The sequence below is a fragment of the Gorilla gorilla genome, chromosome 17, assembly GCF_029281585.2.
Source record: "Gorilla gorilla gorilla isolate KB3781 chromosome 17, NHGRI_mGorGor1-v2.1_pri, whole genome shotgun sequence".
Taxonomy (NCBI): domain Eukaryota; kingdom Metazoa; phylum Chordata; class Mammalia; order Primates; family Hominidae; genus Gorilla; species Gorilla gorilla.
This window is the reverse complement of record NC_073241.2, coordinates 42939065-43011153: the sequence shown is the minus strand read 5'-3', so window position 1 is coordinate 43011153 and position 72089 is coordinate 42939065. Positions and strand designations below refer to the sequence as shown.

The 72089-nt window shown below is 44.1% G+C and overlaps 1 long non-coding RNA gene and 1 other non-coding gene across 2 annotated transcripts; one reads left to right on the top strand and one right to left on the bottom strand.

Annotated features, from left to right (window-relative positions):
• The first annotated feature begins 34859 nt into the window (after window positions 1–34859).
• On the top strand, window positions 34860–71749 carry LOC109023974 (uncharacterized). The gene is made up of 3 exons (XR_002003448.4): window positions 34860–34940; window positions 70929–71110; window positions 71614–71749. It is a non-coding gene; the product is annotated as an uncharacterized lncRNA (long non-coding RNA).
• On the bottom strand, window positions 66614–66747 carry LOC115931485 (small nucleolar RNA SNORA48). Its single transcript, XR_004067968.1, has one exon. It is a non-coding gene; the product is annotated as a small nucleolar RNA SNORA48 (small nucleolar RNA).
• Window positions 71750–72089: the final 340 nt, after the last annotated feature.

The following is a 72089-nucleotide window of genomic DNA, read 5'->3' as shown; positions in this document are numbered from 1 at the left end:
GCTTTGTCTTGAAGGGAAATTTGTGAATCCCACAGTCTCAGGGCAGGCTGCTTTATAACACCTTTGTGACATCTGCCCTTTTCATTTTTCTTTTCTCTTTACCAAAATCTAAGAGGATAGGCAAGCACATGGAAGGATTCATGATACCTGGAGACACTGTGTGTCCTGGCTTCGAAAAGCGTTCCCAAGCCTCTCCTTTACCACATTATGGGCCAGGATCCTTCCCGAGGTTTCAGAAAGGACCCTGGGCTGGCAGTGGTTCTCAATGTTGGCTGTTCATCAGAATACCTCTTGGTATTTCAAAAAAAAGATTTGAAAGATTTTAATATGGTTGGTCTGGGTTAGACCTGGGCTTCTTACTTTGCTTAAAGCAAAGTAGGTAATTCTGTGGCTCACTCTGAGTTGTGAAATGCTGATGCCGGCTATTACCTAAACAGTCAGATATAGGACCATGAAGCCAATGGGGCTGTAAGCCTGGCCATTGAAAGAGGCCAGTGAAAGAAGCGGGTCTCTGGCCCTGGTCAGCAGACAGGGGTCCTGCTGGTGCCTGGTGATTAGACTCATCTGTGCATTTGTTAAAAGGGTAGAGCCCCAGCTCCTTTGGCATGCTTTCAGATTCAGTGAGCCAGGGTAGGGCCTGGCATGTGTGGGCCTAACAAACACTCTAGGTGTCTCCTATCATAACACAAACAGGAGAATACCTGGTCTCGCAGAACGTGTGCCCACTGGAAAATGAAAGCTCTGGTCTCCAGATTCAGCTGCTCCTGGCTCTCTCTGCCACTGGAGACTGCACGCCTTGATGGCTGTTATCTTTGCACCCAGCATAGGGGAGATAAGAATAATGTATCAAATGGACAAATGAGAAAGTGAAAGAGCATGCAAGATCACCCACCTCTCCACCCCACCTCTCTGGGCCTCAGAGAGGTGGGGTGATCTTGCTTTACACTCCTTTCAGCTTTGAAATTCTATGACTGCATTTTTTTTTTTTTTACTTTGTCTCTCTCTGATTTAATGCCTTGGTAAATAGATATTGGGCTTATGATTACTGTGATTACTCAAGAAAAGCAAAAATCACTGTGGAGCATTGTGGAGATGGGTCGAGATCAGTATGAGTGCTTTGATATCCCTTCCAGCACACCAGAAAAGGTAATTTTAATTTTGGTTGATGTTCAAAAATATAAAAAGAGAGAGCAGTATTGTGGGTGAATCTAGGGGTTTATAGACCTCCAAACTGCCTGGATTCCATCTCTAATTTTTTATTGGATTGGAAGCTCAGAGGGAAAAGCCTCTGTTTCGCTTTTTTAATTGACTGATTAACAACTCCTCTGATTCATGTTTCTGGACGAGATGAAATTCCTAGTTATGCTTTCCCTTAAAAACAAGCAAACAAACAAAAGCACTTCTGGGTTTGATTTAATTAAATGATTTGGGCACTTAGAGCTGAAATCTTTCCTCTTTTTTGAAAAAGCATAGTGTATTCCAAAGTGTGAGTTGAGGAAATACAATAATAAAATTCATACCTCTTACATAGCCCTTCCTTATCTACCTGCACATGTGAATCAAATTTGATTTTTGTTATAAATTTTCAAAAGTAACTTCTGCAAATCAACACATATGAAGCTGCAAAATAACTCTTTGGTATCTTTGATTCTTAATAATGTTGTTCCTCTCTCCACCTCCACTGTTTTAGTCAAAGCTACAAATTGATGTTATTTACACTGTGGAAATCAGAAATTAAGGACTTAATTTGGTTTTGATTAACCTTAGTTATGAAAGGGTAGGTTACAATTGCGCATGATAACAATTCTTAAATAATATTGCTGTCATATTATTGCCATATACTTTGAGAATTCAAAGTCTAGTTCTGGTATTATCCTCTTCAGCCACAGTATATGAGAAAGTTAAGGATTTCCTTTCTGGAAGTCACAGGAATAGTATAAACAAAGAATTTATCCAAGAAAGATAAAAGTCTTCCGTATGTTTAATGTTTAGGCTCTCTTGTTTTCATAATTAAACTTCTATTATAAATGATTTAAAGAATTTGTTTGATTTCCCAGAAATATATATGACATGTTTTCTACAGAAATCTTTTTTTTTTCTTTTTTTTTTGAGACGGAGTCTTGCTCTGTCGCCCAGGCTGGAGTGCAGTGGCGCCACCTCGGCTCACTGCAAGCTCCGCCTCCCGGGTTCACGCCATTCTCCTGCCTCAGCCTACTGAGTAGCTGGGACTACAGGCGCCCACCATGACACCCGGCTAATTTTTTGTATTTTTTTAGTAGAGACAGGGTTTCACCATGTTAGCATGTATGGTCTCGATCTCCTGACCCTGTGATCCGCCTGCCTCGGCCTCCCAAAGTGCTGGGATTACAGGCGTGAGCCACCGCACCTGGCCCAGAAATTTTTTATTGTTCATTTGACTATATAATACGTTGATTATAGAAAATTGAGTTTACTCAGTTTGTGAATGAACTTATCATGCTCTTGTTGATTAATTTGCCACAACAAATATCACTTGAGCCAGCTTTCTTCTACAGCTGGAGAAGGAAAGTAGCTCCATTTCTGATAGTCAGAATGAGCCTGGCCAACATGGTGAAACCCCATCTCTGCAAAAAACACAAAAATTAGCTGGGCATGGTGGCAGGCACCTGTAATCTCAGCTACTTGGGAAGCTGAGGCATAAGAATTGCCTTAGCCTGGGAAGCAGAGGTTGCAGTGAGCCGAGATTGTGCCACTACGCTCCAGTCTGGGTGACAAGGTGAGACTCATCTTAAAAAAAAAAGAATAAGCAGATTTATCTTTATGTCAGGTGATCTTGGTTCCTTAACAGTCATCACCTATTGTGCAAAGGCTGAGGATGAATTTGACAAAATCACACAGTATGTGTGCATCAAAATGTTGGCCCAGCAGCTCTGAATGCTCAGCGGGTGCTCAGATCCTGCACATTCTAAAGAAAGGCTTGGGTTTTGAATGGTTCCTGGGAGATAACCTCTAAGCCCTTGGAACATCCTGCCTGATAAAAGGGTGCACTTTCCTGGGGCCTTGAGCCAAATCAGATAGTCTATCCTATCAGTGTCATTTATGGTGTGGGCCTTGGGCAACATGTTAACCATCTGACCTCTGGAGAAGCTGGAGTCTGAAGTACTAAGGTCAGCCACATGGGCACTCCATGATGAGTGACTCCCAATAAAACCCCTGGACAGCAAGGCTCAGGGGGGCTTCCCTGGTGGGTGGCACTTTATACATGCTGTCATACATCCTTGCTGTAAGAATTAAGCACCATCTCTACAACTCCATTAGAAGAGGATGGCTGAAACTTGTGCCTGGGCTTTCCTTGATTCTGCCATATGCTCCTTTTATTTTGCTGATTTTGATTTATATCATTTTGTAGTAATAAACCATACCCCTGAATAAACAGATTTCCTGAGATCTGTGAGTCCTTCTAGCAAATTGTCATACCGGATGATGGTCTTGGGAACTCCCCAAAACCATGAATTAAAGAATAAACTTTATTAAGAAAGCAGAAACTTACAAGCCAAGAGTCATCAAGGAGGAGAAGCCACAGGTTCCCAGATTTCCTCTTGATGCAGAGAGGGTCAAAGGAAGCCAGGGACAAGGTATTTGGCTGGCCATGCAAGGGAGGTGTGTCTGTCTAGAGGAGAACTCACTTCTCTGGTAGTTCTCCCTTTTTATACGGAAATCATGAGCACACTAATTAGATCCCTGTATTAGTCCATTTTCACGCTGCTGATAAAGATGTACCTGAGACTGGGCAACTTACAAAAGAAAGAGGTTTATTGGACTTACAGTTCCATGTGGCTGGGGAAGCCTCACAATCATGGCGGAAGGTGAAAGGCACATCTCACATGGCAGCAGACAAGAGAAGGGCTTGTGCAAGGAAACTCTCATTTTTATATAACCATCAGATCTTGTGAGACTTACTCACTATCATGAGAACAGCATGGGAAATACCTGCCCCAGTGATTCAATTACCTCCCACCGGGTCCCTCCCACAATATGTGGGAATTCAAGATGATATTTGGAAGGGGACACGGCCAAACCATATCAATCCCTTTGGTGGCTTCTTGGCTGGTTTTTGTGTTAGGAATTGCCAGAGAAAGCCAGCTACTCAGCACTGAGAGATCTTGGGCATCATTAGTCCCAGAGAAGACAATCTGGAGTTTCATTTACTCTTCTGGAAAAAACAGTGAAACTCTGGTCCCACAGGCTCATTATATAGGCAGCCCAAGTGAACTCCCACATTATTTTTGTGCACTGTAAACAACGCTTTGACTACATGTTAGACATATCACAGTTTCCTTCTGAATGATACAGTGCTACTCTATTAGGAGGTCATTTATAAGTCAATCTCAGTTATTCTAAGCCTGTCTGAGATACCAGAGTTAATGTCAAATATTTTATTCATGTATTCATAGGTGAGACCTTCAAGTCATAAGATAATGAATGAATGAATACATACATACATACATATTATGCCAATTAATAATAAGCATATGGAGAAAAATAAGACAGGGAGGGAGAATAGGGCTGGAGGGGGATTTGCTATAGGATGGTCAGGAAGGTTGCTGAGAATATCATGTTTAAACAGAGACTTGGTCGGGCACGGTGGCTCACGCCTGTAATCCCAGCATTTTGGGAGGCCGAGGAGGGTGGATCATCTGAGGTTGGGAGTTTGAGACCAGCCTGACCAACATGGAGAAACCCATCTCTACTAAAAATACAAAATTAGCCAGGCATGGTGGTGCATGCCTATAATCCCAGCTACTCAGGAAGGTTGAGGCAGGAGAATTGCTTGATCCTGGGAGGCAGATGTTGCGGTGAACCGAGATGGCACCACTGCACTCCAGCCTGGGCAACAAGAGAGAAATTCGGTCTCAAAAAAAAAAAAAAAAAAAAGCAGAGACTTGTAGGCAGTGAAGGAGACAGTCATGCAGATATTTCAGGGAAAGATATTTTAGACAGAAAAGAAAGCCATGGAAAGTTAGAAGTGTGCCTGACATGTTCATGGAAAAACAAGAAGGCCAGCATGGCTGAATGGAGTGAGTGCAAGGAGAGTAACGAAGTCACCTGGATGGTGGGATTGGCTAATGGAAGGCTTTAGGCCATTGGAAGAGCTTTGGCTTTTGCTCTGAGTGAAGTGAGAAAGCCATCTAGGGTTCAGGGAAGAGATCTGGATTGGAGATAAAATTTGGGAATCACTAGCAAAACAAACAGGAAGAAGTTAGGAAAAAATCGACTCTACCGTGAAGGGTTTCAGTCAAAACTGGTGATTCTTTTTCTTGAAGTTGTGATACTCAAAGTGCTATGCTCAGCCATCTCAAAAATTCCCATATGCAGTAATGCTTACTTTTTCCAGATGCTAGATAAAGGGGCTATTACTATTCTATATTTCACATCTGTATTTGTGAAAACCCTTGAAATTATTGGTTGATGAAAAGAAGTTTTCTCTAATCACACAGAAATTCCAGCTAGCAGGGCCAAGTGTTCCAAGCGGACACTTATGCACTTCTGCCTTTTGCTCTCCTAACTGGCAGCAATTTAACAGGCAGCCTACCCTCTGCCTGCTCTCCTAACTGGCAGCAATTTTAATCGTCATCAAGTACAGATCCGTGAGAGTATGGGACAAGACTCACCAAAATACAGTTGGACAAGTCTCAATTCATCTCCTTTCCCCTCTTTTTCCTTCTCCATGTGTTTTAATTTGTTTCTATCTTGGGGCACATCATTACGTTTTCAAGCTACATGTTTAAAACTGGAGCAAAGGATAGCAAAACCAACATTCGTGTTAGATTACCTCTTAGCACTGTGGAAAGGAAAATTTTCCTTGAGTCTGTCATTTAATGAATACATTTCAGAGTGTGAAATTTGATCAACAGAATTTCAGAGTTAGCCCTGCACATTCTCCTACCTACACACTACTGATACTTGCTCCAACGCAGGGTGTCTTGCTGGCAAGCGGCCTAAAAGGCTTCTCTATATGTTGTGTGTGTATTCTATTAAACTTCTTGTCTGAATTACTAAGATCTCTCTAAGTTAAGCAGAGGGCAATAGCCTTCTTTTGGAACTCTAGCTAAAAATCATCTTTTATTTTGGCCTCATCTTGCATTCTCTCCACAGGCATGGAAATGCCATAAAGTCATGCATACTGAGGAATGATGGCCCTGTAGATTCTTACTCTTGGTAAGGGGCAGAGAAACCATCCTATAACCTGTGACCTGTTTTCTCACAAGTCACCAGGAGATGGGGAATTCCTTCCTGAGATCAATGGTAGGGTGTGATATTCATTGTTTCCGTTACACAAAATGATAAATAATTTTGAAAACCAAAGAAAGAGTTCCACTGGCATGTATATGTGCTTACTTTTTTCACATATTGATCAAATAATCTGATTGCTGTTTACATCTTGCTAATGCGTACGAGGTCTTTTGAACAAATCTTGCACTCGTAATTTAAACTGCAGAGACAGCCACAGAATTTTATCTTCTCACTGGGAAACTATTTTCTCCATATGTGTTTTGATGATGACAGGCCTTTTTCCATCTTGCGGCTGTTCTTCCTTGGGGGAATAGAAATGTAAGGAATAATTTCTGATTTGATATTTGCTGTTCTACTCACGTACCACTGCAGTTTAAAAACTACCTACAAACTTGCCAACAATTTACTTTTAAAACTACACTTTGGGAAAACAAGAGGCAAAAAGGAAGAGAAGGAAGACTCTTAAAATAATATATTTGAGAATATATGTGAAATATTTGGAAGGATGTGATTCACTAATTCTCCTGGGTGCATAACATTGCATAAAGCTACATATATGGGGCTTGGTTAAGGCCATTTCTAAGCTAAAATTTTATAATTCTGCAGATAGGAAGTACCATTGTAAGCAAAAATGTATTCTTCTATATCTCACACAATTCAAAATTGTCATAGTTCATCACTATTCTAGAAAACAATGATGGGTGTTTCTGTTTACTAGTTAAAATGACACAGCCATAAGAAAGTAGCGTAAACACAATTCAGAATTCACAGGGTTTATCAGCTTTGAAATTATAATTTTTAATATTTTTAAACTTAGAGGATTGACATTATCTGAATTTTTTGCAAAATCAAGACTTAGTTAATACCACACTACTTGAAGTCTTTAAAACTCAAAATTTTATATAATGTAATGATACTGTATAATGCAGAGAAGTGTTAGTTTGATACCAAAGGAAATAAAAAATTGCACATTGGGGCTGGGCATAGTGGCTCATTCCTGTAATCTCAGCACTTTGGGAGGCCGAGGATGGCGGATAACGAGGTCAGGAGTTCGAGACCATCCTGGCCAACATGGTGAAACCCTGTCTCTACTAAAAATACAAAAATTAGCCGGTTGTGGTGGTGCATGTCTGTAGTCCCAGCTACTTGGGAGGCTGAGGCAGGAGAATTGCTTGAACCTGGGAGGCGGAGGTTGCAGTGAGCCAAGATCACACCACTGCACTTCAGCCTGGGTGACAGAGTGAGACTCCCATCTCAAAAAAAAAAAAAAAAAAAAAAAATGCACATTGTGCACAATTCCATAGGTCAAAGGATGGCCAAACATTTATATTTCTTTCTTCTCTTAATATTACCAGGCTAATACCCATCCAATAGTTGCAGACTCTAGACCTAGAACAAACAAATCTTAAAATTTGTCTTTTTTGTCATACATATCTTTTTAAAACATTTGTGCTCACTTTCAGAAACAAGAGGCTCACCTGGTGCCAATAACCAGCCCATTGATTTCTTCATCTTTCTCCCTCGAACATGATCCTTCTCCCTTGTTCTCCATCTCAGTGAAAAGCACTTACATCTAGCCTGAACCCTGAGACTCATTCCAGCCATCTGCCTCACTCAATCTGCTCAGCTTACCTATCACCCAATCCTGAGGCTATACCCCCAAAATCCTCTTCTCCGTCTCTTCTGCTGCTCCTCGGCCAAGCCACTACCATGCCTCCTCAATCTGGTCTCCCTACTTTCTTCCCTGGGCCTCCCTTTTAAATCTATCCGCCACACAGGAGCTGAGAGGTATTTAAAAATGCACACTGGATCATGTTCCACCAGTGCTTAAAGTCTTTTAATATGTGCTTGCAATACAAGAAAAATCCTTACATTTGATCTACCAGCCCTTGCAGACCCTGGCTCCATCCAACTACTTCTTCATTTGCCGCGCAACATTTTGTTCTCTCAGGAATGTCCACGCACACTGGCCTTCTAGCTCCTGAAGCCATGGGCCACTGGACCTTCAAACACACGGTTCCCTCTCCATGCAATGATCTGCCTGGCCAAAGCCCACTCACCCTTCAGGTTTTAGCTGAAATAGACCTTCTCAGAAAACCTTTTACTTTTCCTTCATAGTACTTACCACAATTGAAATGACACATATATGTGTGTCCATATGTATGTGTGTACCATCAAATGTAATTGAATTCATTATATAAATGTGTGTACAAACACACACACAGATAGATGTGTACCTTGTGTAATGTGTATCTCTCATGACAACAGGCAACATACCTACCCTATCTCACTGCTGCATTACCCAGCATATAACCTTCCTAGCATACATTAGGCACTTAATACATTCTATTGAATATATTCATATCTAATTATTAAGAATCATTAATTTCTAATTTGTTCCTTAGTTGAAATTCATTTTATCAATCGAATGCCAGGTGTGTACACCTGATTAAGGAGTGCCTTTAGTGCAAAGTTATGTTACATTAAAAAGTACTGTACTGAGAACCAAAGAATAAACATATGAAGCACTCATCACCTAACTTTAACACTAAGGGTGCATGCATAATTAAACCTCCAGTCATGAGTTCAATAAATAAGTGATTAGCTTGAGGACAGCACGGCCACCATTGGCAGTATCATCTCATTACTGTGTGGTAGAGGACATCATCATCTAGCCGCAGTTTAGCTACATGTATGTCTGAGTTAGTGGTTTGTGGAAGAAATAATAACAATAATGATTAAATAATGACAATTATGTAAGTATAAGTAATATTTGTTGAGTACTTACCATAAGTCAGGTCCATTTAAATCTTACTAGATCTCCATTACATACTCTTTTTTTTTTGAGACTGAGTCTTGCTCTGTCGCCCAGGCTGGAGTGCAGTAGCATGATCTTGGGTCACTGCAAGCTCCGCCTCCCGGGTTCACGCCATTCTCCTGCCTCAGCCTCCGGAGTAGCTGCGACTACAGGCGCCTGCCACCACGCCTGGCAATTTTTTTTTTTTTTTGTATTTTTAGTAGAAATGGGGTTTCACCATGTTAGCCAGGATGGTCTCAATCTCCTGACTTCATGATTCGCCCACCTCAGCCTCCCAAAGTGCTGGGATTACAGGCATGAGCCACCGAGCCCAGCGTACATAGTTATTCTTACAGGTTGGTCATCCCTAATCCAAAAATCTGAAATCTGAAATCCTCCAAAACTGGAAATTCTTTGCTTACCAACATGACGCCATAAACGGAAAATTCCACACCTGACCTCATGTGATGAGTTGCAGACAAAATGCAGTCAAAACTTTGTTTCTTGCACAAAGTTATTAAGAATATTATATAAAATTGGCCGGGTGCGGTGGCTCACGCCTGTAATCCCAGCACTTTGGGTGGCCAAGGCAGGCGGATCGCGAGGTCAGGAGATCAAGACCAACCTGGCTAATGCGGTGAAACCCCGTCTCTACTAAAAACACAAAACTTAACAGGGCATGGTGGCAGGCGCCTGTAGTCCCAGCTACTCGGAAGGCTGAGGCAGGAGAATGGTGTGAACCCGGGAGGCAGAGCTTGCAGTGAGCAGATATCGCACCACTGCACTCCAGCCTGGGCCACAGAGATAGACTCAGTCTCAAAAAAAAAAAAAAAAAAAAGAATATTGTGTAAAATTACTTTGTGGCTATGTGTATAAGGTGTACATGACATATAAATGATTTCATGTTTAGATTTGGGTCCCATGCCCAATATATCTCATTATGAATTATGCAAATTTCCAAAATCCAAAAAAATCTGAAACCTGAAATACTTCTGGTCCCCTGCATTTCAGATATGGAATACTCAACCTGTCCTGAGGAACTATATAGTGATCTATATCTTTTAATTCATCTTCATGACAACCCTGTTAATGGGTCATTTTCATCCATGAGGGAAGTGGCACCAAGAGTGTGCCCACCGTCACCTGTCCGGGAAAGGGCGTCCAGCAGGCAGCATGGGGCACACCTCTCCCTGTGGCTCAGGTGAATGCTGCCAAAGGGAACTGACCCATGTGCGGAGAGTCGCAAATCAGTGTGGAATCAAAGCTGGAGAAAATGGGAGACGGGGGCTGAGCAGGAATGGGTGGGACCGGAGCTGGCTGAATCCCACAAGCTTCCAGCACAGGCTTCCACGAGTGGTCAAATCCCTCTGAAGGAGGGGGTTAGGCAGGCAGATCCCTGCCCAGCAGTCCCGTCTCCCTGCCTGCCTGGCCAGGAGTCAAGGGAGCATTATCTCCGTCCTGGTTCTGGGAAGGCCTCTTCCTTTGATATTCTGCTTTGCTTCCTCCCTTTTCCTCTGCACCATCCCTGCTGTTACGGTGAGAATCGTCCTTTCCTGGAACAAAACAAACATACTCCTCTAGGAGAGCATTAGTCTTTTGTGCCCAGACAGCCTGAAGTTAAATCCTCTAAGCGCAGACTTTTCACTGCAGCTGCACAGAGCACAGCCGCGCCATCCTATGTCTCCCGAGGTGGCTGTTTGGGTTCCTGGTGGCTAGTGCCCAAACTCACCACACTGGCGTCAGGTGGACTCTGATGTGCACCTCCCACCTCAGGCCTGCAGACACCCTCGGCTCCTGCTCTAGGCTGCAAGTGTTGGCGCCCTCCCAGACTTCCTTGGTGTGTTTGCCGGGAAAGAAATTCTTCCTCAGGTGCCTGCTGGCAGAAAGATGTCTACCGTTGTCCAGATGGCCTGTCGTCTCCTTGTTTCCCTCTCTCCCTTGGCCATCTTCTGGCTGACTCTTGGCTGAGGCTGGAAGCCATCCCCTTGTGCAGGGCTGCTCCGACCTGCTTCAGGACCGCAATCCCCACAGCAGCGTGCTCCAGGCTCCACAGCATCTCCATTGCTCAGCGCTTAGACACGCCAACCCGTCCCGGTACAGTGTCTGTAATCTCTGATTCAAACAGGTCTTTAAACAGTGTAGTCATATTCTACTGATTATTTTCTCCAATAAACAAATATAAATGATTTTACACCCTGGTTTCAGTTGCAGCAACTCTATTCAAATATCTGGCTGTGAAAATCGAAGACAGTTTAAGGACTGTTGCAGGCATCCACTTAGCCCTTCAATAATGTGTTCAATACCCCTAAAAGTGACAGCAAATCAAGGATGAAATGAAACAGTAAGCAGAGCGAAGGCAGATTTCACATATGGCAGCAGCTCTGTCATTTCAAGCTTTAGCCGGAACACTGGATCAAAACGCCGAGCGTGGCGGCTGGCACTTGCAAGTCCCAGATGAGTTGTTTTGGCTGCTGACATGGAGAATGCTTTTTGCACCATGTATTCTAAATGAAAAGGAAAAAAAAAATTAATGTAGGGCAAAGTTTATCTCATCCTATAGAGACTTCCATGCCCCAGGAAACCCTGTAAGAGGCGTGAATCCATGCACTCTATTCCCATTTGCCCCTCACTGGAAATAGCAGGGACACAGGAGAAGTCCAAGAGCTCTACCAGCTCTGAACAGTCTCATTCATCAGCAGCATCCTCTCAAGCCCAAGGCCCTTTTCCTCCAGGCCTGGTATTCATCACTTTTCCTATAAGTCTCCTGTGTTTGTTAGGGTTTCCTCATCCCACCGCAGCATCTCCCTGTTTCTATTTCTCACTCTGGCTGCCATTCAGATTCCCCTGAAGTTATTTCACTCTTCTGCGTGACACATTTCCTGGAGAGGTCCATGTCAACCCCTTCCCTCTCGGACTCTAGGACTCTCCATGGGGTCCCCTCAGCCCTTTCTGAGATGAGGAACAGGCATCTCTGCAAGCTGCAAACTCTGGCATTCCTCGTTAACTGGCTACTGGGGCTTAATGTCACTCTCCTCTTCTGCTCTTTCTGTGTCTCCAATTTAAAGAGTCATGAGGTAGAGCCACCTGTCTGCTCTCTACTGTGTTTATTAATATATTTAGACAAGGCTAATCCCTCTACTGTACTGGGACATTACCCAGTGGGCTTTCTATGGTCTTGGGGACTGACATTCCACCATCTCCCAAGCCCAGTTGTAGGGATGTGACTAAGGAATGCTTGTCAAAAGATGGCGCCTAATTGAGTGGCCAGATCCTTTCATGCCTTTCGGTGACAGTGGCTTTGTAGTGTCCTGGATGTCATGTGGTGATGTGTGAATTGCCTGGCTCAGCTCCACTGCTGCCTGAAATAGCTCCTCACACATGGTCCGCAGGGTCAGTTGCCACAGAGACCACATTGCAAGAGGGATTTTCCACGTCTATTTAAAAGCTGGAATTAATATTGTTAGGTGAGAGGTGAAGCAACTCCTCTTATTGTGTCTTTTAAACTCTTATCAGGGCCAGAAAACAACAGCCTGCAGACTCAATCCAGCTCACTGCCCAGTGTAAATAAAGTTTTATTGGAACACAGCCACTCACCCACTCATTCACAGTTTGTGTTGGCTGCTTTCACACTGCAACAAAGCTGAGAGGTTGCAACAGAGACCTCAGTGGCCTGCAGCACCTAAAATATTCACCTTCTGGCTCTTCTCAGAAAAAGTGTGCCAACTCTTGGACTCCATCACTGATTCTGAGATGTGTTCTTTTTTTTTTTTTTTTTTTTTGAGATGGAGTCTCGCTCTGTCGCCCAGGCTAGAGTGCAGTGGCGCAATCTTGGCTCACTGCAAGCTTCACCTCCCGGGTTCACGCCATTCTCCTGTCTCAGTCTCCTGAGTAGCTGGGACTACAGGTGCCCGCCACTACGCCCAGCTAATTTTTTATATTTTTAGTAGAGACGGGGTTTCACCGTGTTAGCCAGGATGGTCTCGATCTCCTGACCTCGTGATCCGCCCTCTTCGGCCTCCCAAAGTGTTGGGATTACAGGCGTGAGCCACCGCACCAGGCCCATATTTCTTCTTTAACTGCTGTGCTTCCTTTTGAATTTTGTTGGTTTGAAGTATGTTAGTGGTTATTGGAAAATACTATTAGTTTTGATTTATCTAAAAATATCTTTGTTTTGTTCTTACTGAATGATATTTTAATCAGGTATAGGCTGATTATTATTTTCATTCAGCACATTAAAATCTGTGCCTACTGTATGATGTCTGCCATTGCTGTTTTTGAAAGGTCCCCTGCCATTTAATTGCAGTTCTTTTAGGTATCATTTACCTGTGACCGACTTCATGACTTTTTCCCCTTGTCCATGTTGTTCTTCACTTTCTTTTTTGTTTTTTTCTTTTCTTTTCTTTCTTTTCTTTTCTTTTGAGACAGAGTCTCATTCTGTCTCCCAGGCTGGAGTGCAATGGCACGATCTCCGCTCACTGCAGCCTCCGCCTCCTGGGTTCAAGCAATTCTCATACCTCTCAGCTTTCTGAATAGCTGAGATTACAGGCACACACCACCACACCCGGCTAATTTCTTTTTTCTTTTTTTTTTTTTTTTTTTGAGACGGAGTCTTGCTCTGTCACCTAGGCTGGAGTGCCATGGCTCAATCTCGGCTCACTGCAACCTCCAGCTCCCGGGTTTAAGTGATTCTCCTGCCTCAGCCTCCCGAGTAGCTTGGATTACAGGCATGTGCCAACACACCCGGCTAATTTTGATATTTTTAGTAGAGACAGGGTTTCACCATGTTGGCCAGGATGGTCTCAATCTCCTGACCTCGTGATCCGCCCACCTTGGCCTCCCAAATTGCAGGGATTACAGGCGTGAGCCACCGCGCCTGGCCCACACCTGGCGAATTTTTTGTATTTTTAGTAGAGACGGGCTTTTGCCACGTTGCCCAGGCTGTGTTCTTCACTTTCATTATGATGTTTGTTAGTGTTTTATTTATCAGGCTTGGTTGAGAGTCACTCACTTCTTGAATCTGTGGATTTATTTTTTTTTGTCAGTTCTGGAAATTTCAAAATAGGGAAATTGCAGAAGAGGGAGAGGCGCAGTGACATGAGTGCCTCTCCCTATTCTGCACTCTCTGCAATTCCATTCAGTGTTTATTAGATTTTTCTCACTGTATCTTAGGTCTTAACCTCTTTTTCTTATTTTTCATCAGTTTCTTTGCTGTAGGCTAAATTCTGGAAAATTTCATCAGGTCTACCTTCCAGTTCACTAATTTCTCTTCAGCTAAGTCTTGATCAGTTGAACAACATTCATTCAATTTTTTATTTTCATTGTTATATTTGTAATTTTTAGAAATTCTTCTTGGCTCTTATTCCAATCTGCTAGACCTCTTTCTAATCTTTCCCTCATTACTATTTTCAATCCTTTATCTATTTTATTTAAAATATTTAAATACTTATTTATTGTTTGATAACTTCAATATATAATATCTTATTCCAGTTCTGCTAATTTTTGGTTCAGTTGAGTCTTGCTCGAAGGCCTTGTTTCCTTGTAAATTTTGTGAATTTTGACTGTGGAGCTTTTATCTGAAGGAATCCCTTGAAACCCAGGTTGGAGTGGGGACGGAATTCCTCCCTCCAGAAAGGATTTGCATTTTCCTGTGTTGGCTCTTGGGGACCTCACTTATGTGCGACTTCTTTAAGCTAGTTTATAGGATTACAGCTTTGGAGGACCCCTGTGATGCGAATTTGGGCTCATACCTGCTTAAAGCCTAGTATGGTGTTATGAATTCTAGGTGGAGTTTTTTTCCTTTGCTTATACCCAGTCTTGAAAACAGGATGTTTCTCTAGCTGTCTTGGGGGTAGGAATGTGGGTTTGTTTCCAGTTGCCCCTTACTCTGAGGATTAGCCTTTTGGATGGAGTTGAGCTTTCTTTGCAAGGCATGGGGGCAGACTTCTCACCTGGGGTCGACTCAGGCTCTGTCTCTTTTCCCTCATGCTCTAAAAAGCTATGGAAACTAAGTTCACGTTCATCTAAGTTAGCAAATGCTTTGCTTTGGAAAATGCCTGCTTCCTTCCCCCTCTGAATTGCCACTTGCCAGATCACTGTTGCATCTAAAACAATTTAAAAAAATATTTGGCCAGACACAGTGGCTCACGCCTGGAATCCCAGCACTTTGGGAGGCCGAGGCAGATGGATCATCCGAGGTCAAGAGTTTGAGGCCAGCTTGGCCAACATGGTGAAACTCCGTCTCTGCTAAAAATACAAAAATTAGCTGGGCAAGTAATCACAGTTACTCAGGAGGCTGAGGCAGGAGAATCACTTGAACCCAGAAAGCAGAGGTTGTGGTGAGCCAAGATCACGCCACTGCACTCCAGCCTGGGTGACAGAGCAAGACTGTCTCAACAAAAAAAAAAACAAAAAACAAAAATGATACCCAGGGCTGTGCGCGGTGGCTCATGCCTGTAATTTCAGCACTTTGAAAGCCAAGAAGGGCAGATCACTTGAGGTCAGGAGTTTGAGACCATCCTGGACAACATGATGAAACTCTGTCTCTACCAAAAATATGAAAAAATTATCCGGGCGTGGTAGTGGGTGCCTGTAACCCCAGCTACTCAGGAGGTGGAGGCAGGAGAATCACTCAAACCCAGGAGGCAGAGGCTGCAGTGAGTGGAGATCATGCCACTGCACTCCAGCCTGGGTGATAGAGCAAGTCTCTGTCTCCAAAAAGAAAAGAAAAGAAAAGAAAAGAGACCCAGAATTTTTAGGCTTTTTTTTTTTTTTTTTTTATGTAGTCTTGCTCTGTTACCCAGGCTAGAGTGCAGTGGCATGATCTTGGCTCACTACAAGCTCTGCTTCCTGGGTTCATGCCATGCTCCGGCCTCAGCCTCCCGAGTAGCTGGGACTACAGGCTCCCACCACCATGCCCGGCTAATTTTGTTTTTTGTATTTTTAGTAGAGATGGGGTTTCACTGTGTTGGCCAGGATGGCCTCTATCTCCTGACCTTGTGATCCACCTGCCTTAGCATCCCAAAGTGCTGGGATTACAGGCATGAGCCACTGCGCCCAGCCCAGAATTTGTAGTTTTAAGTAGGATCATCACTCAGGTTTTGCCATGGTGATAGAGACAACAGCCTAAAATTGAGACTTTCTTGAAAAGTCAACTTAAATCTCTAGCTTCAAGTGACTTCATGCATGCATAACACGAATACAGTTTAAATATGCCTTTTTTGGATAACACTTTATAAACTAAGAGTTAACAAAATGTTTACTGTGTTTGTAGTGACTGTGATAACATTACGTGCTTATTACAGACACTGAGTGAAATGGAAAAGTATTAAGAATAAAGTTAATATCACCACTAATTTCTATTGTCCAGAAGCAGCCACCAATCATATTTTGTTATGCCGACTTTTGCCCAGATTTGGATATGCTTCCTATTTTTAAATAGTTGAGAAAGCATTGCTCCACATAGATTTATTTAATTAGAAGGCTATGATTCTTCTTTTGAGATGTGAGTCACAGAATAGCATTATTTCTCTCTCTTTCTATCCTGAGGTCATTGAAGATCAGTTAACTACTTGGAAGATACACTACCTTTCTCAGCAGAATCTATCCTGGTGGATCTAATTAAAAAGAATCCACTCTGAAAACCATCAGGGAGTAGTAACTGGAGAAACAGTGCCACTCAGTGAGGGGTGCTAAAGTGTTTAAGTTTAATGGACTAGTGCCACGCAGAAACGACATGGCCATCACTCAAATGCTGCTATAGGCTGTCTGAGCTCCATGCAACAGAAAAGGGAGTATGATGAAATCAGGACTGGGATTGAAAGGATCATTGTATTTTACAAATAAAAATGCTTCAGTATGGCTGGGCGCGGTGGCTCACTCCTGTAATCCCAGCACTTTGGGAGGCCGAGGCAGGCGGATCACGAGGTCAGGAGATCGAGACCATCCTGGCTAACACGGTGAAACCCCGTCTCTACTAAAAACACAAAAACAAAATTAGTCGGGCATGATGGTGGGCACCTGTAGTCCCAGCTACTCGGGAGGCTGAGGCAGGAGAATGGCGTGAACCCGGGAGACGGAGCTTGCAGTGAGCCGAGATCGTGCCACTGCACACCAGCCTGGGCGACAGAGCAAGACTCCGTCTCAAAAAAAAAAAAAAAATGCATTTCAGTAAGTTTCACATGAGCTCAGATCTCTGCAGGCCTGTCTCAGACAGTGCACACAGCTCAGGTCCCATGCAACTGCCTGGGCATGCCTATCTTAACTCTCACAGATGGGGGCTTTCATCCAAGTTACTAAAATGGCCAATTGATCTGAAATATTTTGGTCCATAACCATGCTTATCTGTCCATTAAAGCCTGGAAGAGAGCCTCCCAGAACAAACAGACCCAGTTTCCAGGTGGGCGGAGACGTAGTGGTTGTTGAACATTGTGGAAGAGGATTCCAATGAAATAACCCAAGGCCAGAGATATCGGTAATCCTGGAGAAAAGCTGAGCGCTTCCCCTTAGACCTCAATGAGCAAAAAGATGAAGTGTCGTTTTTAAACTCCTTCAGTGAGAAGTCCTAGATGGCTGTACACTACTGTTTGGTTTTGCAGAGCCCAGTGAAAGATAACAGTCACTGAGCTTTATTTAGGGTGAGCAGGATCTTTTTTTTTTTTTTTTTTTTTGAGACAGAATCTTGTTCTGTTGCCAGGCTGGAGTGCAGTGGCAAGATCTCGGCTCACTGCAACCTCTGACTCCCTGGTTCCGGTGATTCTCCTGCCTCTCAGCCTCCCGAGTAACTGGGATTACAGGCATGTGCCACCAAGCCCAGCTAATTTTTGTATTTTCAGTAGAGATGGGGTTTCACCATGTTGGCCAGGAAGGTCTCCATATCCTGACCTCTTGATCCGCCTGCCTCAGCCTCCCAAAGTACTGGGATTACAGGCGTGAGCCACCTCGCCTGGCCAAGGATCTCTTTCTACAACAAAAAGCACAGGCTCTGGCGTCACAAAGATGTAAATCCGAATGCTGGGCCAGTCACTTCCTGGCAGTGCAAACTCACAAAAGGTACTTAACATCTCCTCTATAACATGGTGATTATAATGCTTATCATGGCAGAGTTGCAGGAAGGATTGAAAATGATCTCTCTAATGCACCCAGCCCAAGGTAAATGGCAGTTACTCCACTTGACTGTGTAAGTCCCTGATATCTGGGACCAACTTTGGTCTCAATGCCTCTGAAATACCTGACACACAGTAGTTGTTCTATAAATACTCATCAAATGAAAGGATAAAGTACTTAGTTATAGCACAAATCAATGCGTGGGAAGACCGAGGCAAAGGCGTGTTGCTGTCCCACCAGGAAGCTTTTAATGTAACAACACTTGTCGATGACTGCTTTTCTTTTTTCTTTTCCTTTCTTTTCTCTTCTCTTCTCTTCTTTTCTTTTCCCTCTCCTCTCCTCTTCTTTATTTTTAGAGACAGGGTCTCTCTCTGTCACCTGGGCTGGAGTGCAGTGGTGCACTCATAGCTCACTGCAGCCTCAAACTCCTGGGCTCAAGCAATGTCCCTGCCTCATCCTCTTGCCTCAGCCTCAAGAATAGCTTGGGACTCTAGGTGTGCACCAACATGCCTGGCTAATTTTTTTTTAATAACTTTTTTTGTAGAGATGAGATCTTGCTTTGTTTCTCAGCCTGAGCTGACTTCTGATGGGAGCAATCCAACTAGTCCAAGGTTGGAAGTTGTCCATTCTCTGCCTGCTCCAGCCTCAGGCATCTAGAAGTGCGGGTGGCCCCTTATGTCCATGCTGATCGCCTGAGCCCTGATGACCACCAGACTGACCAGAAGCCCATGGACACCAGCTGTGCTGAACCCCACCTGCCTTTGCCTCTCTTCCCCAATTACCTCTCATCCTGTCCACCTACACCACTCACGTGGCCTGGGACCCACCACCTCCCCATGTCACTTACGGGAAATGGAACCAGATAGAAGCAGAAAGGGAAGGAACACATTTACAGGTATAGGGGAAGAGGACCTGAAAGTCGAGCCTCACTATGCAAAACTATCCAATAGTTTTACCTGGAGGCTGATTTAATAAATTATAGCAGTGAGTCAGTAGGGTGATGTCAGATAAATGAAATATTCAACACGATGTAATAATCCCTCCAGTAATGTTAGAATGTTCACATTTGTTAATCTAAAGCACTCCCTGATGAGACAGCTGAATGGCTGAACACGCTGGAAGGCTGCTGTCTAAACCATGGGACTTAGAGAGTCAGGGAATGGGGTCCCTCTATCCTGCTCCTTCTGGGTGGTGGGATTTACCCCTCAACAAGGCATGTTTTCCTCTAATTAATGAATAATGGATTTAAGGATACCTAGGAAAATACAAATTCCCTCTCTCTTTGTCTGTTTCTCTCCCCCCACAACCCCATTCCACGGACAGAATCTGCCCAAGCCTCCTATGTGCTCCCTTCTTGGGTTGAGGATCTGGGAAAGGTGTCTCTGCTTATCTCTCACCTTGTAATTTGGTTTCTGCTGTGAATTAAGGAGCCATACAATGGATGCTTCCCAGCCGGTGGTTGCTTTGCTTGTTCACAAAGCTGACTGGTATCAGCTGAGGCTTTGTTAACTTTCAGGTTTCTATTTAACGGCATAAAAGAAAAAGGGAAATAGAAAGTCTTTCTTCAGAATTCTCAGGCTTACACAAAATAGAGCTGTTATTTCAAGACCAAACTGCTCACATTATCCACTCATGGCACGGTTACTAATTTATATATTAAGCATTTGGTATCTATTTCTGGATTATTTTCATTCTATAATTAAACAGCACCACCTTCAACGAGGACAAAGACAATTGTCACAGTGTCCCAGTGGTCTCCTTCTCTGGCTGTACAATTGCACACTCACTCTTTCACAGAACTGCAAATTCACCCACAGACCAGGCTGACTGTGTGACATGGACCAACACTGCTGCTGTCACTGCCAATCTCTATGGGATTCTTCTGCCCTGCCCTCCCCAACCCCTGCTCTGAATGGCCCACATAGGTCTCTCAGTTACCAAGAAAAACCTGGAAGAATTTACCTGGGAAACGAGTATATATTTATGTATGGCTGCTTTCTTCATCTTTTAAATGGAAATTTGTCTTATTCGATTTTTGAGACAGAGTCTCGCTTTTTTTGTCGTTGCCCAGGCTGGAGTGCAGTGGCACGATCTCGGCTCACTGTAACCTCCACTTCCTGGGTTCAAGTGATTTTCCTGCCTCAGCCTCCTGGGTAGCTGGGATTACAGGCATAAGCCACCACGCCCAGGCAATTTTTGTATTTTTAGTAGAAGCGGGGTTTCGCCATGTTGGCCAGGCTGGTCTTGAACTCCTGACCTCAGGTGATCCGCCCACCTCGGCCTCCCAATTGCTGGGATTACAGGCGTGAGCCACTGTGCCCGGCCAATTTTTTTATCCAAAGTTAACGAGCCTATGTAACACATTTTCCTTGAAAGTTATTTATTTTATCGAAGTTACAAATTTATCTATGTAGAGTTGACCAAGCTAGTCTCATGGTTCTGTAAAGTTTCTCTGTATCTGCAGTTTTCTCATTAAAAATTTTTTATGTGTACGTGTGCTTTTTTAATATTCTTGACTAGTTAGCTACAATTTTGGAATTTTTTTTTTTTTAAAAAAACAGCTCTCAGATTTATTTCTACCACTTTCTGTCTCCCAAATCATTTATTTCTGCTCTTAGCCTTAAAATGATAACATCAACATTATTTAAATTGTTAAAAGATCATGGAAAAAAGAAGCAGAGCTTTCACATTCTTTTATGAAGTCAGTATAACATTGATTTAAAATCTAACAAAAATAAAACACCCCAACTGTGCAGAAAAATCTCACCCATAAATATCAATGCAAAAACCCTAAGTCAAATGTTAGCCAATAGAACTTAGTAGCAATTTTTAAAAATACACCATGTCGGCCGGGCATGGTGGCTCATGCCTGTAATCTCAGCACTTTGGGAGGCTAAGGCTGGTGGATCACGAGGACAGGAGTTCAAGACCAGCCTGGCTAAGATGATGAAACTCTGTCTCTACTAAAAATACAAAAAAAAAAAAAAAAAAAAAAAATTAGCCAGGCATGCTGGCGGGCGCCTGTAATCCCAGCTACTCGGGAGGCTAAGGCAGAGAATTGCTTGAACCCAGGAAGTGGAGATTGCAGTGAGCCGAGATCGTGCCACTGCACTCCAGCCTGGGTGACAGAGCAAGACTCCATCTCAAAAAAACAAAAAAAAAAATACACTATGTCTAAGTTTTCATATAAATTTTACAAAGATGGTACGTTCACTGGATATGTATTAAAACATTTATTATTATTACATAAGAAAAAAATCACAAACATCTCTTTAAATGCTAAGGGCTTTGATATAATATTCAACATCAATTTTATAATTTTTTAAGTAAAAAAGAAATTGATGGTTACTTCTTAGATGTGGTCTTATATTGCTGTGGTCTGAATGTCTTCCCAAAATTCACATGTTGGAACCTAATACCCAATGTGACAGTATTAAGAGATAAGGCCTTTGGGCAGTGATGAAGTCAGAGGGCTCCATTCTCCAGAATGGCCTTAGCGCCCTCCTAAAAGAGGCTCCAGGGAGTTCCCTTCCCGTCTCTGTCATGTGCTGGCCCAGCAACAAGGTGCCATCTATGAGTCCCACACCAGACACTAATCTGCCAGCACCTTGACGGTGAACTTCCTAGCCTCCAGTACTGTGAGCAACAAAGAAATTTCTGTCTATTTTTTAAAAAGAAAGAAAAGAAACTCTGGAGGCCAAAAGAGAATCCACAGAGATTGCTCTTGCACAAACAGTTCAGCACCCAATTCTTTCAAGCTTGAAGTAAATTTTCAAGTTATCCGTCAATGCATTTAGTATGAAAATTATCTAATTAGCCAGATCCAGATAGCATACTTCTCCCTGTGTAGTAGATCCAGAGCTCCGTCTGTGGTGTTTCTGGTTGATAGAAGTAGAGGATGCTAATTATACAAGTTTGGGCAGTGGCCAAATCTCTATCAAAGGCTGGAAAATAATCAGCTCTGTTATTTGCAAGGAAAGCAGGGTTTTGTCACAGCCTCCAGAGGTCAAAGGCTTCCGATTTTACTGGCTGTACACACAGGAATGTCACTGTTTGGACAAGGAGCTGCCAAGAACGCGATTCCCTTGCTTCACAGAAGTGCCCGAAACAGCTGTTTTAAAGAGCTCCTCTGGAACGGCAGGTGCCGGTGAACTATCCACCTGCCTCGCGGCTGCTGGGAGCCTCCAGGCACCCTGGAATTGAGAAAGCTGTAAAAATGAGTACATATGTACGTAGTTATTCCCTTGGACATCTGGTTTTCTGTTTGCGTATCTGTGTTTTGTTTTGTTTCAAGGTCCAGACAAAATAAAGGTTATTTGGTAATATGTATTTATTGTGGGAGAATTCTGATATGTTATGCGTAGACTGCCCATTTTCCACCTGGTTCAACCACCCAGAACGACACATGCTCCTCTGGGAGTGGAGGACAGGGCTCCTGGGCACAGGGAGTGGCTGTTTCTCTGCCTGCTGTGCTTCAATTTCTCTCAGACGGGGTCTCGCTCTGTCACCCAGACTCATTGCAGCCTCGAACTCCTGACTTCAAGCGATCCTCCCGCCTCAGCTTCCCAAAGCGCTGGGGTTAAAGGCGTTCACCACAGTGCAGACCCTGCTCTGCTGTTTCTCCTCATCTCCTGCTGTGCCCCCACCGCTTGCCTCTGGCTGCAGCCCTGCACCCCACCTTGTGATCCCCAGAGACCTTGCTCTCTATTCTTCATCCTTCTAACGGCTTCCCCTTGATATCGCCTCTGGTATTTGCTCTCTCTTAACCACATCTCAAAAATAAATAGAAAACCATTAAGAAAAAATTCTCATAGGGAAAATGAGAAATTTGACATATTTCTATGTAGTTACATAGTACTATTATCAGCAGAAAAAAACAGTAAATAAATATAAATATTTATAATATCAGTAAATATATTCATCTCTGGATTCAAGGGGATGATTTCCTAGAGGACCAGAGGACATGGTCCTGACAGTGCTTCAGAGGAGCCATGTCTCCCTGCAGGCACAGGGCCAGCGGCTGTTCTTCCCTGGTGGCTGTTCTGTCCTGGTCTGTGCAGGGGAGGCTGAGAGGCAGGAAGGGGGGAAGCACACTTGCTTTGCTCTAACAGGCTGATCAGAAAGAACTCGTACCAGGTTCATAGCCCATGACACCTCAAAAGCTCTTTATCACCCAGAGTTACTCACAGATGCCAATGGGAACCTGCTTCCCAAGCTATTTGGGAATGATTTCTGTTGAAGGCCCATGAACAGCTCATTAACTCCCAACCCTCCCTAATCATAAAAGACATGGAAAGAAGTATTGGGGGCTGGGGTTGGAAATCATGTTTGATAGTTTTTTTTCCTGCCAGAAAATTTTCAGGGCAGGGGAAAGAATAATGGGTGATCATAGTTCTACCCAGTTGGCCATTTGGCTAGACTTGTAGTCCTAGTTATGTCAACAGCCAGGCGGAGAGGGATGCAATTCCACACTTTGCATCTATTTCTTCACTAAATTGTCACATTCCCCCAATTGATACATGAGGAATCAGAGGCTGAGAATGACCATGTAACTTGGTAGCTATCAGTAAATGTCAGAGCTAGGATTTTTAACCTAGGATTTATTGCTCCCAAAGGCCATGCTCTTCCCAGAAACTGTCTGAGGCCCAACATGTCAAGAATCCAAGTCCTTGACCCCAGGGCACAATGCGTGAGAGCTGGGCTGCCCTAAAGGTTTCAGATCAGTCCAGTAGAAGGGTTTGCAGGAGCCTGTCCTGACAGTGACTCAGAGGAGCCATCTCACACCTGGCAGACAGAAATGAAAGAGCTGGGGTGACCGTCCTCTACTCTCCAATAGTGCAGACATGGGGGACCACAGGGAAGCCCCAGCCTCACGCTGGGGAGCAGTGGCTAGGCAGCAGTGAAGGCCCAGGCCATCCAGACTTCATCATTTGGTTTTAAGTATCCAGAATGTTTGATAAGAGCTGCTGAAACTGACAATAAAACCTTGCAGATTTTTAAGTAGTAGCTCATTGTCACAACTGGTCCTCTCAGCAGTTGAGAAATTTTGGTGTTATTGTTGTTGAAATAATGCATTTAACTCAAATAAAAAATCCAGTGAGGAGTTCTGCTACTTCCTATAACCTCACTCCCCACCCAATACTCAGATATCTTGAATGAACCCAGTCACACTGGGGGATATAGGGAATCTTCAGGTCCCTGTTCCCGCTAGACTTAACATGGTCCTTAGAGGGGAGCTTGGTGTGGTCTCTGGAACGGTGCTTGATTTTAGTGCTGTAGTGCCAGGATGAGGGTCTTCTTGTTAAGCAGAGGTTTCTGAGTTTTGAATGGGTCATCCTGGAATCTTGAGAAGGGCCAGGAACAAGAGAAGCACAACATTAGGTTGTCCCTGGATCTGCTTTACAAAGTGGGTGTTCCAGCTATGGACAGGCTAAGACTGAATAGTCATACAGTGCAGTAGACACATTGAGGACATCATTATCATTCCCTTTTATCCATTTATTGATTAGATACTTAAAACTTTCAATGTTATCTTGAAGTTATCCAGTGATTCAGTGATATTTTATGTTGGAGGAAGGAAAATGTCAGAGGGTTTCTAATTTACTTTTGATTTTGTTTTGTTATTATTATTATTTTTTAAATTTAGAGACAGAGTCTCACTCTGTCACTCAGGATGGAACGTGGTGGCATGATCATAGCTCACTGTAACTTCTAACTCCTGGGCTCAAGCAATCCTCCTGCCTCAGCCTCCCAAGTAGCTTGGACTAAAGGTGTGTGCCACCACACCCAGGTAATTTTTAAGTTTTTTGTAGAGATGGGGTCTCACCAGATTGCCCAAGCTGGTCTTGAACTTCTGGGGTCAAGCAATCCTCCCACCTCTGCCTACCAAAGTGCTGGGATTACAGGCATGAGCAACCGCACCTGGCCTAAGGTTTCTAATTTTGTTTTGCTTTGTTTTGTTTTTGAAATGGAGTCTTGCCCTGTCACCCAGGCTGGAGTGCAATGGTGCAATCTCGGCTCACTGCAACCTCCACCTCCCGGATTCAAGTGATTCTCCTGCCTCAGCCCCCCACGTAGCTGGGAATACAGGCATGTGCCACCATGCCTGGCTAATTTTTTATATCTTTAGTAGAGACGGGGTTTCACCATGTTGGCCAGGCTGGTCTCGAACTCCTGACCTCATGATCTGCCCGCCTCGGCCTCCCAAAGTGCTGGGACTACAGGCATGAGCCATGGCACCCAGCCTTTTTTTTGAGATTGAGTCTAGCTCTGTTGCCCAGGCTAGAGTGCAGTGGTGTAATCTCGGCTTGCTGCAACCTCTGCCTCTGGGTTCAAGAGATTCTCCTGTCTCAGCCTCCCAAGTAGCTGGGACTACAGGCATGTGCCACCATGCCCTGCTATTTTTTTTTTATAGTTTTAGTAGAGATAGGGTTTCACCATTTTGGCCAGGCTGGTCTCGAACTCCTGACCTCCAGTGATCCGCCCTCCTTGGCCTCCCAAAGTGCTGTGATTACAAGCATGAGCCACTGCGCCTGGCCTAAGATTTCTAATTTAAAAGGTCACCTAGGTAGCAGCTCCTGATTCAGTCTCCCTCAATGCCCATTTATAAGAAAAGAATATATTCGGAACTCTCAAAACTAGGACTGACAGCCAATCTCTTACCAGAGTTTGGGAAGACTTTCCACAAGCTGTAGAGCTAATGTCACTCAGTGGACAACGCAGGTCTGGCCTCAGGAATGGGTCAACTGGCTTCCATCCCTCTCCATGCTCCACACCAGGTCAGAGCCTCATCAACTGTAAAACCAGAACATGTCATGCCTCGACTCTCTAGGTGCTACTTTTTGACACAGTCAGATTCGTCCTCCCCAGATAACTACTTCTGCTGTTAGATTGAGCTAGATAATTCTGGAGCCTCTGGAGGAGGCTCGTTCTGGGGAGTGTAGTGGCCCAAATAAAGCACCATGAGTGGGGACAGAGTCCGGAAGAGCCTTGGCGTCCAGGCAGCTGCAAGGCTGTTATTTCTGAGATCCTCAAATTTTACAAAGGGTCAGAAGGTCAGACAGCAAAGACAGGAAAAGCTCCCTTCATAGATTAGCAAAGACATTCCAGCAGCAGGCTTCCTAGTGACAGAAAAGTTGTGTGTGTCCCCCAGCTCTTCCTGGGACAGCCACTTGGGAAGGGTGGGGGTGGGGACACACAGTGTGCTTGTTCTCTTGTGCAGGGTAGAGCTCTGCCTTCTTGGACAAGGAAACAAGAAAAAGGAGTAGTCTTTGAAAACATCGTATGGTCCTGATAAAGTCAGCCTTGTGCTAAAATTTCACTGGAAACAATGTTTTTCTAAAAAAAAAAAAAAAAAAAAAAAAAAAAAACCTAAAACATTTTAGGAAACAATGATCATCCTTAGATAAAAAATCAAATTGCCTTTTTGAAATGGAACAAAATGTCAAAGGGAGAATAGACTGATATGGAAGCAGCCCAGATAAAGAAAATCGAGATAAGTAAAATAAGAAAGTATTAAAGGAAACGAGAAATTCAGTGCTGAATTAATCCATGTGGGGATGGTAAATCAGAAATGACACCTTGGAAAATCTGATCCTTAGTGAGGGAGACAAACCTGAGACTCTCTCTGAGAATGGAGAGGAAAGGAAATCACTTGGAAATGGTGGGATGGACAGAAAAAAAGAAAATACAGCATTGGGGTGAAAGGGCCTGAGATTCGGTGTCTCACGCAGACTTGAAGCTCAACCCCAGCACTTACAACATGTGCGGACCTGGGCAAGGCTTCCATCTGCAGTACAGGGATAACAATATCTCCTCAGAGTACCACAGTTGGGACAGCAACAAATGTATAAGGGAATTCAGCACGACATATGGCATCTGGTGAACAGTCAACACGCATAAAAGGAGGAACAGAGACAGAAAGAAGTTAGGGCTGTTCCCCAGGAAGAAAGTCAAGTAGAACAGATGGATGGAATGGTCACCAAAGACATCATGGTGGGAGGGTGAGGGTGAGGTGGATATGGGGGTGGTTGGGCCTTTCCTGAGCCTAGGCTGAAAAAACGACCTGAGTGCAATTAGAAGGAGGTTACCAGGACGAGACATCAATGACACGAGAAGTGGTTATATTTTTGAATTCTGAGGATCAAGAAAACAAGACCCAGGCCGGGCGCGGTGGCTCACACCTGTAATCCCAGCCCTTTGGGAGGCCAAGGCAGGCGGATCACGAGGTCAGGAGATTGAGACCATCCTGGCTAACATGGTGAAACCCCATATCTACTAAAAATACAAAAAATTAGCCGGGCGTAGTGGTGGGCACCTGTAGTCCCAGCTACTCGGGAGGCTGAGGCAGGAGAATGGCTTGAACCCAGGAGGCGGAACTTGCAGTGAGCTGAGATCGCGCCACTGCACTCCAGCCTGGGGGACAGAGAGAGACTCTGTCTCAAAAAAAAAAAAAAAAAAAAAAAAAGAAAAGAAAAGAAAACCCAAAACCCAACAAGCATTCAGGCAGCAAAAATAGGTTACCTACAGAAGTTCAGAAATTAGGACGGCCTCGGGGAATCATTAAATACCAGAATCTGATGAAGGAACATTTGCTGTTTTGAAGGAAAATAGTTGCAAGCCCAAAATATATGCCCAGTTGAATTATTTTTCATGTGAAGGCTACAGAAAGATATTTTTGAATATGCAAGGTTCAAGAAATAGGCACGAATGTGCTATTCTGGTAAAAATTGTTTTAGATGACCTAGAGCCAACTAAGCAATTAACCACTGTTAACAAATGGATAATTTTTATATAAAAGGACTAATAGTGAATAATGAAATCTACTAAATATATCATAAAACCTATTCTGTTATAAATTTAGTTTTAAAATGTACTGACAATCTCAAATTTAGTATGGAATTATATTTAATAGAAAAATGGTAATTTAGTAAGAACAAACTGGTCTCAAACTCCAGATTTTATTAATAAAGTCTGGGATATGGGAGGTGATGTTGAATTAAAGCAATGCTAACCCCATCTTATGTGGGATGCACAGTGGTTACCATGTCATGATTTTATTCTGGTACTTAAAGAAACATATGTCTGGTAATGTTCTTATAGCTTAAAAGTAACTTAATGGCCAGGCAAGGTGGTTCATGCCTGTAATCCCAGCACTTTGGGAAGCCGATGGGGGCAGATCATGAGGTCAGGAGATCAAGACCATCCTGGCCAACATGGTGAAACCCTGTCTCTACTAAAAATACAAAAATTAGCTGGGCATGGCCCCGTGCACCTGTGGTCCCAGTTACTCGGGAGGCTGAGGCGGGAGAATTGCTTGAACCCGGGAGCTGGAGGCTGCAGTGAGCCAAGATTGCGCCACTGCACTCCGGCCTGGACAACGAATGGGACTCTGTCTTAAAAAAAAAAAAAAAAGTAACTTATTGGCCCTGCGAGGTGGCTCACGCCTGTATTCCCAGCACTTTGGGAGGCAGAGGGGGGCGGATCACCTGAGAAGTTCAAGGCCAGCCTGGCCAACATGGCAAAACTCCATCTCTACTAAAAATACAAAAATTAGCCGGGCATGGTGGTGCATGCCTCTAATCCCAGCTACTAGGGAGGCTGAGACAGGAGAATCACTTGAACCCGGGAGGCGGAGTTTGCAGTGAGCTGAGATTGTGCCACTGCACTCCAGCCTGGGCAACAGAGCGAGACTCCATCTCAAATTTAAAAAAGTAACTTATTGTTAGACTTAAAATAGGATATGACTTCCAAATCTTTGGAAAATATTTAAGCAGCTAAAATCTAGTGTGTTCACAGAAAACTGAAAACACGGACTTAGGGAAGAGCCATAAAAGCTGTACATTTTAAGGACAAGGGGAAATGTGCATAACTTAACCCATATGCACAGCACGGTTCTGATGTTAATACGTGCGCATGTGCACGCATGTGTGCATGGATGCTAGGAAAAAGAATGAAAGGAAGTGGGCCAAAATATGCTGTTTTTTTATAAGAACGTATGTTGTTATATGTAGAGAAAACAGACAACATAACGACCACAGAAGATGGCGGAAGCGCCAGATGTGTAGACAGATAATGCAGGATATCGCCGAGGCAAGTCCCAGGTACCACTGTGGGAAGGGGAGGGGTCTGCAGTGTCTCCCCAAAGAGCTGGATCAGCAGGACACTCCCCAAGGTCGGCCTCTGTTCCCCAGCATCCCTGCCTTCATCAGAGAACACAGACACGGATGTCTGCTCTTGTCAATTTAAATGGCATATAAAATACTAACCTAAGGTCAATCCTTCTAATGCTATTTTACCTTAATGGGCATATGATTTGAATGCGTAACTTTCTAGCAGTTGAAATTGAGAAAGTGGAGAGCATACACGTGTGTCGGGCACACTGCCTAGCCCCAGGCATCGGGGCCAACAGCAGGCATAGGGCCCAGGTCCCACAATACTTTTAAGGGCCCATGAAAATGTTTAAATTATAATTTATTTTAATATCAGAAGAGAAATGAATAGGATAATAATGAATATATAAGAGTGAATCTAGCTTGTTTTTTGTTAATCTTTATACCAACACAGTTGTACAATATCATTTTTAATACTTGCTATGGAGAAAGTCACACAAAGGCAAAAATACCTAGGGTTCACACAAGCTGTAATGTGGCCCTCACATGAGCTCATAACACCTTGAATTCATTGTGCCCCTGAACTCATAGTATCCCTAAGTTCATAACATCACGGAGCTCGTAGTTGTCCAAAATCATAGCACCCCTAGACTCATAGCACCCTTCAGCTGGTACTTCTAAACTCATTGTACCCCTAAGCTCATAGCACTCCTGAATTCATAGCACCCCTGAGCTCAAGATACCCCTAAATTCAGCATTCCTGATCTCTTTGTACTGCTGATGTCATAGCACCTCTGCACTCATAACACTTCTGAGTTCACAGCACCCCTGAACTCATAGTGATCTACTCTGCCCTGTCCTGCCTGAATTACCAATTAAAGAAGGCCTCAGTCATGAATTATTTAAATATCTAATCAATGGCAGAAAATGTCATTTTTATGAGTAAGCTGATGCTAATGGTCTATACAAACATCAGTGTTCTATTTTTATGTGAGAAAAGACTTCAACACTTTTTATTGTTATTGTTTTATATAATAAAAAGTGTCCATGTGGATGATCATATTCATAGAAAAGCTTAGATATGGGACTCAGAGAAGTTTGACCCAGGATCTAACATTGATTCAAGGTTAAATTTTAGGTGTATTACTAAGCTGGTCTAAGTCTCCATTTTCTTATCTGCAAAATGCAGATATTATTTATTTTTAGAGTTTTCATGCAGTTAAAATTGAACATATGCAAAGTGCTGGCCCTTGCCTGGCTTACAGCATTCACTCGGTAAATGGTTGCACAGTAGATCACTTACCATAAATGTCCAGGACCTGACCTGTTTCAAATTAATGATATTTCTGCAGTTTATGTATCTTAATGTGAAATGACTGCAATGACTACAAAGGAAAAGATGGTTGCCCAAGGGATGTGTTTAATAATGTGAGACACATAATTTGGTAGGAAATGAATGAATTAGGAAGATATATACGGCTTACAAAATGTTTCATTTTTATAAATGTGTTATGCATAACAATTAAAGTACCTACTAAATTTTAATAATCGTTTTGCATAAATCAGAAACATCTGGGTTTATACGAAATAAAAAAGTTACCCAGTATAAAAAACTAAAATATGTATTGACATAGATTTGTTCAATCATCATTTCGGCATCAGCGAATAATTATTGAACCCTTACCTTATTTCCCATCACTGAGGACTCAGCACAAAATGACACAAAGTCTCTTCTCTCATGGACCTTGTGTTCTCCCAGGAAAGAAAGAAAACCAATAAGGAAGAAATGCATAATAGTGGTGTGTTACATTATTTTGCTTTATAAACAATCATATATTACTTCAGATAGTATTTACTGCTATGGGGAGAAGTAAATCCGGGTGAATGGTATAGTTAGTAATATGGGATGGAGAGATTGCAGAAGGAGGCAGTTTTTGACAATGTACCCAGAGGAGGAAAGACCACATCTTAGCCACTCTTTCTCCCCCAGGTTGCCGATGAGGAGCACAAAGTCAGGTACCGTAGGCTCTCCATATAATTTTGCTAAGTCAAAATGTTATCATTGTTACAAAAATATCTATTATGACTGACATGCTTTGATATTCTTAAATATTTTTTGAGATTTTACCTTAAGATATATTTCTCTTGCCCAGAAAGCCTTCAATTATTATTAAAGTGAAAATGTTATATCCACAAAGGAACTAATTTGATTTGATTTGCCCCCTCTTGCAATGAGCTGTAAGCACACTTGAAGAGGAATGCTGGTCAACTGATATCCTTGCTGACAGTGAGTCACCAAATGTCACATTTGGCAATGTGGATGTTCAATTTTAGAATATTAGAACACAAGAAAATAGACTTGACACTAAAATTTCACTGAATGTAATCCAATCATTGATGATTCAGAAGCACCTTAAGCTCCTGTGGTGTCTTGCTGTGAATATCACTTGATTCTGCTTATGTGTCAATCAATAGAGACTCATGAATTTTATGGTAGATAGAGAAAGATGGCATGAGTACATGTGGGCTATATGTATATATATATATATTTAATTGATGGTATATATATATATAATTTAATTGGTGGTAGGACAGCAGGTAAATCACATACCTACCACAAAGTTGTTGCATTCATCCATTTTGTGTTGCTATAAAGGAATACCCAAGGATGGGTAATTTATAAAGAAAAGAGGTTTATTTGGCTCACAGTTCTTTCTGCAGACTGTACAAGAAATGTGGTACCAGCTTCTGCTTCTGGTGAGGCCTCAGGAAGCTTTTACTCATGGCAGAAGACGGGAGTGGGCGTGTCACATAATGAGAGAGGGAGCAAGACAGAGAGAGGGGAGGGAGGTTCCAGTATCCCTTTAACAACCAGCTCTCACGCGAGCTAAAAGAGTGAGAACTCACTCATCACCACAGGGATGGCAGCCAGCCATTCACTGGGGACCTGCCCCCCATGAGCCAAACACCTCCGACAAGACTCACCTCCAGCATTAGAGATAACATTTCAACATGAGATCTGGAGAAGAAAAATGTCCAAACAATGTCAATACTGAATAAGTTCCACATGAAATAAATATAAAGCAGTAAAAAGTTGAAAAGAAAACTTAACGGAGAATGATCCTATACTTTGGAGACCATGGTATTATGTTACCCTGGAGATTCTATGTATTATTGGTTTGTAAGCAAGACTGTGGCTTTCACAGACCCCTCCTCACACTCTCCCAGGCCAGGCAGCAGAAAAGCTGAGTTGGCAGGAAAGCGAAGTCATGTTCCAGCTTCCCACGGCATGTATCTGAGATCAGCCATGGTGATCACGTCACGGCCAGGAGGACTCTGTCAAGCGCCGCTCCAGCCTTTTGTGTTTCCTTTGTCCTTTGGAATAAACCCCTACCCCCGATTCCTTTTCAGGTTTTCATCTCTAGCTCACCCAGGCCAGACAGTCCTCACACACATGCACCACTCCAAAACTTGTTTCAGGAAGTCATTTAATTGCAAACCCTTTGCTCTTTGGAGTTACACAAATGAGTCTATGTTTTTTTCTTTTCTGTGGCATATTTGCATTTTAATCCTCATTTAATTTTGTCTAGAAGTACTACATTTTTTATTGGGGGTTTCGGAAACTGACTGGGAAATGTGTCTCACCTCCCCTCAGGGAGAGGGCTAACAAGCACTATTTATTATCACCATCATCATCATCCTCATCATCACCAGTAGTTTCAAAGCTCTTACATGGGACCATCCTTTCCAATACCCTAAAATGGCAACTACAAACTGTCAACCACTGCCCTCATTCATAAGATTCATGGTCACTATCCACAATATCAAAGACATGGAATCAAGCCAGATGGTCATTCACAATGGATAGGATTAAAAAAAATGTGGCATGTGTACATATACACTGTGGAATACTACATAGCCATAAAGAGAACAAAATCATGTCCTTTGCAGCAACATGGATGCAGCTGGAGGCCATTATCCTAAGTGAATTAATGCAGAAACAGGGAAGCAAATACCACATGTTCTCACTTATAAGTGGGAGCCAAGGCCAGGCACGGTGGCTCACGCCTGCAATCCCAGCATTTTGGGAGGCCGAGGCAGGTGGATCACTTGAGGTCAGGAGTTCGAGATCAGCCTGGCCAACACAGTGAAACCCCATCTCTACTAAAAATACAGACATTAACTGGGCGTGGTGGTGGGCGCCTGTAGTCCCAGCTACTCAGGAGGCTGAGGCAGGATAATCGCTTAAAATCGGGAAGTAGAGGTTGCAGTGAGCTATGGGTCCATTGCACTCCAGCTTGGGTGACAGAGTGACACTCAGTCTCAAAAAAAAAAAAAATAATAAGTGGGAACCAAACATTGAGTACTCATGGACATAAAGAAGGGAACAGTCAACACTGGGGACTGCAAGAGTGGGGAGGGACAGAAGGGGGTAATGACTGAAAAACTACCTAATGGGCACTGTGCTCAGTCCCTGGGTAATGGGATTGTTCATACTCCAAACCTCAGCATCACACAATATACCCAGGTAACAAACCTGCACTTGTACCCCTTGCGTATAAAGTAAAGTTTGAAATTATTTTGAAAAATAAGGCTCACTATGGCTTTCTCACAAAGAATATTCGAAGGCTTCCTTCTGGCTCTACCACACTATGGTTCCCTGGCACAGGTTCTTTAATCTACTTATTGTATCTAATCCAAAGCCATAATCACTTATTTCCACACATGAACTGTGCCGTTTCAGTTTCATCTGCCAAGAGTTTTGTCAGAAAGCAGGGATACTCCAGATGTTCCACGGAGGCACTTTTTTTTTCTTTTTTTTCCGGAGCCTTGCTCTGTTGCCCTGGCTGGAGTGCAGTGGTGCGATCTCGGCTCACTGCAGCCTCTGCCTCCCGGGTTCCAGCGATTCTCCTGCCTCAGCCTCCTGGGTAGCTGGGATTACAGGCGCCTGCCACGACGCCGGCTAATTTTTTTGTATTTTTAGTAGAGACGGGGTTTCACCATTTTAGCCAGGATGGTCTCGATCTCCTGACCTCGTGATCCACACGTCTCGGCCTCCCAAAGTGCTGGGATGATAGGCGTGAGCCACCGCGCCTGGACTTTTTTTTTTTTTTTTTCTTTCAGAGTCTTGCTCTGTCGCCCTGGCTGGAGTGCAGTGGTGCGATCTTGGCTCACTGCAGACTCTGCCTCCCGGATTCCAGTGATTCTCCTGCCTCAGCCTCCTGGGTAGCTGGGATTACAGGCGCACACCACGATGCCGGCTAATTTTTGTATTTTTAGTAGAGTCAGTGTTTCACCATGTTGGCCAGGCTGGTCTCTCACTCCTGATCTCAGGTGATCCGCCCGCCTGGGCCTCCCAAAGTGCTGGGATTACAGGCGTGAGCCACCGGGCCCGGCCTCACAGAGGCACTTTTACAGAGGAGTGCCTGGTGCTGGACAGGTAACAAGTCCACATACTCTGGGCAGGGCCAAACACCCTGTGGAAACTACATGGCCACGGCAGTCACGCCTAGAATCCTTTGTGCGGTGTTCACATAGAATGCTTTGGCCCCCATTGTGCCACTCAGGGCACCTGCCTTGAAATACCCGCGATGTTCGGGTCGGAGTCTGACGATGGTCAGCAGGTGGCACTCTCGTTTTAGGATTCCAGCTCCTAAGTAAGTAACAAGGGAAAATTTCGGGCCCATATAAAAATTTATTTATATATTTTTTTCTCTGCCAAGCCAGAAATGTACTCCATTTTCTTTAATCAGGTTCATTTACTTCCTACTGTGGGACTTCAATTGGGTAATAGTCAACCAGACTTCTCCCCCTGGCTACTTTCTTTCCTAGAGCAGGGTATTTACGTTTGAGATTTGCCGGAGTTTGGGAGCTGTATGTGAAGGCCTGGCAGAAACAACAGAAACGCTGTGTTTTACACGCAGAGCTCGACTGGCCCTCCCCGTTAGCTCCAAGTGGCCTCGTGCAGACACAAGGCCGCGTCTGGCCGGGGCTATGTTTACCCTGGGGTGCCCAGACTGTGTCTGCTGCCCTGTCTGAGACCAGCAGAGCCCACAGGAGGGAGCCCCAAAGCTGGATGAAAGTCCCGGCAACAAGGCGAGGGAGGCTGAGTCTGAGGCTGAGGGCTCTGAGCTGCGCCTTGGTTTCCTACTGCGAGGTGCAAAGGGCATGGACAGCTACAGACAGCAGTGGGAGCAGTGGCTCACTCACTCCTTCACTCACTCATTCATTCAGCAAATACTCATGCAAAGCCTCCACTATTCCAAAAACTCCATTTTGTTTATGGTATCAGCCAGCGTTCAGCCAGGGAACAGAAGCCACACCAGTTATCTGAAGAGAGACAATGTAATAATAAAGTATTGTAAACCATGCATTCGGTTGAAGCCGGGGAACTAAAAAAACAAAAGGATAATGGTGGATGCCAGGGAGGAGGTAACAGCAGGGAGCGGCTGCCAACCCTGAGGCTGGAGACACCAGGACCTAAAAGCTCAGGGGCCCGCAGAGCTGCTCAGCTGCTGCTGGTCTCCGGGAGTGTGTGATGAGGTTGGTTCTGTGAGTGTTAGGAACACTGCAAACTGGATTCAGCTGCTGCTACGGTGAGGTACTGACACGGCTGGGAGGGAGTGTGAACACTCAAGAATGGGGAATGGACAGGAAAATCAAGTCTCTCCTTGCTCTTCCCTCCTTACCAGTTCCTTCTAGCACCTTCCACTGGCACAGCCTGACAGGAAGCTGGAGGCACAGCAAGGATGTGGCTCACAGTTCAACCCCACCCTCAGAGGGCGGAGCGCAGACGGGATTTGGAGCCCTGAGACAATAGTTGAGTCCCTGGCACACTCACAGAACCGCATTCTCACCCCCCTGGGCTGTGACCCAGCCTAGCAGTGGCGGGAGAGGGAGCGAGTGGGACTGGAGTATTGGTCCTCAGCACATGGCTCCCAGCCTAGACGGGAGAAGGGAGTCGGTTGACTTATTTCCTTTTATTGCTCAAATGTGACATAAAATTTCACTAAAGGTCACACCATAGCACAGCTTATTTCCTCTCTTTTGCCAGAAGTTCCTTATAAAATTTCCTCACTCTATCTAGTCACAGCCCCCGCACCCATGACATCCTCATGGTCTCTTAGTATGGTTTTACTTTTCATACAAATCGGATCCAAGGGGAGGGAAGCATATCAAAATGCCACTGTGGGTCTTTTGTTGCATGAAAATGTACATGTTGAGTTGAATTAATGCACTTTTAAACTAGACCTAGCTACTATGCTTTTCAACAGCTTTCATCATGATGGTAACGTCTTCCTTGTTAAATCTAATCAATTTCATAGGTATTGGCATTTCCATTCTTTGATAGGATGTTTACTTATGCATTTTTTTCTTTTCTTTTTCTTTCTTTCTTTCTTTTTTTTGAGACAGTCTTTCTCTGTCACCTAGGCTGGAGTGCAGTGGCATGATCTTGGCTCACTGCAGCCTCCGCCTCCTGGGTGCCTCAGCCTCCCGGGTAGCTGGGATTACAGGCCTGTGCCACCATCCCCAACTAATTTTTGTATTTTTAGTAGAGACGGAGTTTCACCATGTTTGCCAGGCTGGTCTTGAACTCCTGACCTCAGGTGATCCACCCACCTCAGCCTCCCAAAGTGCTGGGATTACAGGCGTGAGCCACCGAAGCTGGCCTGCATTTTTTCTTTATTTTTTTGAGATGGAATCTCACTCTGTTGCCCAGGGTGGAGTGCAATGGCACGATCTCGGCTCACTGCAACCTCCGCCTCCTGGGTTCAAGCGATTCCCCTGCCTCAGCCTGGGATTACAGGTGCCCGCCAACACGCCCAGCTAATTTTTGTATTTTTAGTAGAGACAGGGTTTCCTAGCTAATTTTTGTATATTTAGTTGAGACAGGGTTTCACCATGTTGGCCAGGCTGGTCTCGAACTCCTGACCTCAGGTGATCCAACTGCCTTGACCTCCCAAGTTGCTAGGATTACAAGCGTAAGCCACTGCACCTGGCCTGCATTTTTTCTAAATTTGGGGAAAGTAGAGGTAGAAGGGATTGGGAAGGTTGAGGTCCAAAGGTGAGAAAACGGAAGTGAATGGGAAATTATTTTGAAGACTACGTGGCCACTTCCTTTTACCTAGGAAATGCACTGGACAATAAGCAACAATGGGCAAGACCAACCTGAAGCCTACAGTGACTGAGAGGGACAGGAAGGTGGGTGGTTGGTGAAGGAAAGATACCAGACCAGAATTTTTTTTTTTTTGAGACGGCGTCTCCCTCTGTCTTCCAGGCTGGAGAGCAGTGGCGCGATCTCAGCTCACTGCAAGCTCTGCCTCCCAGGTTCACACCACTCTCCTGCCTCAGCCTCCCAAGTAGCTGGGACTACAGGTGCCCGCCACCACGCCCGGCTAATTTTTTGTATTTTTAGTAGAGACAGGGTTTCACCGTGGTCTCGATCTCCTGACCTCATGATCCTCCCACCTCGGCCTCCCAAAGTGCTGAGATTACAGGCGTGAGCCACCGCGCCTGGCCACCAGACCAGAAATATTTAAGATGAAGGTTATATCTGGTTTATCTTTGGCAATATATTGCCTTCTGTTTTTTTCTTATGCTTCACAGCCCAGAAGCTTGAAAACGACATTTCCCCTTCTCCCTTGCTACAGGTGCTTTGCATACATCTTTAATTCTATCAATGAGATAAACTCACTTGATATTTGGAAGGTGGAAGCGTGACAGAAGCCTTGTTTTGTCTCTTTCTCTGGAAGTTATGGTCATGCTCTCGCCAGACAGGCGTTATTCAGCAGCCTCAGCCTCGACATCTTGTTTATGTCATGTCTACAGAGGGTCTGTGAACTCTGTAGCAATTGTCTCTAGTTTCATCCACTCTAGGCAACATCAACTCTTAACTCTAACAGCAAACCTGAATGTCATGGTGGCCCCTAGGTTGTTGCTCCTTTAGACTTCCAATAGTGTGATAAGCACCCAGGCCCCTCCATGAAATCCCTTCCTGCTTGACCTAACTAGAATGGTCTTTGTTTTCCTGAGCAAACCCATATTCATTCTGAGGATGGGAGGAAATACAGACAAAAAGGCATACCCCACCATAAAGTCACTTTATTCAACAGGGTTAGTCTTATTTTACCACATTTACTAGGTAGACAAGTTTTAAGAAGCTCAGGAGACCATATTCTATACATTTCTTGATGACCAAAGTTAGATTTAGATAAATATTGAGAGATGAGAGATGAGAGATTCAGAGACCTCTTTGCCCTGCCAGAGTTTAAAATATCCTTATAGTGTCTTTAGTATACAAGGGACAGCTGAGGTGAAAATGAGGAGAAAACGGCTTTTTTTTTTGCCAATATGATCCAGGCAATGCAAATAAGAAACAAGTGGAGGGTCCCCTCTTTCATTGCAGATGACAATAACTGAGAGTCACTTTTCATGTAGTAGATCTGGCTCAAGACTTTTATGAAATGTGAAATTTAATATTCATTCCTGAAATGAGGATTCATCTCTTTAAAAGCTGTTCACTATTTCACTCCCGATGTAAGTACCCACATGGGGTGGATTGAGGTGGCCACATCAATTCTGTCTTCCCAGGGGTTCCTGATAATGTAGGGAAAGAATTTAGTCCCTGAGACTTTAAATTGTTTTGAAGAGTGCTTGCCACAGATATGCTTTTTCTCTCTGCTCTATTTCCCCCTCTTTATCTTTTTAAAAAAGTTTTAATCTGTTTTAAAGATGCATTATCTTGTGAGTTTGTAAATATAAAAGTTTTATACATTGGAGAGAGTTAAGCGAATGCTTTATTATAGTGTCTCATTTATGATTTCTTGCATAAGTTCTTTCAGAGTAAATACTGAAAAGTCAAAGGACCTGTCAGGATCATCGGCCGTGACAGTGGCTGGATGGAGGCCACCTCATCCATCTGGTCCTGGCATTTCTGAGAAAGGACCATGCTGAACCATGCAGAGCAAATTTGCAAGGTTATAATTCTTTGATTTGGGTAAAGTGTCTGGTGTTGGAGCTGAGAGGCATCAGTGGATAATACTTTTTATGCTATTTGCTCTTCTTTAGTGCTATCTCATGGACTGCCTCATTGGTTGTCACAATAATACTGTGAGGTAGGTAGAACAAGTATCAGCATCCCCCGTTTGACCTCATGGGAAGCAGACACAATTTTTTTTTTTTTTTTTTTTTTTTGTGATGGAGTCTCACTCTGTCACCCAGGCTGGAGTGCAGTGGCACGATCTCGGCTCACTGCAACCTCCATATCCCTGGTTCAAGCAATTCCCCTGCCTCAGCCCCCTGAGTAGCTGGGATTACAGGCACCTGCCACCACACCTGGCTACTTTTTTTGCATTTTTTGTAGAGACGGGGTTTCACCATGTTGGTCAGGCTGGTCTCGAACTTCTGACCTCGTGATCCACCCACCTTGGCCTCCCAAAGTGCTGGGATTACAGGCGTGAGCCACTGTTCCCTGCCACAGACACACTTTTCTCTACAGTGTGAGAGAGAGGTGCCCTGTTTGGCCAAAACCAGGATTAGCACAGAGTCTGCCCTGCACGTTTGGTGTCACCCTAATAATCCTTGGGAAAATTACAGAGTAAGACAAAAAGAAGAACCTTCAAGAAAAGTAGGAATCAAACACTGCGAGCTATTCTAATTCTAAAGGGTCAAGAGAATAATAGCTTTATCCTGTCACCTAAACAGTTGGGATTCCATTTGAGAACCAACTCTAGTCAGCCTTCAGGCTGGTCCATGATCAAGGACCTACAAGATGAAGTAACAGCCCAGTGACTCTACAAGTTCACCTGTCCCTCATCTCCACAGCCCTGCAGCATCAATGGGCATGCTGCGAATGCTGGAGGACTGACCAGCATGCCCCGATTGTTCTCTATTACTTGGAGTGTTAAGTCTTATCTCCTTGGCTAGATTGAAAGAATCGGGAATAGAAGCTATATGCTAGAAAGCCATGCACAGCCAGCCACTGTGGCTGTCCTACCTGGTAGCCCAGCTCACATGAGACTGACCCAGGACACCACGGGACCACTCCAGACCCCCTGTTAACCTTTCCTGGCACATCCAAGCAAAGGGCTGATACTCACTGCAAGGCGGTGCCCCACCTTTCCACAGCCCATCACCACCACCACCCTCTTCTCCAGAATCTAGCTCTTTAGCCTAATATGGAAATGAAGAAAAGAGGATTTGTCCACGCATGTGACTGGGGAGACAGTTGGAGAGATGGTCTTAGGGAAAGGTGGGTACAGCAATGCAAATAATGTCACCGTTCTCTCTCTCTCTCTCCCAGTCTATCTTTGCTTATCTTTGTAAATTGGCTTCTTTCCCCCACCCTAATCCAAACAGATTAGATCTATTTGTCATGGGGTACTGCTAAAACCAGGCTTATGTCCTGTCAAGAGTAGCAACCCCAAAGGAAAGAGCCGCTCACTCCTGCTTCAGTATAGGGAATTCCCAGGGACAGTCTCTCATTGGCCCAGCTTGGGTGACATTTCCCTACTTTGACCTGTCATCAGGTGTGAGGCTGGTGTTAGGATTTTGCAGGGCGGTTAGTCGGGTGTTCAGGAATATGATTGGAATCCCCACCACAAACCCAGAATCAACAGGAGCTGGGGCAAATCAACAGGAGCTAGGGCAAATCAGCAGGAGCTGGGGCAAGGCAGTCTTCCAAAGGAAGGGACTATTGTTGATGCAGGCACCAACTGTTTACCATGATGGTTTGTTCTGAAGAGTAACATATGATTTGTGCAGCAGAATTCCTCATAATAATAAAGAAAACAATGAGAGATCATAAATGTTTGACCCCATATATACACACGTCTGCACAACTACCTACTGGCAAATTCTCCTGGGGTGAGCAGTGGAATTCAGTTCAGAAGTGATCTTCTTTGGCAGAAACAAGCCAGGAGGAATTCTATGTGACCACCATCGGCCCTTGGTGTTATGCCTGGCTCAAGCCAGCATTATCTGTCATTCAGTTTCAGGAGCATCTGACACACCTTTTCATGCTGAGAGCTAATTGCCCTATTTTCAAACCTGGACCTGTCCCTCCAGTGATATTTTTCCAATTGCAGTGATATATTTGTGTAGCCAGCAAGCACTGCCAAAGCTATAGCTATTCTGGAGTGTCGTTGGGGTAGGGAGCAGGGGAATTATGCAGCAATACAGTAAACAAAAGTAAAGCCTCTCTGAATAAAAGGTTACAAAGCAATGGTATGCTTTCCTTAATAACTCATATAATAAAAATAGTTTGCTATCCATTTTTCTAATCTTCATGATATGAGTACACTCTGTCTTGGAAGTTATACAGGAACTGCTTACTTCAAATAATGCAATGAATATATTACAAAAGTAATTGAGAACCCAAGCAGAGAAGAGCAGTATTTTAACACTTCTTCACAACCAATACAAACCAAAACAATCCATAGGTAAGATATAGGAGATAGAGAAATAAAAAACTAAGACAATAGGTAGATAAAAATAAATAAGAACCATTGTAGAATATAGAGCTGGATCCCACATTTCAACATCTTCCAAAATATCATTTGTGTTGTCTTGGAAGGAGGGAATAATAGATACTCATTTTAACCTGTACTTTGGTTTTATTAATTTGTTACCAATAGTTATGGATCCCTTGCAATGTATAAAACATTCTAGCAAGAAGTAGAGAGAATACAAAAAGAAAAAAAGTATAAAATATTCATTTCTGTCCTCCAGGTGATTACAGTCTAGTTGATGAATTATTCCCAGAGTGTTCATAACAATAAAATTAGGCAAAGTGGATTATATGTCCTGTGAGTGAAATACATATTATTGTCCTCTGTAATTTAGAAGAAAAATAAATTGTGGCAAGGCTTTTTGGAGGTGTCATTTGGTCCTGGCCTTGAAATGTGGACAGGATTCCATCAATGGGGATGCGGAGGGATGGCGGGGACGGGATGTGCACAGAAGAAGCAGAGATGAATATGAAAGAAGCAGAAAGTTGCCGGGCACGGCGGCTCATGCCTGTAATCCCAGCACTTTGGGAGGCCGAGGCGGGCGGATCACGAGGTCGGGAGATCGAGACCATCCTGGCTAATACAGTGAAACCCCGTCTCTACTAAAAAATACAAAAAATTAGCCGGGTGTGGTGGTGGGTGCCTGTAGTCCCAGCTACTCGGGAGGCTGAGGCAGGAGAATGGTGTGAACCCAGGAGGCGGAGCTTGCAGTGAGCTGAGATCGCACCACTGCACTCCAGCCTGGGCGACAGAGCGAGACTCCGTCTCAAAAAATAAAAAAATAGATAAAATAAAATAAAATAAAGAAGCAGAAAGTTCAGGTAGGACGTTAAAGAATCTGATTCTGGAAAGGACAATGGTAGCAAAATTGTGGGCACCTTAAATATCAGGATGAAGCACTTCAAACTTATGCAGGTAAGAAGGGTGCCATTGGAACTTTTTGAGAAGGGGAATCACATGGTTAACATGGCAACTTGGGAAAATTATTCTTGTCCTTGGTCATGCAGAAGGACATTGTCATTGGAAGGGAAGGAACTGGGAGCACAGCAAATGGCTAGTCAGCTAATTAGGTGTACTAGAGGGCTAGGGCTGCCCTAACAAAGTACCACAGACTGAGTGGCTTAAATGACAGAAATTTACTATTGCACAGTTTTAGAGGCTGGAAGTCTGAGGTCAAGGTGTTGGCAGGATTGGTGTCTTCTGAGGCCTCTCTCCTTGGCTTGTAGACGGCCGCCTTCTTACTGTGTCCTCACATGGTCTTCTCTCTGTGCATGTCTGTGTCCTAATCTCCTCTTTTTATAAGGACATCAGTTATACCAGTTGGGGGCTGGCCTGTATGACCTCATTTTACCTTAATTATCTCTTTAAAGACCTGTCTCCAAATATAGTCACATTCTGAAATACTAGGGTTAGGATTTCAACATATGAATTTGGGGGAGACACAATTTAGCCCATAACAGAGGTAATAAAGGCTTGTATTAGGATGGTTTTCTGGGGCATGAAGAAGAAATCAATCTAAAGGAACAAAAGTGGGCTGACAACTCTTGGGGAGAGACTGGATATATGGGGAAGGGAGAAGGATGCTTGGTGAGGCTGCACGTAGAGATTGCTTTTTTCTAAACAGCAAGGAAAGAAAAGGAAGGAAGCAAAAGGGTAAGGCTAGTGGCCACAGATAAAAGCTTTGTTAGTATAGGGCAGAGGTCAACACATTGTAGACACAGAGGAAGGAGGCAGGAGACAAGACAAAAAGATGACCTAAGGAAGGATACAGGAGGGATTAACACGGGCAAACTTATTTGCTTTAGGTGGGAGTAGGGGGTGATCTTTCCTTTCAGTGAAGATGAGAGAAAAAGGAAAGAGTGCAGATGATTGTGAGGATACATCAAAATGTAGAAGATGGAAAATAAGGGAACTCAACATGGTGGTCCCAATTTTTTTTGGTAAAGCACAAGGCAAGATATGGTGGAGGCACCTGGATTCATTCATAAGATTGAGTTTTAAGTTTGTGAGTCAGGAAAGCCCGTCAGATCCCTTTTCTGCTGTGAGACCCTTAGTACTACATGTGAGCTTCCGTGACCTGCTTGCTGCTGTCTGGAGCAGGGACCTACTTATCCTGAGCACAAATGAGATAATGCATGTAAAAGCACTTTACAAACTGTAAAGAACCCTAAAACCATTGGCTATTATTATTATTTTATTTCTTTATCATGTGAGTGTGAAGATTACCCACAGCTAAAGCAGACCTTTCAGATCATTCTGGATCCAAATGGATCTCAACCTTCAGAGGTTCTAGGGCCCCTTCCTTGGACAAGATTGGACTGAAAAAGACCTAATCTCTGTATATGTCAAGACCAGGCTGTGCAGATCTCTTCCCAAGAGCTGGGCCAGCGCTTGCTTCCTGCTGTTGGAGCCTGAATCTGGTACTTTCATAACACAATGCACTAAAGCTTCTCACCAAAGCCTCCAAAGTAATTTTAAGCCCACGCAGTGAGAGGGGATGTGAAGCTAGCTGCCAGCACTTCATAAATTACTTCAGTTTCTTGCATTTTTAAATCAGAGTGTCATATTCCCTTCAATTCTAATATATCACTTCAGGACACAATGTCATTTTAAATTTTTGAAATATTGTAAAAAATATTCTTCACTTCTTTGGTACATATCAATGACTCTTATTATTCAAAAATTACCACTGTTACTCTCCAATTGATGAACAGGTTGGTTTCCAAAAGTTTATTTGAAGTCAACTGTTTTTCCCAAGAGGAAAATGTTCTACTGTAAAAATGATATACATGGCTGGGCGCGGTGGCTCACGCCTGTAATCCCAGCACTTTGGGAGGCCGAGGGCGGGTGGATCATGAGGTCAGGAGATCAAGACCATCCTGGCTACTACGGTGAAACTCAGTCTCTACTAAAAATACAAAAAATTAGCCAGGTATGGTGACAGGTGCCTGTAATCCCAGCTACTCAGGAAGCTGAGGCAGGGGAATCGCTTGAACCCAGGAGGCGGAGGTTGCAGTGAGTCAAGATCGTGCCGCTGCGCCACTGCACTCCAGCCTGTGTGACAGAGCAAGACTCAAAAAAAAAAAAAAATAGATATACACGTTGGTTAGGCTTCCAGATCAACCTGCAAAATTTCATGTCACCTAAAATAGGATGGGACATCACAGCCTTACCCTATACTGTCCAAAGCTAATTTTCCTTCCACTGGGTTTCTCAGAAGCAGAGAGAAGATTCTTTCTCAGACATACCAATCTCATTGTCCCCACATTGGGTCATATGTCCATTTTTAAACACTTTCTCTAGGATGGGATGTGCTCATTGACTTAAGCCAATCAGGAAATGGGGAAGGTATACACTCTCCCTGAAGCTCCTGGACTGTATAGGAAATGGTCAATGCCTGAATGAAAAAGAAAAAGCAAGAGAGGATAAATGCTGGACAGCCAATGCAGCAATCTCATTTGCCACACCTGTGCTAGAGAAAGAAGCAAGAGGGAGATGTGTTTTCTCTCCTTTTTCTTGCTTAAGGCCAGCTTGAAAACCTCCAATTTCCCCATCCTTCCTCTTTGCAGCACATCCATGCTTTTACTGAGGCCAAAGTTGTCCACATCGAAACTCCTATTTTGAAGACTTAGTCCCAAATAACCCATCCAATTCCCCAGAGTATTTCATGCCATCTGTTCCTCTCTTCCACTCTCCCTGTCTTAGTCCATTTTGCATTGCTATAAAAGAATACCTGAGACTGGGTAATTTATAACAGAAAGAGGTTTATTTAGCTCTTGGTTCTGCAGGCTGAAAAATTCAAGGGTACAGCCCTGGCTTTTTGCGAGAACTTTTATGCTGTGTCACAACATGGCGGAGAAGATAGATACATGCAAATATGGGAAAAACTGAGGGGCATCCAGGCTTTATAACAACCCACTCTCACAGGAAATAATCTGTTTCTCTGAGAACTAATCCAGTCTCCCAAGGGCAAGAACTCATTACCGTGAGGACAGCATCAAGCCATTCATAAGGGATTCACACCCAACACCTCCCACAAGGCCCCACCTCCTAACACCACCACACTGGGGATCAAATTTAGTCAAACAAGCTAGATCCCAAACCATAGTACTACCCCATTGATGTTGTTGATTTCAGCTGATGTAAGAAGAACAGAGTAAGACACATTAAGGTTGAGAAATCACTAACTCTGATATTTCTGTTTTTAATGAAGATCATTATTTCAATCCCAAAGTTTCAATACATCACAGGTTGGTGAAATTTCAGGCAGTATAAACACAAATAAATAATAAAGGGAGGGTAAAATGGAAGTAGAAATGACAAGCAAACCAGCTATGCCTGGATTCAACTGTGCCTGGGCATCTCCCCCTGAATGCCTTCCTCACTGTTCCTTCCATTTATGCAATTTCTCTTTCCCCACTTTTGAGTCCACTGATGTCCTACAACCTCTCAGGGGACACCTAAGAACATGCATGGCAGTAGCACCAGGAGGAAGGAATGGCATAAAGGACTGTCCCTTTTTTTTTTTTTTTTTGAGACGAAGTTTCGCTCTTGTTGCCCAGGCTGGAGTGCAATGGTGTGTGATCTTGGCTCACCACAACCTCCACCTCCCAGGTTCAAGCGATTCTCCTGCCTCAGCCTCCCAAGTAGCTGGGATTACAGGCATGAGCTACCAAGCCTGGCTAATTTTGTATTTTTAGTAGAAACGGCGTTTCTCCTTGTTGATCAGGCTGGTCTTGAACTCCCAACCTCAGGTGATCCGCCCGCCTCAGCCTCCCAAAGTGCTGGGATTACAGGCACGGGCCACCGCGCCTAGCCAGGACTGTCCCATTTTAATGAAAGTTATGGACACCTTCCACATTCATTCATCATGCAAAGGCCACTGCATAGATTAATTTCTAGATAAGCATATGATAAATGATAGATGTAAACACACCATATTTCATCAGCTTTAAGTCACCATTGATTATAAGATGCACCATTATTTTATATAACATTAAGATGGGGAAACCGTGCTGCCAGTTGTAAGGGCCATCAGTCGAAAATGCATCCCAATTTTAGGGTTAAAAATGAAAGAAAAAAACCATGTATTTTGAATTGACGGACTTTCTATCCAAAAAACAGATCATTTTCTAACTAATTTACTGATGTTTGAGACAAGTAGGTGGGAGTGATAATGTGCCAGGAAGATTTCGAAGGAAGCCCTCACTGCAATTCAGGACTAGCCTTGCTGATGAAGATTTGAGCCGTTGGTTTTCCTTTTTTTTAAATGAAAAATCCAAGCAGATTCTTTCAATCCCAGGTTTTTTTAGACTCTTCATTTAAAAATCCATTAATGGTATATGAGCACATGTTATATTCAAGGCACTGTGCTAAACTCTGTGTAAGGAACAGAGAAATATAAACTATGGTAGCAACACTTAAGGTGTTTATAAGTTAGTTGAGAAGAGGAATCATATTGGATGAAAATAAGCACTTAAGAAACAGCATGAGCAGTCACATCATGGTCTGAATGGTGCTGGAAGGATCGCTATGGCCTGGCACATAGGGGAGGTTTTGAAATTGAACTGGATCTTGAAGAATGAGGAGGATTTGGATACTAGTGATGGATGCTCTGTGCTTTGCACTTTGGGGGTCTCATTTTAGAGCATACCTAGCAGGAGGAAGAGCAAAGTATGCTGGTAACAACTCATCAGACACCTCCATGGAGCCAGCCAATTGTTTAACGCCTTCTATCTCATCTTTGTAGAGAATTGAGCTAGACAGTCCAAGGGACAGTGAGTAGTAGATGGCATTAGTTTCCTCTGTGTCAACGAAATTACTTCTCTTTGGCTGGTGAATTTAAGTGAGATTCCTCTAATTCAATTTTTTAGCCATGCATCCTGGTTGATTCAATTCTCTTCCCACCTCCCTCCCACAGTCTATTTCTTCATGGGACCTGTTGGTAGAGCTGTTAGATAATGAGATAGAAAGTACCAGGAAGTATTTTGAGAGAGTTTGATCGAGGAGTCAGGAGTGTCCATACTAAACCCTTGATCACAGCCCCCTCCTGTGTCTCTGAGGGACAGTGATTAGCAAAATCAAAGGCTAAGGATTGTTTGAATTGCCTATGGCTTTATCCCAAATCTCAAAGCAGAACTCCACTATGCGGGGCTGGAGCTGGATCTGGCAAACACTCATTTGTCCAGGCCTGGGATCTAAGTAGCTGCTTTTCTCTCCCTGCAAGAAACTAAATTTCAGATTATTGTGCTCCACCAAGAAAGACCAAATATATATATTCCAGAATACATAAGAACTAGACCAGAGAGTTCTCATTTCCTAGGAAAAACGTATGTGTAGCTCCAAGCTCAACCCACGTGAAAACGTGGCTTTTTCTGGTGCTCCAGCATGTGGGCCAATGTGGGCAGTGATGGTGGAGTCAAGGGGACAGAGACAACTCCTCTTTCCTAGGGAGTCACAGGAGGGACTCTCATTTCTGACCCCAAAATTAGAATATACCGACTGTCAAGGAATACAATCTGCCAATCTAAAAGAAAGAAATTGAGGCAAAATTAATACAAGTAGAGAGTTTATATGGGCCAGACTTGAGAATTACAACCCTGGAGCCTAGATTCAAGTTGCCCTGAATATACACTCTTATTAGTGGTAGTTACAAGTGGATTTTCAAAGAACAAGAGGAGGAAATTATTTAGTTGTTTTCCAGAAATTTCACTAAAATAGCATAAGCTATTGATTGGCAATACATTGTTCTTTGTATCACAAATTCCAGGAACACGAAGATAATGGGCTAGGCAGTTAGTTGGGAACAAAATGACTTTAAACAATTGCCCCTGGACATGGGCATGACTGAAGCTGCATACTCATTTCTCTCTGGGCCTGCAAATGTCACAGAGCTCAGACTACCCAGAGCTGTTTTTCTTTTCTCAAACTTACTAATGAATATCATTTATTGAAAAGAATAAAGTATGTGAAAATCTACACCACAGAGCCAAGGAAAGTGTGTTAGTGTTCTCCAAAAAACAGAACCAGTAGGATAGATGGATGGACGGATGGATGGATAGATAGATAGATAGATAGATAGATAGATAGATAGATAGATAGATAGATAGACAGACAGATAGATAAAAGAAGATTTATTGTGGAAATTTGCTCACATGATTATGAAGGCTGAGAAGTCCCAATATGAGAATATGAGAAGTGACAATATGTCATCTGCAAGCTGGTATGCCAGGAAGGCTGATGGTGTGATTCAGTCAGGCCAAAGGCCCAAGAACAGGGATTCAGGTCAGGCACTGTTGTAAGTCCCAGAGTCTGAAGGCCCTGAGAATCAGGAGCCCCAATGTCTGAGGACAGGAGAGGAGGGCTGACTCTGCTCAAGAGGAGAGAGCACAAATCGCCCTTCATCTTTTTATTTGATCTGGGTCCTGCATGGATTGGATGAGGCCCATTCACACTGGTGAGGGCGGATCTGCTTTACTCAGTCCACTGATTCAAATCCTCATCTCTTCCAGAAACACCCTCACAGACACACCCTGAAACAATATGTTACCAGCTATCTGAGCATCCCTTAACCCAGTCAAGTTGACACAAAAAATTAACCATTACAGAAAGAGATGAAATATTCTGTGAATTTTTATAATCAGGTTTCAGACTAAAACAAAAGAAAAAATATTCTCTTCAAAGACAAGCTGGGGAGGAGAACAATGAAGATCTCCTGAAATATCAGAATTGCTGCGACAGCTCTGTACTTGCTTCATTCTTTGGGCTATGCAGACATGAACAACTGGGTCAGCTCCTAGCTCGAAATTTCTGCTGTCTTCCCTTCCTACCCTTGCTTTCGCTTACAGCCATCAGGGAGCACCGTCATGACCCGGCAACTCTGTCTTCATCTAAAATGTTAAATAGTCAAAAGTCCTAGCGGGTTCTTTACTTACCCATTGTTTTAAATCTATCAGCCAATTGTAGAACATAAGGCTGCAAGTCACGTCATTCCATTGGGGCAAAAAATTATGGATCCTTAGTCTTAAAAAAAGATTCTAGTCAAAGATTCACCTTCCTGTTACATTAAAAATAATGTGGCCAGTGAAAGACTCCCGTTTCTCAGCACGAGCTTGCGTAGAGCTCCAAGCTCCATCCTATGCAAAATGAGACCAGCTCTCCCACCTAGAATGTGATTACCTGGTCGGCATCCTGACTTCCTGAGGGTGAGAGAAGGTAGGGGCAGGGCTTCTTTTCCTGAAAAGCAGAAGTCACACCATCTGGGAACCTTCTAGATTCCCACCACTGTTCATCCCCTGCCTCCTCCAGACCCTTAAGCCTGATCCTGATGGCTCTTGCCTCAGCTGGCGGCTCCCTAGAATACTTATGTCCACCATGGTCAGGTCACAGGAGTCATGAAAAAATTACATATGATTACACACACCTATATGCATATACATGCACACACACACACATACACATGGACACATACACTTTTGCACACCCAAGTGCACACACATGTGCATGCACATGCACATAATGAACACACCCCCCACAAATGATCCCATGTACACACACATATGTGCACACACATACATGCTTGCACATACATATACACACATACCATTAAAAAATGCATTAGAATGCTTCCTTTCAGAAGCAAAATCCTGGCTCTTCCTCCTAGCATTTCCTGTGTGAGTTTACAGTTACAGACGGTGTTGCAGTCAGTCCAATGCTGTAAATACTCTCCAACCAAATGACACCTGCTAGAAAGTTACTTCTTTATGGGTTTCAGAATATAGGGTTGGAGTAGGGGGAAGAATGAAAGATAGATTTGAGCTCTTCAAACATCACTCTATTGATTTATGTAGGAAAAAGTCTGGAATCTGTCAAAGCACACAGCACTATATTAAATGTAAAATGTAATACCAGCTGTGGTAGCCCCTGCTGCCAATACATATATTTCAGGAACTCAATTTACTTTTAAATGGAATTTTAACTTCAGTGAAAGGAGTCACAGTGAATCCCTTATTTATATGTAAACTGTCTTCAGCAGAGAACAATGCATGTGCTCTCCCAGTCTCTAGAAACAGGAAATTAGACAAACTTCAGGAGAAAATGTGTTTTCTCAATTATTTATTTACACCCCAGGATGGGGTCAGGGAGAGGTGGGGAGGTTGGATTACGCGGGGTGGGGCTGTCAGCTTTCCAATTTCTGGTTCCATCCTGGGTGCTTTCTGCTGGAGCTTCTTTCTTCAGTGGAATGTGAGAAGCCCCCTCCTCAGGACTTGGGGCTGCCTGTAGGTGACCTGGATGAGGAGAGACCCATTGCTGGTTCTCAGACACTTCTCGCATCTACGTAAGCAGGAGCCTCAGAAGTCCTGAGCCGGTGCGTACTAACGACTCTGGTGAATTGGTGACATCTGCATGCTCAATTAGCTGAGACACTGGTTTGTTTTGGCACAAGGGTATTTGGCCTAACACCTTGAAAAAAAGTGTACCATAGCCACCCTGTCACTGGGATGAAGATGACCTAAGTCAACAGCAATTCTGATCACTGCACATTTTTAGCACCGAGAAAGGATCCTCTCTTTTGGCAGAAACAGCAAGTCCTGACTCTCCCCTACCTGTGCACAAAGTAACCTCTTCAAGAAAATAGATTCCTGGGATGACGGGGTGGTAAGGGGACTCAGGGACATCTGTTCAGCCACCATCGGAAGCCTGAGTCCTTTCCCTAGAATCCTGTGATCTTTGGTGACTTTTGGTGAGGGTTCCCATGCTGTGTGCATCAGCCGCAGACCTGTCCTCGGGCCCCAGAGACTGGGAACTCCCAGGGGAAAGTCATTCAATCCAATCACACACTTAGGTTCTCTGTCCAGAAATGACACAGGAAAAAGAGTTTTATTAACATTATAATGTTCTGGCTGGGCGCAGTGGCTGACGCCTGTAATCCCAGCACTATGGGAGGTGAAGGCGGGTGGATCACCTGCGGTCAGGATTTCGAGGCAGCCTGCACAACATGGTGAAACCCCCTCTCTACTAAAAACACAAAAATGAGTCGGGCATGGTGGCACATGTCTGTAATCCCAGCTACTCCGGTGGCTGAGGCAGGAGAATTGCTTGAACCCAGGAGACAGAGGTTGCAGTGAGCTGAGATTGCACCATTGCACTCCAGCCTGAGCGACAAGAGTGAAACTCTGTCTAAAAAAAAAAATTATAATGTACAAGATAATCCGTGTGAGTTAACAAGAATCCACAGGGCTCAGATTGGCTCTAATTAGAATCTGAAAATAAATTCTCCACTGTGAAATCTGTATCATTTAATCATCAAATTACATATCCCATTCACATTAGTCTTCATATTGTGAGGCTTTTAATATAAATGTAAGTATAGAATGGATTACATGCTTTTAGTTTGATAACATGAACACTGATACATGCTTTCGGAAAGATTATAAAGAAATCACTTAGGCACCACAGATCTGCCCCAGCCCCTGACACAATGTCCGTGATAGCTTTGGGGAAATGCACACAAGAGCACGGAGAAGCTGCCACCCCCCAACCCACAACACCCCAAAACAGCTTTGAACAGGCCTAGTTTCTCCCAGCAAAACACACACCCAAAGCATTCCTTTTCAAAAATACACATCTATCAGAATCATGAGAAATTTAAGGTCTAATTTATCCCTGGATTTGTTTCCTTTCTTTTAGGCTGCAGGTGCCTCGGTATATATTATATTATAAGCTGATTAATTTTCTCCATTTTGGCTACAAAAGACATTTGATTCTACTTGTTTTAGATTTCAAAGCTCAGTCTTTCTGGATGGGCAAGCACTTTGAGTGTTCAAAACAGACTTGAAGGCTATTATTCTCTGTCCTTAATCTCAGTGAAACAATACCTGGATTTGCTGCCTCTCCCTCTTCAGCCTGTCTCCTCTCGACTCCTCCCAAATCCAGAGCTTGCAGGTGGCAAGTACAAGACAGAGACTTAAAAATCTAATCGAGCAAGGACCCAGAGATATGCCTGGTGCTGCCATTGTTTCAAGTGCATCTTCCTCCTGTTACTCTTAAGCCAGGGTGAAGGAGAGCTGTCAAGACCTCTTGGTTGCAGGCCCCCAGCAGAGTCTTCTCTCTGAGTAGCACTTGGTCTGTATATCCCAGCTCTGCACCTACTAGTTGAGAGAACCAGGGTAACTAACTTCCACTTCCCCAGCTTCAGTTTTCTCATCTCCAATGGTGACATAATTGTACCTGTCCTATGGGTTGTTTTGGGAATTAAATGAGGAATCCTTGAATCGTGCCTAACACCATACCAGGCACATGGTGAGCATCCTTATGTCATCCTTTAGGGAATTGCAATCATGCTCATATCTGCATCTCTTGCCTCTATTGATTCCCATCCATTGCCCTGTGGCCTCCAGGGGCCAACAAAATGCTATTTCCTTTCCTCTCTACCCATATTATTACAGGCGTAGGGGGCCATTTCTTAAAGACACCTCTCACCCTTCTCACACATGAGGGCTCTGGCTGTCCTTAAGACACCCATAATTCAGCCAGCTCAGAACCTGTGACTGTTTCTCCCCTGTCCCCAGGAACCCAGTGGATATTTTAGACCCCCCAGCTGGCACTCAGCTGCTCAGGAAGTCTCTGCAAGTTTTGCTTCCTGCCCTCTGCTCAAACCCTCCGCTCTGGTCTGGGATCTCCATCCCACACCCTAGTGCTTGTCTGGGCACTGCTCACCCTGCTCCTTCCATCAGCCCAGACCCCAAATCCCTACCCAAGCCCATGGCCCCAGAACCCCGAGTTTGCTGTGGAGGTGGGGAGGAGCTAGACAACCAGAATGGGCATTATCGTCAGACTTCCTTCACAGAGAAACCCACTTCTGCTCACGGAGGCTGGGAGGGCTTCCTGAGTTCTCCCAGACGGTGACCACACTGGTCAACTCATTCCAAAAACAATCTGAGCATTAAGTAGTCCAAAGAATCATTGTTTCTAAGTTTGTGAGAAAGGATGTTGATAGTTTGATAGGAACAATGGTGAATCTGTAGATTGCTTTGGGCAGTATGGTCATTTTCACAATATTGATTCTTATAATCCTTGAGCATGGGATGTATTTCCTTTGTCTGTGTCAGCTGTGATTTCTTTCAGCAGTGTTTGTTAGTTCTCCTTGTAGAGATCTTCCACCTCCTTGGTTAGATGTATTCGTAGGTATTTTATTTTAATTTTTATTATTTTATTTTATTTTTTTTTGAGACAGAGTCTTGCTCTGTTGCCCAGGCTGGAGTACAGTGGCGCGATCTTGGCTCACTGCAAGCTCCACCTCCCAGGTTCACGCCATTTTCCTGCCTCAGCCTCCTGAGTAGCTGGGCTTACAGGCGCCCACCACCACGCCCGGCTAGTTTTTTGTATTTTTAGTAGAGACGGGGTTTCACCGTGTTAGCGAGGATGGTCTCGATCTCCTGACCTCGTGATCTGCCTGCCTCAGCCTCCCAAAGTGCTGGGATTACAGGCGTGAGCCACCACACCCAGCCAGTAATTTATTTTTTTATTTTTTTATTATTTTTTATTTATTTATTTTTTTGAGACAGAGTCTCCCACTGTCTCCCAGGCTGGAATGCAGTGGCGCAATCTTGGCTCACTGCAAGCTCCACCTCCCAGGTTCATGCCATTCTCCTGCCTCAGCCTCCCCAGTAGCTGGGACTTCGGGCACCCTCCACCATGCCTGGCTGATTTCTTTTTGTATGTTTAGTAGAGACGGGGTTTCACTGTGTTAGCCAGGATGGTCTCGATCTCCTGACCTGTGATCCACCTGCCTTGGCCTCCCAAAGTGCTAGGATTACAGGCGTGAGCCAGTACGCCCAGCCAGTATTTTATTTTTTTTTATGGCTATTGTAAATGGGACTGCATTCTTGATTTGGCACTTTGCTTGAACATTATTGGTAGAAATGCTATGATTTTTGTACATTGATTTTGTATCCTGAAACTTTACTGATGTTATCTATTATTTCCAAGAGTCTTTTGGTGGTTTCTTCAGGGTTTTCTAGGTATAGAATCATATTGTCAGCAAAAAGATAGTTTGACTTCTTTTCCTGTTTAAAAGCCTTTTATTTCCTTCTCTTGCCTAATTGCTCTGGCTAGGACTTCTAGTACTATGTTAAATAGGACTGGTGAGAGTGGGCAACCTTGTCTTGTTGCAGTTCTTAAAGGGAATGGCTCAAGTTTTTGCCCATTTAGTATAATGTTGACTATGTGTTTGTCAAGGATGGCTCTTATTATTTTGAGGTATGTTCCTTTGATGCCTAGTTTCTTCAGGGTTTTTATCATGAAGGGATGTTGAATTTTATCAAAACTTTTCCATGTCTATTAAGATAATCATACAGTTTTTGTTTGTAATTCTGTTTATGTGGTGAATCACATTTATTGATTCATATACGTTGAACCAACCTTGGATCCCAGGAATGAAGCCTACTTGATCACGGTGAATTAATTGTTTGATGTGCCACTGGATTTGGTTTGCCAATATTTCATTGAGGATTTTTGCATCTATGTTCATCAGGGATATTGTCGTATAGTTTTATTTTTTTGTGATGTCTTTGCCAGGTTTCGTTAGCAGGCTGAGCAAAAAACAACCCCATTAAAAATGGCCAAAAGACATAAATAAACACTTAAAAGAAAACATAGAAGTGGCCAAAAAAATGAAGAAATACTCCACATCACTAATCATCAGAGAAATGCAAATCAAAACCATAATGAGATACCATCCCACACCAGTCAGAATACTTATTGTTAAAAAATCAAAAAACAAGTGATGTTGGTGAGGTGGCACAAAAAAAAGAAACACTTATACACTATTGGTGGGAATGTAAATTAGTTCAGCCACTTGGAAAGCTCCAAGTGGAAAGCAGCTTGGAGATTTCTCAAAGAACTTAGAACAGAACTACCATTCAACCCAGCAATCTCTTTATTGGGTTTATATTCAAAAGAAAATAAAATGTTCTACCAAGAAGACACGTGCATTCATATGTTCATTGCAGCACTATTCATAATAGCAAAGATACGGAATCAATCTAGGTGCCCAACAATGGTGGGTTGGATAAAGAAAATGTGGTACATATACACCATGGAATACTACACAGCCATAAAAATGAATGAAATCACGTCTCTTGCAGCAACATAGATGCAGGTGGAGGCCACTATCCTAAGCAAATTAACTCAGGAACAGAAAACCCAATACTGCATGTTCTCACTTATATGTGGAAACTAAACACTGGGTACTCATGGTCATAAATATAGGAATGATAAACACCAGGGACTACTGTGAAGGCAGGCAAGGGAGAAAAGCTAACTATTGGATACTATGCTCAGTACCTGGGTGACAGGATCAATCATACCTCAAATCTCAGCATCACACAATATGCCTATGTAACAAATTTGTACATGTGCCCCCTGAATCTAAAATAAAAGTGTTTTTAATAATAAAAAATAAATAATATAAAAGCCGTTCATGTCTTCCAAAATTACTATTCACTGTGCTATGCTAGTCACTGTATAAGGGGCTGGTGACTCAGAAATAAAGGTAGAGAAGTGGCTTAACAATTGCAATCCATTAGAACAAGTGAGATGGAGAAGCTCATTATGCTAGGGGCGGGAATTGTGTGTTAAGCCTGGGGAAAGTGAAAAAGAGAATTAGAAGATGAGCCTTGCATTGGATATCCTATTTTTTTAAAGTATATATAATAGGCTTATTGTGCTGTAATTTACATATCAAAAATCAGCTTATTTTTTTTTTGAGACAGAGTGTCGCTCTGTCGCCCAGGCTGGAGTGCAATGGCGTATTCTCGGCTCACTGCAACTTCCACCCCCTGGGTTCTAGTGATTCTCCTGCCTCAGCCTCCCGAGTAGCTGGGATTACAGGCACCTGCCACCATGCCCGACTCATTTTTGTATTTTTAGTAGAGATGGGGTTTCACCATGTTGGCCAGGCTGGTCTTGAACTTCTGACCTCAGGTGATCTGCCCGCCTCGGCCTCCCAAAGTACTGGGATTACAGGCGTGAGCCACCGCACCTGGCCAAAATCAACAATTTTTAAGTGTCTGACTCAGTAATTTTAGCATAATCATTACCACTATCTAGTCCCAAAACAATTTTATCACCCCCTCCTAAAATGCGTAGGCACTAGCTGTCACTCCTCATTCTGCACACCCCATACCACTCACTAATCTGTGTCTGTTTCTATGTCTTTACCTATTGTGGACATTTCATACTTGCTATACTCTATCTTTTTTTATTCTAGCAATTCTAGTGGGTCTGAAATGGTATCTCACTGTGTTTTTGATTTGCATTTCCCTAATGATTCATGGTATTGAGCATCTTTTCTTTTCCTGTGCTTGTTGGCCATTTTATATCTTCTTTGGAGAAATGTCTATTCAAATCCTTTGCCCATTTTTAATTCGATTATCTATACATTTTTTTTTTTTTTTTTTGAGATGAAGTCTCGCTCTGTCACCCAGGCTGGAGTGCAGGGGCGCGATCTCTGCTCAATGCAAGCTCCGCCTCCCAGGTTCACGCCATTCTCCTGCCTCAGCCTCCCCAGTAGCTGGGACTACAGGTGCCCGCCACCATGCCCGGCTAATTTTTCATATTTTTAGTAGAGATGGTGTTTCACCGTGTTAGTCAGGGTGGTCTTGACCTCCTGACCTCGTGATCCGCCTGCCTCGGCCTCCCAAAGTGCTGGGATTACAGGCGTGAGCCACCGTGCCCGGCCGATTATCTGTTATTTTCATGTTTGAGTGTGAGAGTTTTTTTATATACACAAGTCCCTTATTAGATACATGATTTGCAGATATTTTGTCACATTCTTTGGGTTGTCTTTTCATTTTCTTGATGGTGTCATTTGAAGCCAAAAATTTTTATTTTATTTAATGATGTTCCGTTGATCTATTTTTTTTTTCTTCTATTGGGTATGCTTTTGGTGTGATAGCTAAGAACCTATTGACTAGTCCATGTTTACAAAGATTTATGCCTATGTTTACTGTTAAGGGTTTTACAGTTTTAGGCCTTACATTTAGGTCTATTATGCATTTCAGGTTAATTTTTGTGTATGGTACGAGATGCAGATAGTGGTACAACTTAATTCTTTTGTATTTTTTGAGCTTTCTTGAAAATCAATTTACCCTAAATATGTGGGTTTATTTCTGGACTCTCAATTGTGTTGCAATTATCTATGTGTCTATCTATCTTTGTGCCAATATCTCATACCTCGATTACCGTAACTTTACAGTAAGTCTGAAATTGAGAAGTATGAGTCCTCTAATTTTGTTGTTCTTTTTTGAGATTGTTTTGGTTATTCTGGGTTCTGTGGATTTCCACACGAATTTTAGGACCATCTTGTCTATTTCTTCAAGAAGGCAATTGGAATTTTGTTTAGGATTGCATTAAATTTGTAGGTCATTTGGGAGATTATTGACATCAATGTTAAGCCTACCAATTCATAAACATGTGATTTCTTTCCATTTATTTCAGTATTGTTAAATGTCTTCAGATTATGTCTTATAGTTTTCAGTATTCAAGTCTTGCACTTTGTTAGTTAAATGTATTCCTTTTGATGCTATGGTAAATGGAATTGATTTCTTAATTTCACTTTTGATTTGCTTTTTGCTAGTATATAGAAATACAGTTAAATTTTGTATATTGAGTTTGTATCCTGCAGCCTTGCTGAATATATTTTATTGGTTCTAATAGATTTTCTCGTGGATTCTTTAGGATTTTCAATATACAAGTTCACGTCATCTGTGAATAAAGATAGTTTTCCAATCTTGAGGCTTATTTCTCTTTCTCATCTTCTCTCCCTGGCTGGAACTTAAGTACAACTTTGAATAGAAGGGGTGAGAGTGGACATTCCTATCTTGTTCCTAATCTGGGGATGGGGGACAGCATTCAGTCTTTCATAATTATGATGTTAGCTGTGCGTTTTATCAAGTTGAGTAAGTTTACTTTTATTCTCAGTTAGTTAATGCTTTTAATGTGAAAGGCTGTTGGATTTTTAAAAGTGCTTTTACATCCATTGAGATGATCATGTGTTTTTTGTCTTTTATTCTATTAATATGATGCATTACACTGATTAATTTTGTATTTTGAACCAACCTGTATTACTAGAATAAATCCCACGTGGTGATATTGCATAATCCTTTTTATATATTGCTATATTAAACTTGCTAGTATTTTGTTAAGGATTTCTGCATCTATTTTCATAAGCTATATTGTCTACAGTTTCCTTTATTATGTATGTGTCTGAATATCAGGGTTAAAACTGGGATCCCTTCATGAATTGGGAAGTTTCACTCCTATTTTTTGGAAAAGTTTGTTAAGGATTGGTGTTTTAAACATTTGATAAAATTCTTCTTTAAACATTTGATAAAATTCAACAATGAAGACATCTGGCCTGGCATTTTCTTTATGGACGATTTTTCATTACTAATTTAATCTTTTTTCTTGTTATAGGTATATTCAGATGTGTTTCTTCTTGGGTCAGTTTTGGTAGATTTTGTCTTTAGAGGAATTTTTCCATTTCATATTGGTTGTTTAATTTACTGGCATACTCTTGCTCATAGTATTCCCTTATAGCCTTTTTTTTTTTTTTTTTTTTTTTTTTTGAGACAGAGTCTCGCTCCCTCTCCCAGGCTGGAGTGCAGTGGCGCGATCTCGGCTCACTGCAAGCTCCACCTCCCGGGTTCACACCACTCTCCTGCCTCAGTCTCCCGAGTAGCTGAGACTACAAACGCCCGCCACCATGCCCGGCTAATTTTTTGTATTTTTAGTAGAGACGGGGTTTCACCGTGTTAGCCAGGATGGTCTCGATCTCCTGACCTCGTGATCCGCCCGCCTCGGCCTCCCAAAGTGCTGGAATTACAGGCGTGAGCCACTGCGCCTGGCCTATAGCCGTTTTTTATTTCTGTAAGGTTGGTAGTAACATTCCCTCTTTCACTCCTGCTTTTAGTAATTTGAGTCTTCTCTCTCATTTTGTTACTCTAGCTAAAAGTTTGTCAATTTTGTTAAGTTTTCCAAAGAATCAACTTTTGGCTTCATTTTATTGTTTTTCTAGTCTCAATTTCATTCATCTCCACTCTAATCTTTATGTTTCCCTCCTTTCCACTTGCTTTGGGTTTAGTTTTCTCTTCTTTTTCTCGTTTTTAAGGTAGAAGTTTCACTTAAAGATTTGAAATCTCTCCTCTTTTTTAATATAGTCCTTTACAGCTATAAATCTACCTCTTAGCACTGTTTTCACTGCATTCCATAAACGTTGGTATGCTGTTTTCATTTTCATCCATCTCAAAGTATGTTCTCATTTCTCTTATGATTTCTTCTTTGACCTATTATTATTAGAATTTTGTTATTTAATTTCCACATATTAGTAAATTTTCTAAATTTCCTTCTATTAAAAGACCTAATTTCATTCCACTGCAATTAGAAAACATACTTTATTATTTCAATATTTTAAATTTATTGAGACTGGTTGAACAGCCTACCATATTGTCTATCCTTGAGAATGTTTCACTTGACAAAAATGTGAATTTTGCTATAGTTGGGTGGAGTGTTCCACAAATGTCTGCATAGGCTGGTTGGTTTATACTGTTTTCAAGTCTTCTATTTCCTTGTTGATCTTATCCCTAATCATTCTATCAAGTATTGAAAATGAAATATTAGAGTTTTGGAGTATTAATGTTGAATCATCTATTTCTCCCTTCAATTCTGTCAGTTTTTACTTCATCTGTTTTGGGGACTCCCTTGTTAGGTGTGTGCATGTTTATAAATGTTACATATTCCTGATGAATTGACTCATTATTTTAAAACCTCCTCCTTTTCCTCTAGTAAAACTTGTCTTAAAGTATGTTTTGTCTGATATTAGCTCCACTCTGGCTCTCTCTTTAGTACTGTTTTATGGCGTATATTTTCTAGCCTTTCACTTCCAACCTGTTTGTGATTTTAATCTAAAGCATATCTCTTGTAGACAGCATATAGTTGTATCAGGTGTTTTTTATTTCCATTTTGCCAACCTCTGTCTTTTGATTGGAATACTTATTTCATTTACATTTAATGTAATTATTATAAAATAGGATTTATGCCTGCCATTGGGCTATTTGCTTTCTGTATATATTATGTCTTTTTGTTCTTCTACTACAGACTTCTTTAAATTAAATGCATATTTTCTAGTATAGCATCTTTATTCCCTTATTGCTTCTTTTCTTACATGCTTTTGAATTATTTTCTTAGTGGTTGCTCTGAGGATTACAGTTAATGTTACAACTTGCTACTATCTAGCTCAGATTAATACCAATTTAATTTCAATAGTATCCAAAATTTGCTCCAATATAGCTCCACTATCTTTCTCCTTATTTCTCATTATGATTTCAAACAAATTATATCCTTGTACCTTATAAGCACATTCACACAGTTTTAAAATTATTGCTTTATACAGTTACCTTTTAAATTAGATAGGAGTAAAAAGAATTACAAAAACTATATTTATACCATCTTTTACAGTTACCTATGTATTTATCTTTACCAGTGCTTTTTATTTCTTTATGTAGACATCAGTCTCTCCCTAGGGTCCTTCGATTCCAATCAAAATAATTCCTTTTAAGTATTCAGTGTAGAACACACCTACTAGTGAACAAATTCTCTCATTTTTGTTTTTTTGGGCATGTCTTAATTTCTCATTTTTGTTTAAAATATAGTTTTGCTGAATATGGAATTTTTAGTTGACAGTTTTTCCAATACTTAGATATATAATCCCATTGCTTTTTGGTTTCTATGGTTTCTTATAAGAAGTCACTTATAAACTTTCATGTGGTGAATAACTTCTCTCTGGCTGCATTTAAGATTCATTCTTTGTCTTTGTTTTTGTTTCTGGTAAAATATACATAACATAAAATTTATCATTTAACCATTTTAAGTGTACAATTCTGTGGCATTCACATTAAGCACACATGTATTTCAAATTAAGTAAATTCACATGGCTGTTCAGTCATCACTACCATCTGATGTGATTTGCATATTCATCCTCTCCAAATCTCATGTTGAAATGATATAATTTCCCTTGTTGGAGGTAGGGTCTGGTGGGAGGTATTTGGGTTGTGGGGGTGGATCCTTCATGAATGGCTTGGTGCCCTCCACATAGTAATAAGTGAGTTCTGTAGTTCATGCAAGAGATAATCGTTTAAAGGAGACTGGCACCTCTCTTCCTCTCTCTGGCTCCCTTTCTTGCTATGTGACATACCAGCTCCCCTTCCCTTCTGCTATGAGTAAAAGTTTCCTGAGGCCTCACTAGAAGCTGAGCAGATGCAGCTTCCATACTTGTACAGCCTACAGACCTGTGAGACAAATAAACCTCTTTTCTTTATAAATTACCCAGTCTCAGGTATTCCTTTACAGTAATGCAAAATGGACTAACACACAATCCATCCCCAGAAGTTTTTCATCCTCCCAAACTAAAATTCAGCACCTATTAAACAATTACTCCCAAATCTCCCACCTTCCCAATGCCTGGAAACCTGAATTCTACTCTTTGTCTTTATACATTTGGCTGTTTTAGGTGCCTCATATAAGTGGAATTATACAACATCTGTCTTTTTGTGCCTGGCTTATTTCATTAAGGAAAATATCTTCAAGATTCATTACGCTATAGTATGTGTGAGAATTTTCTTCCTTTCATAGCTAAATAATATTCCATGGTATGGATATACCACATTTTGTTTGTCTATTCATCTGCCAATGGACATTTGAGAAATTTACACCTTTTGGCTATTGTGAAGAACGCTGATATATGAGCATTGGTGTCCTATTTATGGCTTCTGAGAGCTTGATTATGATGTGTCTACATGTAGATCTCTTTGGATTTATTCTATTTGGAATTCTTTAAGATTCTTTTTTTTTTTTTTTTTTTTGAGATGGACTCTTGCTCTGTCACCCAGGCTGGAGTGCAATGATACGATTTTGGCTCACTGCAACCCGTCTCCCAGGTTCAAGCAATTCTCCTGCTTCAGCCTCCCAAGTAGCTGGAATTACAAGCACCCACCACCACACCCGACTAATTTTTGTATTTTTAGTAGAGATGGAGTTTCACCATGTTGGCCAGGCTGGTCTTGAACTCTTGACCTCAGGTGATCCTCCCGCCTTGGCCTCCCAAAGTGCTAGGATTACAGGCGTGAGCCACTGTGCCCAGCTGGAATTCATTAAGATTCTTGAATGTGTAGATTGATTTTTTAAATCAAATTTGTGTAGTTTTCAGTTTATTTCTTTAAATATTCTTTCTTCTCCTTTTGTCTCTCCTCTCCTTCTGTGACTTCCATTTTACCTGTATTGGTACACTTGATGATGTCCTATAGGTATACGAGACTGTTTATTTTCCTTCATTCTTTTTTCCTTTTATTTTTCAAACTAGGTAATCTCAAATGACCTGTCTTAAAGTTCACTGATTCTTTTTTTTTTTTTTTTTTTTTTTTTTGTTTTTATTTTTTATTGATCATTCTTAGGTGTTTCTTGCAGAGGGGGATTTGGCAGGGTCACAGGACAATAGTGGAGGGAAGGTCAGCAGATAAACAAGTGAACAAAGTTCTCTGGTTTTCCTAGGCAGAGGACCTTGCGGCCTTCCGCAGTGTTTGTGTCCCTGGGTACTTGAGATTAGGGAGTGGTGATGACTCTTAACGAGCATGCTGCCTTTAAGCATCTGGTTAACAAAGCACATCTTGCACCGCCCTTAATCCGTTCAACCCTGAGTGGATACAGCACATGTTTCAGAGAGCACAGGGTTGGGGGTAAGGTCACAGATCAACAGGATCCCAAGGCAGAAGAATTTTTCTTAGTACAGAACAAAATGAAGTCTCCCATGTCTACCTCTTTCTACACAGACACGGCAACCATCCGATTTCCCAATCTTTTCCCCACCTTTCTCCCCTTTCTATTCCACAAAACTGCCATTGGCTTCATGGCCCGTTCTCAATGAGCTGTTGGGTACACCTCCCAGACGGGGTGGTGGCCGGGCAGAGGGGCTCCTCCCTTCCCAGTAGGGGCGGCCGGGCAGAGGCGCCCCTCACCTCCCGGACGGGGTGGCTGGCCGGGCAGGGGGCTGACCCCCCCCACCTCCCTCCTGGACGGGTTGGCTGGCCGGGCGGGGGGCTGACCCCCCCACCTCCCTCCCGGACAGGGCGGCTGGCCCGGCGGGAGGGCTGACCCCCCCACCTCCCACCCAGACGGGGCGGCTGGCTGGGTGGGGGGCTGACCCCCCACCTCCCTCCCGGACGGGGCGGCTGGCCGGGCAGAGGGGCTCCTCACTTCCCAGTAGGGGTGGCCGGGCAGAGGCGCCCCTCACCTCCTGAACGGGGGCGGCTGGCCAGGCGGGGGGCTGACTCCCCCACCTCCCTCCCGGACGGGGCGGCTGGCCGGGCGGAGGGCTGACCCCCCCACCTCCCACCCAGACGGGGCGGCTGGCCGGGCGGGGGGCTGACCCCCCACCTCCCTCCCGGACGGGGCGGCTGGCCGGGCAGAGGGGCTCCTCACTTCCCAGTAGGGGTGGCCAGGCAGAGGCGCCCCTCACCTCCCGAACGGGGGCGGCTGGCCAGGCGGGGGGCTGACCCCCCCACCTCCCTCCCGGACGGGGCAGCTGGCCGGGCAGAGGGGCTCCTCACTTCCCAGTAGGGGCGGCCGGGCAGAGGCGCCCCTCACCTCCCGGACGGGGTGGCTGGCCGGGCGGGGGGCTGACCCCCCCCACCTCCCTCCCGGACAGGGCGGCTGGCCAGGAGGGGGGCTGACCCCCCACCTCCCTCCCGGACGGGGCGGCTGGCCGGGCAGAGGGGCTCCTCACTTCCCAGTAGGGGCGGCCGGGCAGAGGCGCCCCTCACCTCCTGGATGGGGCGGCTGGCCAGGCGGGGGGCTAACCCCCCCACCTCCCTCCCAGATGGGGCAGCTGGCCGGGCGGGGGGCTGACACCCCCACCTCCCTCCCGGACGGGGCGGCTGGCCGGGCGGGGGGCTGACACCCCCACCTCCCTCCCGGACGGGGCGGCTGGCCGGGTGGGGGGCTGACCCCCCCACCTCCCTCCCGGACGGGGCGGCTGGCCGGGTGGGGGGCTGACCCCCCCACCTCCCTCCCGGACGGGGCGGCTGGCCGGGCAGAGTGGCTCCTCACTTCCCATTAGGGGCGGCCAGGCAGAGGCGCCCCTCACCTCCCGAACGGGGGCGGCTGGCCAGGCGGCGGGCTAACCCCCCCACCTCCCTCCCGGACGGGGCGGCTGGCCGGGCAGGGGGCTGACCCCCCCACCTCCCTCCCGGACGGGGCGGCTGGCCGGGCGGGGGGCTGACCCCCCCACCTCCCTCCCGGACGGAGCGGCTGGCCGGGCAGAGGGGATCCTCACTTCCCAGTAGGGGTGGCCGGGCAGAGGCGCCCCTCACCTCCCGGACAGGGCGGCTGGCCGGGCGGGGGGCTGATCCCCCCACCTCCCTCCCGGACGGGGTGGCTGCCGGGCGGAGACGCTCCTCACTTCCCAGACGGGGTGGCTGCTGGGCGGAGGGGCTCCTCACTTCTCAGACGGGGCGGCTGCGGGGCGGAGGGGCTGCTCACTTATCAGACGGGGCGGTTGCCAGGCAGAGGGTCTCCTCACTTCTCAGACGGGGCGGTTGGGCAGAGACGCTCCTCACATCTCAGACGATGGGCGGCCGGGCAGAGACGTTCCTCACTTCCTAGATGGGATGGCGGCCGGGAAGAGGCACTCCTCACTTCCTAGATGGGATGGCGGCCGGGCAGAGACGCTCCTCACTTTCCAGACTGGGCAGCCAGGCAGAGGGGCTCCTCACATCCCAGACAATGGGCGGCCAGGTGGAGACGCTCCACGCTTCCCAGACGGGGGGTCCGCCGGGCAGAGGCTGCAATCTCGGCTCTTTGGGAGGCCAAGGCAGGCGGCTGGGAGGTGGTTGTAGCGAGCCGAGATCACGCCACTGCACTCCAGCATGGGCGCCATTGAGCACCGAGTTAATGAGACTCTGTCTGCAATCCCGGCACCTCGGGAGGCTGAGGCTGGCAGATCACTCGTGGTTAGGAGCTGGAGACCAGCCCGGCCGACACAGCGAAGCCCCGTCTCCACCAAAAAAACACGAAAACCAGCCAGGCGTGGCGGCACGCGCCTGCAATCGCAGGCGCTCGGCAGGCTGAGGCAGGAGAATCAGGCAGGGAGGCTGCAGTGAGCTGAGATGGCAGCAGTACCGTCCAGCTTCGGCTCGGCACCAGAGGGAGACCGTGGAAAGAGAGGGAGAGGGAGACCGTGGGGAGAGGGAGAGGGAGAGGGAGAGGGAGAGGGAGAGGGAGAGGGAGAGGGAGAGGGAGAGGGAGAGGGAGAGGGAGAGGGAGAGGGAGAGGGAGAGGGAGAGGGAGAGGGAGAGGGAGAGGGAGAGGGAGAGGGAGAGGGAGAGGGAGAGGGAGAGGGAGAGGGAGAGGGAGAGGGAGAGGGAGAGGGAGAGGGAGAGGGAGAGGGAGACGGAGAGGGAGAGGGAGAGGGAGCTCACTGATTCTTTCTTTTACGAGCTCAAATCTACTTTGAATATGATGATAATTTTTCATATTTTGATTATTTTCATTTTCAACTCCAGGATTTCTACTTGGTTCTTTTTAAATAATTTTCTTCTCTTTATTGATATTGTCTGTTTGGTGAAACCATTCTCATACATATCTTTAATTATTTGAACGTAGTTTCTTTTAGTTTTTGAGCCTATTTATAGCACCTAATTTAAAGTCTTTGTCTAGTAAGTCTGTTGTCTATGCTTCCTCAGGGAAAGTTTGTATTTACTGTGTTCCCCCAGTGTGTCCAAGGCATGAACCAGGCATGGGCACAGACAAAAGGCCAAGCTGAAATAAACAAGGGGTTGCTTTGTCCCTGGCTGATATGAGATGAATGTCACAGCCAGATGCCACTCTACCCAGGTCAGAGGCATTGACTGCTTTTCTACCTGTGTATGAGTCATACATTCCGATTTTTGTCTGTTTCATTTTGTTGTTGTTGAAAACTGGGCATTTAAAATAATAGAATGTGGCAACTATGGATATCAGATTACCCACCCTTCCCTAGGTTTTCTTGTTGCAGGTATTGTTGTTTGTTTGCCTAGTTACTTTCTTTTTTCATTTTTCTTAGATGGAGTCTCACTCTTTTTGTCCAGGCTGGAGTGCAGTGATGCAATCTTGGCTCACTGCAACCTCCACCTCCTGGATTGAAGCGATTCTCCTGCCTCAGCTTCCTGAGTAGCTGGGATTACAGCATGCACTGTGCACTACCATGCCCAGCTAACTTTTGTTTTTGTTTCTTCTTTTCTTTTCTTTTTGAGACAGTCTCGCTCTGTCGCCCAGGCTGGAGTGCAGTGGCACGATCTTGGCTCACTGCAAGCTCCGCCTCCCGGGTTCACACCATTCTCCTGCCTCAGCCTCCTGAGTAGCTGGGACTATAGGCGCCTGCCACCATGTCCGGCTAATTTTTTGTATTTTTAGTGGAGACAGGGTTTCACCGTGTTAGCCAGGATGGTCTCCATCTCCTGACCTTGTGATCCACCTGCCTTGGCCTCTCAAAGTGCTGGGATTTACTGGCATGAGCCACCGCGCCCGGCCAAGCTTTTTATTTTTTGTATCTCTAAAAATGTGGCCGGGCGCGGTGGCTCACACCTGTAATCCCAGCACTTTGGGGGGCCGAGGTGGGCAGATCACGAGGTCAGGAGATTGAGACCATCCTGGCTGACATGGCGAAACCCCATCTCCACTAAAAATACAAAAAAATTAGCCGGGCTTGGTGGCAGGTGCCTGTAGTCCCAGCTACTCGGGAGGCTGAGGCAGAAGAATGGTGTGAACCCGGGAGGCGGAGCTTGCAGTGAGCCGAGATGGCACCACTGCACTCCAGCCTGGGCAACAGAAGGAGACTCCATCTCAAAAAATAAAAATAAAAAATAAAAAATTGTGGGCTTAGACGTATTTTTTAATTAAATTTTATTATTTTTTATTTATTATTATTATTATTTTTGAGACAGAGTCTCACTCTGTCACCCAGGCTGGAGTGCAGTGATGCAATCTCAGCTCACTGCAAGCTCTGCCTCTCGGGTTCACGCCATTCACCTGCCTCAGATTCCTGAGTAGCTGGGACTACAGGCACCTGCCACCACGCCCAGCTAATTTTTTTTTTTAATTTTTATTTTTAGTAGAGATGGGGTTTCACTGTGTTTGCCTGATGGTGTTGATCTCCTGACCTCATGATCTGCCCGCTTCGGCCTCCCAAAGTGTGGGGATTACAGGCATGAGCCACCACTCCTAACCTAAATTTTATTTTTTAATAGAAAAATAATTATACATATTCATGGGGGTACATATTGATGTTTTGATATGTATATAACGTGATAACGTGTAGTAATCAGATCAGGATAATTATCCTTTTAAGCTTTTTGTCAGCATCTTGTTAGTCCTAACTGCTAACATTGCCACAGGAATCTCCAATATTAAACAATTGTTGCTGATTGTTTTCTGCAAATTACCTAGAGGTAGAACTGTTCACAGAGATGGAACTCGGAGTCAGGTGAAATAAAGGCAAGTCTTGAAAAACTGAGTTTTTCAGTGATTTTCTAGACAGGTCAAATAGTGACAGTTCTCTAGGGATGGGGCTTTAGGGGAACTCCAGCCCTGATCTGTCTCCTCTAGTGGCTGCTGGTTTTCAAGAGGGGCATGGGATTAGGGCAAGTAAAGATGCCACAAACCTGTTCTTACGAGATTCTGCTGTTTTTCTTGAATAAACCCTCCTCAGATTGTTGCAAGCCTTTAGTTAATTTCCAGAATTCCAACAAAATTGATTTTGGCAGTTCTTGGTAGTGTTTTTATTTCTTTTATAGGAGAGTAGATATACAAAAGGCTTTGCTGTTCTGGAAAACTGAATGTTGCAATGCAAGTAAAAGTCAAGCATGCAGAGAAGGCAATAAAGAGCATCCCAGGAAGTGGGGCTAGCATAGTAGAGGTAGAAGCCTCAGAGAGGGTGGCTCATGAAGTGTGGCTCAGTGTGGCTGAGACAGAGGGTTCCCTTGGGAATGCACGCAGAAGATAAAGATAGGGATTTAAGCAGTGACAAAAGCCAAGGGGCCTTTATTCCAGGTTATTTTTCTCTGGCTTTTAACATATAAGATTTTAGATCATAATAGGGAAAATCTGTGGTTCCAGGATAGTTCTTTCATTTGTCACCTATTTGCCTCCAGTTGCATCACACCACCTAGCTCCTGGGCTCTGTAGATCACAATCTGCCACCCATCCTCTCTTCTCCTCCCCAGGAATGAGAAAACACCAGCAGAACTGGGCCCACTGCCTCATGCTGACTGCTGGGAAGAATCTGGCACTTAGCCCTTGCCTCAGAATGTCCTTTCCTCCCTAAAGCCCACAGAATCAGAATGCACTTTCTCGGGGTGAATGTACAGATGATTTGTTAGGTAAATTGGCAGAAACCTTAAGATTACAAGCAGAAAGATAGAGGGTCATCACACTGTGTTTGCAGAGCTGGAAGAAGCTGTCTTCCACATTACAGGTTTTCCCCTCCTATTTTCCCTTATGCTAACCCTGAAAACCTTCTTAATTTGGTAGCATGCCCAACCCACAATCTGCCTTTCACCCTTACAGATTTATGGCAAGCTGTATTTCACCTAAGAAATGTAAGCTGTGAAGAGATTATTGTGTGGGATCCGATCTGGTCCAAATCCTTCTGATCCACCACTATGGACAAGTTGCTCCTAACCTTCCTCTCTGTTATCTCGTCTCCTCTTCTGTCAGATGACAATGATAATCCCCACCCCTTGCTGACCTAATACAGTCTAATACAGACTTTAGGAAAGTGACTTGAAATCAGAAAACTGTAAGCTCCTTGACAAAAAGTTCCCACTTAAAGACAGGCTTTCTCCTTATCCTTACAAGGATGATTTCCGGCTTAACATGGATTTACAAATACCATGAGTTCCAGTTCTGAACTGTGTAGCTCTGCCCCTGAACACCCACAGGGGAAGCAATGCTTCTTATTGTCGGGATTTCAGTCCAGATGAGAGAGTGCTAACTGCAGCAAGTGAGAAGGGCGGCGAGTGGGGAGGAGACCACGGGCCTGCTCCCAGCTGCACCCCTCACTCATCCCAAACAGACCAGGCATTGTGTTCCAAACCAGATTCTGTCCATTAGATCCATGTGGGAGAAGGGAGCTCTGCTTTTTTTTGTTGTTGTTTGTTTAAACATAAGTAGTTTCACAAATAAAGTTCTTGCTTAAACTTTATTTAGCTATCATCCAAGTAAGCTTTCTGGGAGAAACACCCATGAGCCCTGCTGCTGCAAGCCCCTCCTGCCGCTGTGTGGGGTGAGTGAGCAGGTCTGAATTTTTTTGTTTGCTTGTTTGTTTTTGAGACAGAGTCTCACTCTGTCACCCAGGCTGAAGTGCAGTAGCATGATCTTGGCTCACTGCAACCTCTGCATCCCAGGTTCAAGCGATTCTCCTGCCTCAGCCTCCTAAGTAGCTGGGATTACAGGCACCCACCACCATATCCAGCTAATTTTTTTATTTTTAGTAGAGACAGGGTTTCACCATGTTAGCCAGGATGGTCTCGATCTCCTGACCTCATGATCCGCCCACCTCGGCCTCCCAAGGTGCTGGGATTACAGGTGTGAGCCACCACGCTGGGCCAGGTCTGAGTTTTACATTGTGCCCAGGTAATGATGTGGAGGAGCTTTGAGGGGAGCGGGCCCCACACCAGGGAGTTCACACGGGATGCTGCTAGATCCACCTGGCTGGGAGTATAGGAGCAGAGGGAAGGAACAAACTCCAAAATCTTTAGGAGATTCAGTCAACCAATTTCATGACTTCTGGGTTGGGACAGAGTGGGAGAAGAAAGAGCTGGGATAGGCCTCGGGTTCTGGTTTGAGTCCCATCCACCAAAACAGTGAATGAGCCGGAGAAGGAGGAGGACCTTGGTTTAGAACGTGTCAAAGCTGGGTGTTTCTGGGATAGTCAAGCGACTGGATGCCATAGGCAGATGGACATAGAAAGGGTTAAAGGCTGTTTTTGTTGTTTTGCTTTATTTTTTAGAATAATCATCATTGTAACACCAATCCTTACTAATTCAGGTCATCTTCACAACAAGATACAGATTCTATTATCCTGCTGATAGGCTGTGGGAAAACTGCTGGTAGAGAGGAAGAAGCTGGCAATGGGCGTGCCAGCTGATGATGAGTGGAACAAAGTCCACGAGGAGTGGGAGGTGGAAGCTCGACGGAGCAGGTGGCAAGGAGAACTCATCCACTGAGACGTAAGGAAAGAAGACGTCAGTGCGTTCACATGCAGGGCCTACCCTGGCGGTTGGATGTTCTTGTCAAAAAAGGAACAATGAAGTGGATGGGCTTGGGCAGGGGCCTTGAGGGCAATAGTGAGGTGTGGGACAGCCTCTCAGGGCAGTGAGTGAGGGGCCAGGCAGGAGCCCGTGCATTTGCTGTGGCTGTTCTATGCTGCAGACTGGGAGGGAGGAGAGCAGAGATGGCTGGCCGCGTAGCCCAGCTCCACCCACCCTCTTTCTTTCCTTCTGTTTGGAGAGGCGATGCGACCAGCCAAAACTTCCACGTGTCTCAGCCTCTCCTGCATCCAGGGAAGGCTGTGTCAGAGTTCTGGCCAATGGGGTGGACACAGAAGTCCTTAGCTTGTCTTTCCAGAAAAGATTTTCTTTTAAATTGGTTTGTGTTTTGTTTGTGGGAATGCTCAGCTGGCACATGCCCTTTGCCCTTTACCCTTCCTTCCCCTTTCCTGCCTGGAATGCAGATGCAGTGCTGGAGGTGAAGCAGCCACATGGTGACCAGGAGGCAACAAGCACGAAGACAAAAGCCACATGCTAACAAAGACTGAATGAAGAGAAAGGGCCTGTTGGGAGCATTCTATGTGTACTTATTAGCCCTGTAGATTTATTTTATGGGGGAATAAAATAAAACCTCGATTTAATGAAGCCACTGATGTCAGCTTTTATTACACACAGCCAATTGTAGGGTCAACTGATATGGAAGGGAAAACAGATTGTGGGGATGCTCTAGGACTAGGGTTCTGCAAGACAGGGCAAAAGGGGGTGGAGTGTCTTGGTGAAATAGAGGATTTATAATCAACTGTGGGGCCTAGACAGATTAGGGAAGAACAAGAGGCCTACAGAAAGCTAGGAAGCTGGAGGCATGGGGGTTAACTGCACATAGGAGTCTGTAAGCTTATTGTGGGAAGATTTGAGTGCCACGAGAGGGCAGGAACTTGGA